Source organism: Lepus europaeus, chromosome 2 (genome assembly GCF_033115175.1).
Source record: "Lepus europaeus isolate LE1 chromosome 2, mLepTim1.pri, whole genome shotgun sequence".
Classification (NCBI taxonomy): domain Eukaryota; kingdom Metazoa; phylum Chordata; class Mammalia; order Lagomorpha; family Leporidae; genus Lepus; species Lepus europaeus.
In genome coordinates this window covers 2051427-2109646 of record NC_084828.1, presented here as the reverse complement: position 1 = coordinate 2109646, position 58220 = coordinate 2051427, and the positions used below count along the sequence as shown (strand labels likewise).

At 59.4% G+C, this 58220-nt stretch overlaps 5 protein-coding genes across 5 annotated transcripts; 1 reads left to right on the top strand and 4 right to left on the bottom strand.

Annotated features, from left to right (window-relative positions):
* Positions 1–715: 715 nt before the first annotated feature.
* Positions 716–2972, top strand: LRRC3 (leucine rich repeat containing 3). Its single transcript, XM_062175092.1, has 2 exons — positions 716–828; positions 1364–2972. Exon 2 carries the CDS (start codon positions 1445–1447, stop codon positions 2216–2218), a length of 774 nt encoding a protein of 257 aa, XP_062031076.1. The 5' UTR covers positions 716–828; positions 1364–1444; the 3' UTR covers positions 2219–2972.
* Positions 2973–8903: 5931 nt separating this feature from the next.
* TSPEAR (thrombospondin type laminin G domain and EAR repeats) lies at positions 8904–32067 on the bottom strand. Its single transcript, XM_062216922.1, has 11 exons — positions 32044–32067; positions 30710–30948; positions 28810–28900; positions 27689–27845; positions 27144–27275; positions 26350–26576; positions 25409–25595; positions 24248–24477; positions 12925–13112; positions 11446–11547; positions 8904–9091 (listed from the first exon to the last, which is right to left on the bottom strand). The coding sequence occupies exons 1-11, from the start codon at positions 32065–32067 to the stop codon at positions 8938–8940; spliced, it is 1731 nt and encodes a 576-aa protein (XP_062072906.1). The 3' UTR covers positions 8904–8937.
* Positions 32068–33162: 1095 nt separating this feature from the next.
* On the bottom strand, positions 33163–34104 carry LOC133777363 (keratin-associated protein 10-12-like). Its single transcript, XM_062216913.1, has 3 exons — positions 33647–34104; positions 33464–33598; positions 33163–33361 (listed from the first exon to the last, which is right to left on the bottom strand). Exons 1-3 carry the CDS (start codon positions 34102–34104, stop codon positions 33163–33165), a joined length of 792 nt encoding a protein of 263 aa, XP_062072897.1.
* Positions 34105–43964: 9860 nt separating this feature from the next.
* Positions 43965–44750, bottom strand: LOC133746833 (keratin-associated protein 10-3-like). Its single transcript, XM_062175083.1, has 3 exons — positions 44430–44750; positions 44261–44366; positions 43965–44176 (listed from the first exon to the last, which is right to left on the bottom strand). The coding sequence occupies exons 1-3, from the start codon at positions 44748–44750 to the stop codon at positions 43965–43967; spliced, it is 639 nt and encodes a 212-aa protein (XP_062031067.1).
* An 8674-nt stretch (positions 44751–53424) lies between these two features.
* Positions 53425–54198, bottom strand: LOC133746823 (keratin-associated protein 10-12-like). Its single transcript, XM_062175078.1, has 2 exons — positions 53734–54198; positions 53425–53646 (listed from the first exon to the last, which is right to left on the bottom strand). Exons 1-2 carry the CDS (start codon positions 54196–54198, stop codon positions 53425–53427), a joined length of 687 nt encoding a protein of 228 aa, XP_062031062.1.
* Between the last annotated feature and the right edge of the window lie 4022 nt (positions 54199–58220).

The following is a 58220-nucleotide window of genomic DNA, read 5'->3' as shown; positions in this document are numbered from 1 at the left end:
GGGGCAGGGGCTGGGCAGGGGCAGGGGCAGGAGTGGGGCAGGGGCAGGGGCGGGTCTGGGGCAGGGGCTGGACACAGCTGGAGCGCGGGGCAGGGGCGGGGCAGGGGCAGGGGCGGGGCAGAGGCGGGGCAGGGGCAGGGGCAGGGGCGGGTCTGGGGCAGGGGCAGGGGCAGAGGCGGGGCAGGGGCAGAGGCAGGGGCGGGGCAGGGGCAGGGGCAGGGGCGGGGTAAGGGCTGGCCCCGCCTGGGGGCGGTCCCCCGACCGCATAGCCCCGCCTCGCCCACCGCCCCTCCCTCCCGGGGTCTCAGGACCAGTACGCGTGCTCAGCGGTCTCAAAGCCCCGCCCCTCACCGCTCTCAGGCCCCGCCTTGGCCTCGCCCACAGTCCCCGCGGCCTGCTGGGTATCGGAACCCGCTCACGTCCTCAACTGTGCCAAAGTCCCGCCCCTCACCGCTCTCAGGCCCCGCCCAGTGCCTCCGCCCCGCCGTTGGCCCCGCCCACACCCCCGCTCTCAGTCCCCGCAGCCTGCTGGGTGTCGGAATCGCTCACGTCCCCAACTGTTTAAAAGCCCCGCCCCGCCCCTCCCCCCCCAGCTCCCGCTCGGCCCCGCCCACGGCTCCGGCCCCGCCCCCGAGGCCCCCGCCCGCCTCTCAGGTCCCGCCCCGCCCCGGGCGCCGCCCCGGCCGGGCCGCGCAGGCCGAGCCGCGGCCTCGGAGGCGAGCGGGCGTGGGCGGAGGGCCTCGGGGCGGCCGCGCGGGGTGTGGCGCCGGGTCCGCTGTGAGAGACCGGGAGCGGCGCGTGGAGCAGCCTCTGGCCGGGGCCGCGCAGGTACAGCCCGGCCCTGCCCCGCCCCACCCCGAGCTTGGGTGCCCCCTCCCCGTCCACTCCTGGGGGTCCCCTGCCCAAGCCCCCGCCGGGGGTTTCGCGCTGCCCTAGGTCTCCGTCCCGCGCGGCCGCGCCCGACCCGGTGTCTCCTTCCCGCTGCTCCTCGAGTGCTGTATTGATCAGGCTGTATTGATTATTGATCGCACTGTATTGATCAGGTTATTGACCAGTCTGTATTGGTCATGCTGTGTCGATTACTGGTCAGGGACATTGATCACGACGCTCTCCAGGGACTGTCTTCATGGGCCTCCTGTGGCACCGAGAGCAGACTGCCCTACCTTTTGGTCAGCCGGTGGCCCCAGGGGCTGGGATTGGACCTCCTGACGGGGTCAGCCTCAGGGGTCTTCCACCACTCAGCCCAGGGCCCCTGGCCACAGCAGCCTCCCAGTCCTCCCCCTGCTGGTGCCCTGTTCCTCGCTGGAGCGGGATGGACAGAGCTGGCGGGGGGACCTCCTGTCTGCTTCCTCTTCTCTTTCAGAACTGAAGGTCCCTGCTTTTCCTGACGGGTCTGCGGTGGACAGTCCCCCCTCCCCGCGGCGGGCAGCACAGAGGAGCCAGCATGGGCCCCCCAGGCAGGCAGGGCCCATCTTCCCTGCTGCTCCCGGCCCCCGCGCCCTGCTTCTTCCTGCTCTTCTGCTTGCCCCTGGGCGCCTCCTGCCCGCAGAGCTGCCAGTGCCCAGACCACGCGGGCGCCCTGGCCGTCCACTGCAGTGCCAGGGGCCTGCAGGAGGTCCCCAGGGACATCCCGGCCGAGGCGGTGCTCCTGAAGCTGGACGCCAACCGGATCTCCCACATCCCCAACGGAGCCTTCCAGCACCTGCAGCAGCTGCGCGAGCTGGACCTGTCTCAGAACGCCATTGAGACCATCGGCCCCGCTGCCTTCTCGGGCCTGGCCGGGGGCCTGCGGCTGCTGGACCTGTCCCACAACCGCATCCGGAGGATTCCCAAGGACGCGCTGGGCAAGCTGAGCGCCAAGATCCGGCTGTCCCACAACCCCCTGCACTGTGAGTGTGCCCTGCAGGAGGCCCTGTGGGAGCTGAAGCTGGACCCCGACTCGGTGGGCGAGATGGCCTGCCACACCTCGGTGCAGGAGGAGTTCGTGGGGAAGCCGCTGATCCAGGCGCTAGACTCGGGCGTCAGCTTCTGCAGCGTGCACCACAAGACCACCGACGTGGCCATGCTGGTGACCATGTTCGGCTGGTTTGCCATGGTCATCACCTACATCGTGTACTACGTGCGCCACAACCAGGAAGACGCCAGGAGGCACCTGGAGTACCTAAAGTCCCTGCCCAGTGCCCCTGCCACCAAGGATGCCGTCAGCACCGTGCCCTAGCGTCTGCCTCGCGCCGACCCCGCCTGCCGGCCGCCCGCACCTGCTGTGGGGTGGTCGGGGAGGCAGGCGCCCAGCATGCGTCTGGAAGTGGTCAGTGCTCAGAGCCCAGAGCACCGCTGCTTGGGGAGAGGCGAGGGGCAGCACCATCAGGCAGGATCCGGCCGTGGTGACATCTGTGCCCCTCCCACGGGGATGTGGACATCCACACGGTCTCCACGCGGAGCTGTCTACGGCTGGCACTGGCCAGTCCCCTGCTGACCCGAGGACGTTCGATCCGGACGGTGCGTGCCCAGGGTTTTGGGGAGCGGTCAGTGGGCCCTGTGGCTCACCCCATCTCCCCTTGACCTTTTGTGAGTTCTCAGAGTTGAGTGTCACCTTCGTGTCCAAGCCTCAGTCGGGGTGGGGAGGGGGATGTGGAGACAATGGACTGGGAACAGTCCATTGTGGCTCCTCTGGGGGCACCTCTGGTCACCTGCACCTGCCGGACTGATGGCCTTGGACTGGGGCCACCCCGTGCCTTGCTCTTCTACTCACTGGTGTCTAAAACAGCCTTTCCACGGGGAGGGGGCGGTTGAGGCCAGCCGGCTGAGGCTCCCCTCTCTCCGGTGACAGCCGCTGCCCCTCCTCACCGCTGCTGCCAGGGTTCTCGGCGCTAACTCAGCGCTCGGCTCTCTTACCCGAATCATCCGTCTACAGGGTAGGTGTCACCCCCACCCACAGGGCGCTGATTTCTAATTTTACTTTTTACCGCCTTTTTCTCTGCGTGTTTGTATTTTAAACTGGTTGGGACGTCGTCGGGGGAGGCAGGAAGCGTAAGTCGTTTCTGGGTACGAAGCGTGGATGCTGTGTCCCTCACAGGCTCAGCCAGGATCTGGAATCCAGGGCGATCTGTGTGCGGAAGGCGGGACGGTGGCTGAGGCGTGGCCGGGGGCGGTGGTCAGCTCGGTCTCGGGACCGATGTCCCATGACCATGTGGCCTGCCACGCGACATCACCCGTGCTGGCGGAGATGCGGGAACAGTCCACGGTGCGAGAAGCAGAAAGGACCAGCAGGTTCCGAGTGCCCGTTTCCCGTGTGTCCGGGGCCAGCTGTGCCCGGTGCCTGTGGTCAGAGTGGAGCGGTGCCCATGCCATTAGGTCCTCATTGAGCACTGCTCTCCCCGGGGTGTGCCTAGCTCATGCCCCGCTCGTCAGCCTGCACCACACGGCCACTTGGGAGGGGCAGCCTGTCCCTGGCTGGCACCCACTCGCCTGCCAGTGACAGCCGAAGCACGGGCACCCGAGGGTGGCGTGTCCAGTCTGGTGCTGCAGGGAAGCAGGTGACCACAGGGAGAGTGACCGGGGCCCATGGGGCCTTCTGTTGGAGGAAGTGAGGCGGGGACCATGGTCATGGGCATGTGGGTTGAGGACACGGTACCACGTTGGTTCTGTGTGGGAGCACAGCCATGCAGGCTCGTCTGCCTGGTGAACACAGGTGTGGCCAGCGTGCCCTGTGCCCTCTGCAGCCTCTGTGCAGAGTGACACGACCTTGGCCTTCTCTGGCCTGTGTGGGGGGAGCACTGCTGCTGGCTGTGCCGCTGCCGGGTCCCCTGGGCCCCTTCCCCACCCCTGTGCCCAGGCAGAGTGGATAGAGGGGGTGGTGTGGGGGAGGTCGGGGCCCAGCTCACCCGTGCCCTGTGGGTGCCCTGGTCCCTCCCGGCCTTGGGGCCTCTCCCTTCAGCCCAGCCTGGCTCCACCGGGCAGCACAAGGCGGGGAGGGCTCCTCCCCTCCTCCGGGCTCCTGCGCTGGAGAGAGGAGCAGGGGACACCATGAGCCCACTCAGGGCCCAGTCCTTCCCCACAGCCTCTCTGAGCCCCTGTGTGCATCTCCCTTCTAAGGAAGACCCCAGGGACCCCACATCTGGACCCTGAAGCCCCTTCCGGCTCTTGGAGCTCCCACCTTGAAGTCCTCTGCCCCTCCTCCCGGGATACAGCCCCGCCTCTGCTGCTCCCTGGGGTCTGTGATGGGGACGTGCAGGAGGGCCGGGGTCCCTCCCTGGGGCTCTGGCCGTGTGCACCCCGACGTGCTGACCCCAGGCCTCTCCTCCCCCACCCTGCTGTGACCTTGGGGATCTCCTGGGCCAGTGTCCACGGTGGTAAGGGCAGCACCAAGAGGCGTGTTTGGCCAGGGCGGCCGTGTGGCCCCACTGCGATTCAGGTGAGGATCCCCCAGGAGCCCCCTGAGCACAGGTGTGCCTGCTGCGGCCCCAGCCCACCTGCACAGCCCCTCTTGCACAAGGCAGTGTGGGTGGGGTCTGAGGTGGGCCCGGTGGGCTGGCCACAGGGGCCGACCCAGCTTGGGGGTCAGAGGCTGGACCTCTCACCCTCCCTGTAGGAGCTGAGTGGGGAGGGGTCTCTGGGTGGGAAGGGGCTCAGCTTGTGTCCAGTCTGGGGCCCACAGGCCTCAGGTGCTGTGGAAACCTGAGCCCCGACACTAACCCCGACCTTAACCCTAGGGCAGGAGCTGCAGCCCAGCACCCAAACTCCTGTCCAGGGGCTCCCTTGGGTGGCCAGCAGCAGGGAGGGGCTGTCTGGTGCAGGGGCTGTCCCTGGCAGGGTGGGGCCTCAGGGCAGGAATTTGGGGAGCCGGGGAAGCTGGCTGGGGGCTGTGGGAGGGGCAGGGTATGGTGCTGGTGCGCATGGCCTGTGGGCCACCGTGGTGGGTGGGGGCTCCTCCGTGGAGGGGCCCTGAAGAAGGCAGACCCAGCCTCCCTCAGGGGCCTCAGTCCTGGCTCCAGGGGCCGCCTCCCAGCCCGAGCCCCGAGGGCCTGCTCTGGGGTCAACCTGGGCTCCGCTTTCTGCACCCCAGGTAGGAGTCGGCCCTGGTTCGTGTGAGGGCTTCACACTATCTCAGGTCCAGTGTGCGAGGCGGAGGGAGAGCTGGGGGCAGAGGGAGGCTGCCCCTGAGGCCGAGGTGGCCCGAGCCTGGTGCGTCTGGGTGCTGGGCAGCAGGGCATGGCCCCGCCCTGAGCCTCTGCCAGGAGCCGGCCCTGCCCCGTTTCACCGGGTGGGGGCAGGGTTTGACCTCTGGCTTTCTAAATGGTCAGCCGCCCTCAGGCTTGCTGTGGTCTCAGCTCTGGGGGTGAGCGCAAACTTAATGCCAGGGCCACCCTGCTGTCGCTGTCACCCCTCCTCTTCCTGCAAGACAGGAGCGTCCCCTCCCCCCCAGAGGCTCCTTGGGGTGGGGGGCACAGAGCCTGCAGGCCTCCGGGGGTCCTCACGCACACGCGTGCCCACACGCACTGTCACCACACCATCCTCGCGAAGGTGCTGGGATGCCCTGGGTGTGTGTGTGTGACATCCCCACTGCAGCAATGGCGGGCTGGGGAGGGGGCGGCCGCGGCTGTCGGGCCCCGGTGGGCTCAGGGCAGGCCTGCCCACGGGGAGGGCACAGCAGCCCTGGACCACCCTGTGCCAGGGGCTCAGGAGGGCGCCTCCAGGCCCTGCCGTGGCGTCCTGGTGCCGTCGGGCGCATTTCCATTTAAAGATGAGAAGCCACGGCTCCCGTCCTGGAAGGCGGGGGCCTGAGCACACAGGGGCCCGTGTGGGCCGAGGCTGGGCTGGAGTCTGCGCCTCAAACACACAGGCCTGGACATCGTCACTGGGAACCTGGGCCACAGTGTTGTCAAAACAAAGAGGCAGGTCCTGGGCCAGCGGGCTCCGAGGACAGCGGGGGCGGGGCGGGCGGACCCAGGTCAGCTGTCCTGTCCCCGAGGCTGGCTCTGATCTGTAACCATGGCAACGATGCCCACTAGAAATGCAGCGACCGCCAGGCCTTGCTGGACCGTGGCGGCCTCGGAAGCAGCCATGTGTGGCTTTGGGGGCCAGCCCAGAGTCAGCAGAGCCGACTCCTCTCCCTGCTGTGCCTGTGTCCACTTCCCTAGAATGTGGCTGTGCGTGGAGAGGAGGGGGTGCACACTCGGGGGAGGGAGAGTAGCCAGGGGCAGGAGGAGGAGCCGCGGGGGGCGTCCTACAGCCGAGATGTGGATTCCAGATGCTCTGTCAGAGGGGAGACCGAGGCACAGAGCGGCCAACGCTTAGCCCCAAGCCATGGTAGTTGCTGAGAGCTGGGCCAGCGTGGGGACCAGAGGTGGGCAGGCGGGGAGGACGCCCAGCATCCGTCTGTCCAGGCAGTGCCACAGAGGCGTGGAAGGAGCAGCCCCAAGGAAGGAGGGGCGGGGTTTGTGCAGGGACCCAGGCTACAGCCGCGGTTGGTGGGCGCGAGGCTCACAGCAGCCTGGGGAGCACAGGGTGGCCGTGTGCTGGGACTTCCTTCCCGCGACAGGCTACCTGGACGCCGTGCACCCGACCTTGGGGCTCAGAGGGGATGTGGTGGTGGGGCTCCCTCTGCCTTGATCTCTATGCACACGCCAGAGTGGGCCCCACAGGCGTCTTGGGCTTCAGGTAGCCTGTGCAGCAGGGGCTCCTGGCCTCTGCCCAGTGGGGTGAGCTGGGGGGCTTGTCGGGGCCCGCAGCTGAGCAGGCTGTGGGGGAGCTGCCCCACAGCACCCTGCTCTGAGCAGCTCACAGTCCCGGGCAGCAGCCAGGGCAGTCAGAGTGTGGGCCCGGGCTGCTGGAGTTTGGGGTGCTGGGCCCAGGGCAGCTCTGGGCCAGTCAGCTCTGGTTCTCTCCAGGCCCCGAGCATCTGGGTTTTTCTGGGCAACGGGAGCAGATGCCTGGATGACACTGCCCCTTCCCGTCCTTGCCCAGGGCCTGTGTGACTCACTGGGTGTCGCCCAGAGGCAGAGCCTGCTGCTCTGGAAGTCCCAGTAATCAGGACACCAGGCCTGGCTTTTCCCAGCAGTCTGCGCGCTCATCGCTGGGGTGGGGTGGGGTGGGGTGGGGGTGGGGGCATCGCACTGAATTTTCAACCTCAGCCGAGCAGGGATGAGGACCGGGAGGGGCCAGCCCGGGACTCCTGCCACTGTAGGGCTCATGCCACCACTGCGGGCGCCACCACAGGGAATTCAGACCTGTGTCCAACCACTCGGCTTCCGGTGCACGCAGTGTGCTTCCCAGTGTGGACCCCGCGTCTGAGCAGTTTGGGGTCCTGCGAGGTGAATGCCGTGTCTGAGCAGTCTGTGGGTGCAGGAGCTCAAGGACTTGGGCCATCTACTGCCTTCCCAGGCCACAGCAGAGAGCTGCATGGGAAGAGGAGCAGCCCATATGGGATGCCAGCGCTTCTAGCCAGGGTGTTAACCCGCTGCGCCCCAGCGCTGGCCCCGACGATTGGTTCGAAAAGTCTCGATTCGCCGGTTTGGGCCATGCTGGTGTCTGCTGTGGCCCCAGCTGCAGAAGGGAGGCAGGGGTGTGGCTGAGCCGTGTGGCAAAGAGGCCCTGGGCGGTGAGAGTGAGTCCCCCTGCGCCACTGCTTGGGCCGGTGCCGCCCGCCTCCCTTCTCCCTGGCATCCCCTCCCCAGAGCCACACCGTGGCACACGGCGCAGCGCAGGAAGGGCTTTGGGGAGCACCCGGTTGACCCCGGGGGGGGGGCTGGGTGCAGGCTGAAGGAATGCGCGGCCTCGTGGTTGGGATTACCTGGGCTTTGGGGGTGCTTAACTTTTATTTTTATTAATTGGTTTATTTGGGAGACAGAGATCTCCCATCTGCTGGTTCACTCCCTAAATGCAGGTAACGGCTGGGGCTGGGCCAGGCTGAAGCCGGGAGCCAGAGCTGCAGCCGGGTCTCCCATGTGGGCGGCAGGGACCCAAGCCCTGGCGCCGGCACCCCCCAGGGTCTGCATGAGCAGGGAGCTGGCCTCAGGAGGCAGACACTGGAGTGCAGCCCTGGGGCTGGGGGTGACGTGCGGGGGTCCCAACGCCCATCAGGCCCTTCACTGCTCTCTGGGCTGGATTAGGCAGGCTGCCAAGGGCATGGGAACCGCTCTCCGTGGCAGCTTTCGAACGGATCAGACTGCTTCTTTCAAGTCTCATGGTGAGCTAGGCCACACCTGCGACGGAAGACGACCACCCCCGAGCCCGCCTCCAGCTGGGGCCATGGAGGCCCGGCTCCCTCACCCAGGGCTGGGGCTCCCTCTGCTCCGCAGGCGCTGCCCTGCCTTCCCCTGCGGGCCCTGCCCGGCTCAGGCAGGGTGGGCGCTTCCTGTGCACGCTGGAGGCCTTGCGGGGAGGGCGCCGGCCAGGGGCAGAGACAGGGGTCGGCCTGGACTCCGTGAACCCCCAGGCTCCCCCCACGAGGGCTGCCCCCAGGGCACGCAGGGGTAAATGAGGTGCGTCCCGGCTGCTCCCTGCTGTGGCCTGGGAAAGCAGTGGAAGATGGCCCAAGTGCCTGGGCCCTGCACCCGCGTGGGAGACAGGAAGAAGCTCCTGGCCCAGCTGGCCGTGGCGGTCATTTGGGGAGTGAACCAGCGGCTGGAAGACCTCTGTCTCTTTCTGTAACTCTGTCTTTCCAAAAATAAATCTTTAAAGAGAAAACACACACACAGAGCAGCCGCCTGGCTCCCCTGACGGCAACATAAATATATTTCCGAGTGTACGAAATGCAATAAATACGCTGGGGGACCCCCCCGGCGGCCCCCGGCCTGCGCATGCGCACCATGGGAGCAGCCGCGGGCCTGCGCACGCGCACCACGTGGGTGGCCATCGAGCGCGCGCCCGCGGCCCGGATCTTCTGAGGTAAAACTCGACGGAGCCGGCACGGCGGAGGCGGCCGCGGGGTTCCGGTCAGCCGGTCCTGAGTCGCAGGACCCTGGACAGGGGCTCCTTGGCGCTGGAGTAGATGAGGTAGGAGCCGGCAGGCGTGCTGAAGGCCTCCCAGTCCCGGCAGCCGAAGGTGGGCAGGCTGTGGGCGGCCACGAAGCCCTCGTAGCCCTGCCACCTGCGGGGAGGTCGGGTCAGCGCCGGTCAGGGCCGGGCAGCGCCGGGCAGGGCCGGGCAGTTTCGGGTCAGCGCCAGGCAGGGTCGGGCAGCGCCGGGCAGCGCCGGGCAGCGCTGGTCAGGTCGGGCAGCACCAGCCTGTGCCGGTCAGCGCCGGTCAGGGCCGGGCAGGGTCGGGCAGCGCCAGGCAGGGCCGGGCAGGGCCGGGCAGGGCAGGGCAGGGCCGGGCCGGGCCGGGCCGGGCCGGGCAGGTTCGGGCAGCGCCAGGCAGGGCCGGGCAGCACCAGCCTGTGCCGGTCAGCGCCGGTCAGGGCTGGGCAGGGCCTGTCAGTGCCGGGCAGCGGCGGTCAGCACGGCCCTGGGCGGTGGCTGCGCAGAGCTGGGGGCCCTCGAGGGGGAGCCTTCCCGCCTCCCGCAGCCCCTCACGGCCTCCCGGGGGTCCCGAACGTGCGGGGCAGGTTCTGCCCCTTGGTGGCCCCCGCTTAGGCACGGGACCCCCAGGGATCTAGGGGCCCAGGAGCCACGTGTCCCGGCTGCTATCCGGCTGGCGGGGCCGGGCACACCCCGCACCCCAGGGCGGTCCAGACGGCTCCCAGGGGAAGGCGGAAACCCCTCCGCTGTGCCCTGCGAAGCTGTCACCCGCCACACCGACTGTGCTTTACTGAGCGCTCTGGGCTCCGGGCCCTCGCGGCCACTGCCCTTGGCTGCCATGAGAAGTTTCTGTTGATTTCCAGAAAAATCTGCCCTGCTCTACTGACAGGCCGACAGGGCCATCCCTCCGTTCTTTTTCAAAAATTTCTTGACACTCTTTAAATGTTTACTCTTCCCCATGAATTTTAAAATTACTGTGTCATGTCAAAAAGTCTGCAGCAGTATACTTGAAAGACTAAAGAAAATGGATCACTGGCAGGCGCCGCGGCTCACTAGGCTTATCCTCCGCCTTGCGGCGCTGGCACACCGGGTTCTAGTCCCGGTCGGGGCACTGGTCCTGTCCCGGATGCCCCTCTTCCAGGCCAACTCTCTGCTGTGGCCAGGGAGTGCAGTGGAGGATGGCCCAAGTGCTTGGGCCCTGCACCCCATGGGAGACCAGGAGAAGCACCTGGCTCCTGCCATCGGATCAGCGCGGTGCGCCGGCTGCAGCGTGCCAACCGTGGCAGCCATTGGAGGGTGAACCAACGGCAAAAGGAAGACCTTTCTCTCTGTCTCTCTCTCTCACTGTCCACTCTGCCTGTCAAAAAAAAAAAAAAAAAAAAGAAAAAGAAAAAGAAAATGGATCACTTTTCTAGGGAAACACGGATGACCCAAACCGTCCCAAGAGTGAGGGAAGTGAGGCTGACCCAGTGAGGCTGGGAGAGTCACTCAGAATTCTGACATCAGTAGAGTGGGCCCATGCCACGGAGCACAGCCCACTCGACAGGCAGCCTAGACCCACGGCCCTGTGAGCTGGCTCCCGTCCGCAGGTGTATTTACGGAGCTAGGCTCACATCACACTGGATGAAGGGTAAGTCCCCCAGAGAAAATCCAGGGTGATTTCATTTCCTGCTCGAGATGCAGAAATCTTCAACCTAAGCCGCTGGAATCTGGGTCATCTTCAGTAATTATGCCTGATTATCCGCTGGCACCGGCCCCACGCACAGAGGAAATCTCTCATTAGAAGTCATTACGCCAACATCAGTGGAAGGAGCCAGGTCGTGTGCCAAGAGGCGCCGAGGAAGCCACTAATAGGACACAGGCTGCTCATGGGAGCCCAGGACAGTGCCCTGAAGCAGGCCAGAGCGCTCGGCAAACCAGGCGCGGCAAGGCTGCCGGCCGCTCCCGCTGCTGGCAGGGCTGTCCCGGGACTGCCCGCTGCCTCAGAAGACTCAAAGAGCTCAGAAAACGTGACAGAAACCTGAGTGAGGCAGGGATGCCTCATTCCCAGGCGTGTGTTCCCGAGTCCTGGGAGACTCTTCCTAAGAAAACCACTGGGCTAATGGGATCATTGGGCTAGGTGGCTAGACATAAAAATTGATTGTTGTGGTAAGGAACTGGAAACCAAAACCTAAAGGCCCCACTCCTCATGCTCAGAATACTTGAAAGACAGGAGAGGCCTTCAAAAAGTGCATGGAAAGTGGAATTAAAAGGTAAGTTTATGTTGGCGCAAAATTTTTTGAAATCCCTGCATATTTTTTTCATAATATGCTTTCCGCAAAGTATTTGAAGGCCCTTTGTATGCATAGGTTTCAGATTTTTTTGCAGGTGCAGCCATGCCTGGGAACTGTTCCTTGTTCTGGGACAGTGGCCACCTGAGAGGGAAGGTGAGCCCCCAGGGGAACCAGGTGGTGAGGGGCCTGCAGGCCTCTGGCAGCTGCTTACCTGTAAATAATACTGTTCACCAGGAAGGTGCTCCCATCAAAGGAGTTTGCAACCACCAGGAAGTAATCCTCTCCCACGGAGAAGAACTCCCAGTCCAGGGCACTGTGGAGACAGAGTGGAGTCAGGGTGAGGCCCAGGTGCCCCGGGCACAGGCCCAGCGCTGGCTTGAAGCCTAACGGCTCCATACATGGGTTCTGTGGTGCATCCCCTTCCACAGTGGGCTCCTAAGCACAGATATTCTCAGACTTGTTTTATTCTAAACTATTCTACAATGCGCAAACTGGAGTTTGCCGTGAAATTCAGTCTTTTTGCAGGATTCCACATTTAATGGTGTGGGTTGAGATGATAGATAGAACTCAGTGCCTGCTGACCTGGCCATGATGGCCGCAGAGCCCACAGAAGCTGCGGGCCACCAGGGCCTCCATCCGGGCACCGTCTTTGCTCTTTTTCATTTTTAAAAATTATAGAAGTGTCCCCCCAAAAAAAATTATAAAAGTGACCCATTAAGAAGTCAGCACTGTATAGACATTTGCAAATTAAATGACTCCAAATCCTCCTGCCCCCCCTGCACACACCCCGGTCTCTCCCCGTTCCTAGAGGAATGGTGCAGCCAGGCTGATGGGTTCCCTTCCAGAGTGCATCTCCTCACGCTCACACCCATGCAGCTCTGAAACACTTAGCCCTGTGGTCTCCTGAGTCCGACCACATGGCTTCCCTGCTCTCAGCTGCTTCTCCTGCCAGAGCTCCCTGCCCTAAGTTTATCCACTGCTGAATCGGGCTGATACCCAGGCCTGACTCAGGAGGGGTGAGGGGACCTGGAAAAGCTACTTGCTCCACTTGGGGCTGGAGTTAGCCCTGGCCTCTGGCTCCAGGCCCAGTCCCTTAATTCCCATTTCTGGGATCTGAATACCACAGATGCGGCTGAATTTTCATTCATGGCTTTCTGAGTCTGATGAAGCAGGCGGTGCAGGCAGAGATGGCCCGGGGTTCTCAGAGCCGGGACCCTGCGTGGTGGCGCCACAGCCTTCGGCGGCTCTGCAGACTGGGTTGGGTGGGAACTAGCACCCCGTGGTTCAGGTCTGCCCCATCCTCCCTGGACGCTCCCTGCCTCCACGTGCTAGCCCCGAGTCCTGGTGTTGTGGTGTTGTGGACATGAGACATGGAGTAGTGTGTGTTGCCTTTCATGGTGGCTACAGGGGAGCCCCGCCGAGTCCTTGGGCCTCACACACTGGCCCTGGGTGACATGGACTGGCCAGGTCTCCATGGAGCCTTGGCTGTGCACTCTTAGTGCTCAGGCATGTGGTCCTCCCAGGCCCCACTCTTCAGGTCGTGTGTGTGGGAAGTGCCGAGCCCCTGTGCCTGGCTTGGTTATGGGGTGTAGGTGCCCAGGCGGTGCTGCCTTCTTGGGCCAGGCTCTCCATGGGAGGGTGGTGAACTCAGCCCTGCAGGTCGTCCTACCCTGCGCCCCAGCCACAGTACCTGCAGGTGGGAATGTCCTGAAACTTGACAAAGGTCTGTGCGGTGACGTTCAGCTCGTAGATGACCGAGTTGATGACATAGGAATCGTTCTGCGCCTGCATCTCCACATCATAGCTGTGACTGTTGGCGACGGCGAGAAACAGCCGCTCCCCAATTCGAAAGACCTCCCAGTCTGCAGCGCCGAACGTCTGACCAAGTGAAGAGGGTGCAGGAGATCAGTGAGGGGCTCCCCTAGTCATGCCCGGGACCCGCCGCATGGCCTGTCAGCGGGGCCATGGCACCATGGCCGGCACCACCCAGACACAGCACTCCTGCTAGAGCCTCACCTACCCCACCCTCTGCAGGGACATCAGAGCCAGTCTGCACCACTCCCACAGGGCTCCCCATGTAAAGTCCTCCTTAGCAACTTGGGCCCCCATCCTACAAGGTCCATTTGCTGTTCCACCTCTTCCAGGGAGCCCTCCCTGATTGTCCTGCCCCAGCTCCAAATGCCAACACAAAGTCTAGAAGCCTCCCACGTTTCTTCCCATGAGTGCTCCCTGTCTCAGAGTTGGGTGAAGCTTTCCCCTTGCCCCATGATCTGGGCCCGTCACTGGCGTGTGTGCTTGTGGTACCTCTGTAGACCACTGCCCACCCTCGGGGGTGTGGTGTGCTGGGCAGCGCTGGATTGGCTTCTATGCCACAGCCATGGCAGAGCTTCTGCCCCAGCCCTGAGCTGCAGGAGCCAGTGGGCATGCAGGACCCTGAGGAGCAAGTATGTTTTGAGTGTCTTGAGAAGGATGGTGGTAGGGAGAGGACCCACGGAAGCAGGGGGTGAGACATTCAGCCCCCGCCTTGGTCCCGGGGCTGAGCACTGAGGAGTGAGAGTAGGGACAGGAACTGGAGGAGATGGAGGCCCCAGTGACCATACATGGGCCCAGCCCATGGCAGGGGCTGCAGAATGGAAAAGCCCAAGGAGGCCCATGGTGGGGTCTGTAGCTCCCAGAGGCCATGGAATGTGTGTGCTCCCTGGGAGACCCCAAGCCCCAGCCTGAGGCAGCTCTGCTGGGCTCTGCACCTACGCCGGCTCCAACTGGCCCTCAGGCTGCTGGGGGCTGCAGGCATCCAGGCTGGACGCTCCACACTGAACTTGTCCTTATAGTCCTTGCCTCTGCAGGCCCTGGTGCTGCTGGGGAGCTCATGTTAGACTGGCTGCCAGCTGACAATGACGCTGGATGAAATCCTTTAAAAACATGCCCTGGAGAGTGGCCCAGCACAGGCAGAACTGGAGGGACTTTGAGGGAAGAGAGTGTGCGGCTCACTCCTCACCATGGTCCTTGCCCCTGTGGGACAGGACTCGGGGGATCACAGTCTGTTGGCCTGAGGGGACAGAGGTCAGGGTCCAGGACTCCCAGAGTGGCTGGAAATGAAGGGGCGTTCCCCAGAGCGGGGCCTGCAGCTCTCTGAAGGCCCTCAGACTCTGGTCTAAGTCCTGGCTACTCACGGAGCAGGAGTCCAAGGGGGCAAAGAGCAGCTACAGCCGAGAGGATCCGGGACCAACCAGAGGCCTCCACAGCTGCCCTGCCCAGGAGACCCGGGTCACGGCTTGACTCCTGCCAAGTCAGAGGGATTCCAAAAATACTCTGCAGCTTCCACAAAAACCTCTGAAGGGCCGCCCCCTTGGGCAAAGGACCTTGCCCCAGGGCCAAGAGACATTGCCCAGGCCTAGGATCAGATCAGACTGCAGAGTGGCGTGTCAACTCAGGATCCCAGGGGCCGAGGCGATCGGCCAAAAACTTGAAATCTGGCGACAACACCACTCAACAGTCCTTAGAGGAAGACAGCTGGATGTGCAGGCCCTCGTGCAACATACAGTGAGTGAGCACAGGGGGAGAGAGGACAGATGTGACCGCAGCACAGAAACATGGTGAGCAGAAGTGGACGGACACGGGGCAGATCCTGGAATCGGCAGACAAAGTGGAAACAACTGAGAAGCTGGAGGGAAAGATTACGTAATGCGTAATGAGATGGGGACACGAGGGGAGCTAAGAAAATTCAGAAAAGGCTCACATGGAAATCCCATAACTGAAAAACAGAGGATCTGTGTGCGTCTGGGTGGGACTGGGAGCTGCTTGGGCAACCTGGAAGAAAGAAGCAGTGGGCAAGTCGGGGCCAGCATCCAGGTGGAAGCACACACAGGAGTGGTTGCTGGGAGCAGGGCCTCTGTGAGCTGCGGTAGCAGTGGGGCTGCATGCAGGTATAGCTGGGGTCACGGGATGAAAGGAAAAGAGGGTGAGGGAGGAAGGACGTTTGGATGAATGAGGCTAAACTGTTCCAAGTTTGACTACAGTCATCTAACCACAGAGCCCCGGTCAGAGGCCCTAAGTGAACTAGAGAAGCCGCATGCACCGAACAGCCAAAAATAAAAGAGGAAACCCTTTCAGGAGCAGCCAGAGGAGCAGCATTTGATAAGCAGAACAGTGACAACAGATGACACCTGACCGCTCATTGAATGAGCTCAAGTCGGTGGAGAACATCTTCAGTGTGACTGTGAGGAAGATGTGAGCCCACCGTTCTGCAGCTGGTGGAAATGGAACAGTGATGGAAGACACTTTCAGATAAAACCACAGCACTGATTGCCACAGGCCTACTTTATAAGAAACACCAAAAGAGGCCACTCGGGTGAAAGAAAATTCAACAGGTAGAAATGAGAGTCATAGAAAAAGACAAAGAGACACCAGAAATGGTAGTGGGTAGAGATACAGAGATAACTATTTAAAGAACAAGCTTTGAAAGACTGTGGGACTTAGAACCTAACTAGCATGTGATTTTCATATATGCACACAATAGCATGATGGACAGGTAGAGATACCTGGAATTAAGCCATGAAGAGGTCTGTGGTTTGAGTGTGAGGAGCTAATTGTGTGTATTGTAATTGCTGAAGCAATACGCTCATTGAATACAAAAGGAGGAGACAGAATGGAAGACTGTATATTTGACAAAGTATTTGTGTCCAGAACATATAAGGAATGTCTATACCAACAATGAAAAGGCAAAATTAAAATATGCCCAAGTCTTGGATCAAAACACATCCTACAGATGAAAATGTAGGAGGCAGTTAGCACATGCTAAGGTGTTCCAGTGGTCAGTTGTTGGGAAGCAGAACCTGACACTCACATGGGGCATCACCATAAATGCAGTGTCTAGGATTATAATACCGACAAGGCCAGTGCTGGCGAGAATCTTGGATACTGTGGGAGCTGTGATGATGCATTCTGAAAACTGTAGGTGATTTCTGCAAAAGACAAACACACACCTAACTGGTGACCTTGAATCCCACTTCTGGGTTTTTCATGACAGGAGCTGGAGCCAGCATAGGTGGCATTGGTAGGAGAGGGGTGGGGCCGGCGCCACAGCTCACTAGGCTAATCCTCCACCTGTGGCGCCAGCACCCTGTGTTCTAGTCCTGGTTGCTCCTCTTCCAGTCCAGCTCTCTGCTGTGGCCTGGGAAGGCAGTGGAGGATGGCCCAGATCCTTGGGCCCTGCACCCACATGGGAGACCAGGAGGAAGCACCTGGCTCCTGGCTTCGGATTGGTGCAGCGCGCTGGCTGTAGCGGCCATTTAGGGGGTGAACCAATGGAAGGAAGACCTTTCTCTATGTCTCTGTCTCTCTCTCACTGTCTAACTGCCTGTCAAGAAAAAAAAAATGAGAGGGGTAGGCAAACGGAGACAGACCCCTGCAAATTACTTGGCACAAAGGGACTGGTGATTTGTGTGTGCAGCAACGCACAGGCCCCACTCTGGGGCCTCTTACAGAAGTTTCAGGGACACCTATGAAGCAGTCCCAGAAATCCACCATGGTGCCTGGTGGGGGCAGGGCTGAGGGGCCGGTGCCCCCACAGGGTGGGAGTGTGGTGGTGGACACATGGTGTAGCCACCCATTGGAATGCTCAGGCTGCACAGCTGCACACTTCAAACCTAAGCATCTCATTGTACACACAGGCAGCAGGTTCTCTGGGAAACTGGGCTCCTTGTTCCCGGGAACGTAAATCTTGGGGAATAGGGACAGCTTCCTCTTTGTCCTAAGCCTTCTTCAGTGTGGAGCTGGAGCCCAGGACAGGTGCTCAGGTTGTGAGAAAGGAGGAATGCATGGCTCCTCCCTGCTGAGGGTCAGGGTCACTGTCATCTCAGCCTAAGTATATCAGCAGAGGGGCGTGAACATGGGCAGAACAGAAGGACTGGGGGACGCACGGACGCTCACGAATGGCACCTCTGCTACAGAGGTGTGGCGGTTAAGTTAGCTGGGCTATGGGGCCCACATGGCTGTGATGCGTGACTTCTGGGCTCTGTGGAGTGTGGGAGAGTTAGCATCTGAAATGGTGCAGTGAGGAGAGCAGGTTCACCCTCACTAGGGTAGGTGGGCATCCCTCAGCTCACAGGGCCAGACAGAACAAGCAGGTGGGCTAGGCCAATGTGCACTTGGTGTGAGCTGGGATGTCTGCCTCCTGACTTTGGACACTGGGGCTCCTGGTTCCTGAGCCTTAGGACTCACACAGGCCATCCTGCTGTGTCTCTGTCCTCACTCAGGACTCACAGTGGACCTCCCCACTGGCTCCCTGTCTTCATTGGAGCCACACTGCTGGCTTCCTGGGCCCCAAACCACAGATGACAGATTTTGGGGATCTTTAGCCTCTGTCATTTTCTGAACCAAGCCCTATAATAAATCTCTTACACAAAGGGTCTCCAAAAACTTCATGATAATACATATTATTACAAATATATGCCAGCTTTAAGGATTTTTTGCACCCAGATAGACTGGTGCTAAGTCAATGTGACTCAACTGAGCAGGACCTGGTGTGAGGCCCGAAGGAAGTAAAGAGCCCTCAGACCAACGCGAACTCTGCTAAATTGAGGCAGGGGCAAAGCTTGGGAAGAATGGGGAAACCATGATGCTTTACAAAGTTAGTGGGGGCAGTGTCCCCAAGAAGTGAGCAGTATACAAACGGACTTGTCTTAAGGAGGGAGGCGAGAATGCCAAAGAGCGGCAGCCCACCCACATCTGTCTCTGAGGATGAAATTCATGTCCACACCCTGACTGAAGACCAAGGATGAACACAAACCCTGGCGAACACCACAGGCATCTCAGCCGCTTCAACGTGGGCAATTCTGAGTGCAGAGTAAAGTCGGCAGAGTTTCTGCTCCATGGGTGCCAAAGCAGACAAGGGCAGGGCTTTCCATGGAAACTTAAAGCGAGCAGGCCCAAGGTCCTGCAGCATTTCAAAGAAGACCTGGAGCAGGAGATGAGACATGGCTTTCCCAGTGTGACCCTGAAGACAAAGCGTAATCCTAGCAATGGCTCCCGAGGTGGGGAAGGGCCCTGGTCACAGCCAGAGTGGACCGATCAAGAGCCCAGGTCATGGCAGCGAGTTCTGCTGTGCTCGAGGCAGCTTGCTCGCTGACTTTCTGCAAAGTCAAGGACATAATGTTCCTATTAGAAGGGGGTTTGAGGAGGTCATTCAGAGATAGGCAAAACCAAAACACCAGGGCAGGCTTCCCCAGAGGGTCCTTCTCCATGAGGGTCCTGCTCACTCTCGACAAGCAAGATGCATTTTGTCAGGGTTCTGACAGGAAATCACAGGAACCCACCTTACAGTCCTGGTCTGGCTCCCTCTGAGCTCGTTTGGGGAAGAGAGAGATCTTTTGTCTGCTGGTTTACTCTCCAAATGCTTGCAACAGCTAGGGCTGGGCAGACCGAAGCCAGGAGCCCAGAACTGCATCTGTGTCTTGTGAGCCATCACTGCTGCCTCCCAGGGTGTGTTGGAAACAGGAGCTGAGCTGAGACCAGGCACGCGGCATGGCACGCGGCATCCTGAGAGTGACAACAGCTGCACCAAACGCCGCCCTCTTTGGTTGCTTAACCTTAAAGCATCTTTAAAGGGCACCATTGTCTTCAGTTAACAATGTAAAAAAGGCTGCGTGGCCAGAGGTCCATCCCCAGGACCTCACTTCTCTGGGTTGAAGTAAACATCTGCTTCCAGAACCGCCTTGACCTTGGCGGGGTGGATGCTGGGAAATCAAGTTGACAACCTTGCCTTTCAGTCCCAGTTCTTACGAACTTCCTGGACCCCCCACCCCCATCTCTGTATCCATATGGTCTTGTTTCTCTGCAGAGCCCGGACTAGCAACGTCAACTTTTGAATTTCCCAGCTGTTGGGGAAGTGGAAGGGGAGGGGAGGCTGAGCTGTGCACAGCTGCTGCCTGCGAGAGGCCTTAGTGTGTGGTGTTTGGGTCAGCATCCCGGCACACTCCTTGGCTCAGTGCCCACTGCAGGGAGCTGAGGGCGGGACCTGCCTCCATGTCCTGAGAGGTCCTTTCCCCTTGTGTGCTCGGTGGGCTTGCTGCCCGCATGCCCCGGCCCCGCCTAGGTTCCGTCGTGTGGATGAGGGCAGGGCCTGAGCGAGCAGGGTGCTGGAGCCAGCTGGCGGCCACAGTTCTTCTCCAGGCCTGGGTCCCACAGAGGCTGTTGTCCCTGCGCTGTCCTGGGCATCCTGCCTGAGGCGCCTCCCATACCGCCCAGGCCTGTGGGAGGTGGCTCTGAGAACCACAGGTGGCAGCAGCCTCAGAAGACACTATTTGCCAGGTCAGCTGACCAGCTCCACCTCTGAGTCCAGCACCATGCAGCCCAGGTGCTGTGTGATCTCCCTGCCTGCCCTGCTGGCTGGCACCGCTGGGCTGTCCCAACAGATGTTCTGTCTGCACCCAGCAGAGGGCACTGCTGCCCACTCAAAGTCGAAGTTGCTCAGGTGGAGCCGAAAGCCTGGCTCCATGGCTCCTGTGCACCCCAAAGCCCAAGGCTGCTTAAGAAGTGGGTCCAGAACAAGCCTGAGGCTCATGAGCACAAGGATGGCCATGGCCCTCACAGGGCCAGGAGCTAGCTGAGGCCTGGCTGGGTCACGGGTGCTACTTCTACCTGCTGGGGACAGCAGCCCCTGGGCCCTCCTGAGTGGCTTCAGAGGCACTGAGGTCCTGCGTGGCCTTGAGCATCCTCCCACGGTGGCTGCTTCCCAGGCTAGGAGTGGTCAGCACCCCATTGGGTGTCCCTGACAGTGGAGAGGAGCTGGCGGACTGCTCAATCACCGGTTCCTCCCAGGTCAGCCTTCAGGACACCCAGGAAGGGGGCAGGCACCTGTGCTGATGCCTGCAGGCACCTATACAAACAACCACATGCATGGGCTCACGCCTTCCCACAGGTGCACACACAAAAAACACACACGTGCATATGTGCACACAACCAGCACATCACACAATGCCTGCACACATCTATGTGTAGATGCATTTCTGCACCTGCATATACATGTACACCCACTTCCATACACATATATACACATGCCTAAACGTGTAAAATCTGTGCACATGTATGTACATGTGTGCACCTGCCTGCATAGCTAGGCCTGTATGTTTGCACACCTACACAGTATAGGCCAGGGCTTCCTTCCAGCTCTGAGCTGGCTGTGTCCCTGTCACCTGCTTGCCATCCACTCGTGTGCCTGCACATCCAGGATGCTCAGGGCAGAACCCCAAACTCCTGCCAGGGAAAAGCCCAGCAGCGCCTTCTCTATTGCAGCTCAGGTCGTGGAGGGTGGGGGAGGAGGAGCAGCCCCGCTCTCCCCAGCACCAGGTAATGAGATCCGGCTGAGGCCGCACCAGGGCTCACCTCAGTGACGAGTACCCTCCCTGCAGGGGTCTGCCGGGGACTTTGGGAGCTCAGGACAGGTGCCAGGTGCAGCAGGAAGGAGGGGTGTGTGGGCAGGAAGGGCATCCAGGCAGAAGGACCAGCAGGATCCTGAGCACACAGAGGCAGGAGGGGTGCTCAGGTTGGGTTAGGAAGGCCCAGGTTCCATCCACAGGGCAGGGAGCTGGAGAGAGAAGTGATCAGAGGGGTGCTGGGTTCCCTGAAGCCCTCCGGAGCTGGGCAGGTGCCCCTGAGCACGGCTCGGAGGCAGCTCAAGCCCTTCCCCTGTGCCTGGCAGGTCAGACGCTTACCTGGCAAATACAGGTGCCCAGTGCCTGCAAGCTTCAGGTAAACAGTGACTTCCTTCTCAGTCTGTGTCCCATGCAATACTTGGAACCTACTTTTACAAGGTCACTTGCTGTTTATCTGAAACTTGCTGAACAGAGCGTCCTGTACTTACCCGGCTGGGGTCTGGCAGAGACCCAGATGGGGCACCACTGGCTCACAGTGCCAGCCTTCAGTCATCCAGGCCCACGGCTGGCCGGGCACTGGCTGCTTGTGGCCCTCCCCATGTTGGGCTGAGGGCTTTTCCCACTGGGAAGGGAGGTGGTGGCCCCAGGGCAGCCCCAGCTGGCAGCAGGTGTGAGCCTGGGGCTGGCACCACTGCTGGCTTCTCCGCGCCCTGGGGGACAGCAGAAGAAACCCCACATCAAACAGCCCTGCCAAACCCTGCCTAGCACCAGAGCCAGGTGGCCAGGCACCTGCTGGGCTGGGCGGGCCACTCCCTCCTTCCCAGTGGGATTCCCCTGGAGCCCTGCCCTGCTGCCTGGGCACTGAGCCGGTGGGTGCAAAAGCACCACGATGTGAGGTGGGCCTTCAGGGACTTGGCAGGAGTCCCAGCACTTCCGTTGAGGGTGCCTGGGGATCTGGCAGTCAGCCGGCTAGCAGCTGGGCACGGAGGCCTTTGGGTTGCAGCTTTGATGGGGCCTGGAAGGACGCCTCTGTGGTCCGGGAGCATCCAGTAGGAGGGAAAGCGGATGCACAGCTAGGGTCTCCCTCTGAGTTACTGGGGGACAGCAAACAGCCCCCAAAGGGCCCTGGCAGGGAACACTGCCATCCTCACCATGGGTAGCTGTCCCTGGAGGCTTCAGGGGCCAGTGCTACCAAGGGGTGTGATCCTGGGGGCCCAGGCTCAGCACACTCCCCGGCCAGCTCCTGGGTGTCCTCTGCACTCCCCCTTAGCTTCAGCAGTGCCCCCAAACCTGGTGCCTGCCCCAAGCTGCCTAGGCCACTGCCAGCTCGTCAAGGCAAAGGCAGAAGTCACGAGGGCCAGCTGCCGTGCTTCCAGAGCCCCCCGCCCCTGCCCAGCCCCATGCAGCCCCTTCTAGGGCCATCCTGACCCCCAGGAGGGATACTGGGATACCACACCCACCTTGCAGATACAAAAACAGACTCCGAGAGGCATGCGTGTGGCTGGGGTCCCACAGCAGGTGCGTGCCGGCTCCGGCTCCGTGCCTGTCTGCCTCACCACCATGCTGCCACCCGCAGGCTGCCTGTCCCAGAGCTGTGCCCACTGGGGCTCAGTCCGTGCACCTCCTGCCCTACTACCCAGCTGGAAACAAGCGTGCACTCGCGTGTGCATCACAGGTGCAGGTGTGTGGGGGAGCAGTGGTCTTGACCTTCAGAAATCCTGTGGTACCGTGTTGGGGCCACACCTGTGGCGAGCGGTCCCTGTGACATGGTGGTGGTGGCCGCTGTGGTCCTTGCCCTTCCCCCACAGCCTCTCAGCCCTGGTTCCAAAGCCACAGAGTAACTCAGGCCAGCAGCAAACCCACTGGGAAGTCAATCCTGCCCCAGGTCTGCCCGGCCGGTGTGGACATCTGGATGCTGGGCAGCAGCCAGGTCATTGCTGATGGTTAGGGGCTGCCCCAGACCCTTCTGTGCGGGGAATGGAATAGCGGCTGTCGCCATGGGGGCCTGGGGGCCGTGGCACTGAGGTCCTGCACTGGGCTCGCGGCAGTGCTTCAGGTGCCGACACGTGCCAGGCATGACAGCACCGCTGAGTAGCCTGTTGTGGGTGCAGGGGCAGGGAGGAGGCTGAGACAGTGAGGCCCTGGGGCGGGGCACTGGAGGAGATGAGAAACCTCCAGAACTGATGGCACCAGCACGCAGAGCCGCCACAGCATTGACAGCATCGACGTGTGCACAGTGCATGCATGTGCATGTGTGCTTGTGTACATGTGTGTGTGCTGCATGAGTTTTCTCAACCCGTCTAGGGGTTTGGGGCAGGGGGCAAGGTGGGGCCTGTGTTGAACCTAGGATCTCCATCCTGCTTATCTGTGCCTTGGATCTGTATGGTCTTTGGGGAGACGGGCTTCTCAGAGCCCACGGCTTCACCTTGGACCATCTCCCTGGCCTGCCCCCCAACCTGTCTCTCAGGTCCCCCTATTCTTGACTGAGCACCCCCACTCGCAGTCTGCCCCAAGTCTGTTCTGCCAGCAGCAGGTGCATCGGCCAGGCCCTGTGGGCAACAGAGCCAGACCATGGTTGGAAGCCCCTTCCCTCCCAGCCTCTCCCGCCTGAGTGACACCCCCTGACCACGGCCCAGCGGCCGTCCCTCAGGGCAGGACTCCCACCACCAGAGGCTGCATTCCCAGGGACAGAGCTCACACCTCCTTAGGTACAAACTGATGAGACCATCACTCTCTGCCACTTGAGGGAACATTCTAGAATCCCAGGGAGGAGGGGGCAGACTTGAGGGCAGGGCCAAGGAATGTGCTCGCTACTTCTACCTCCCCACCTGCCCTTCCTTTGGGCCCTGGGGCAGGGGTCGCAGCCTTGCCCCCGGGAGCCGCCCACCCCACAGGCCCTCCAGAGCCTCCCAGCTGGGTGTACGCACCGCTCCCTCGCGTCTGTGACATTGCAGGAAAACCAAAGAGCAAACTAATTAGACCTCCCTGGGATAGTGGCTTCTGTGGGCTTGCAGGGATGAGGGAGGTGTCATGTGCAGCCCCCAGCAGTGCTGGAAGGGGCTCTCTGCGTGCCCACTGCCCAGGGGCCTCCTGGCTGTGTCTGCTGTCCTGCTACAGCCCACGCGGTTCTCCCTGCCACCTGCCTCTCACCCCTTGGGGCTGTCCTCCTCCAGGTCACAGCCAGGCCTCACCCCTCAACCCCCCATCCTGGGGCTGTGCTCCTCCAGGTCACAGCCAGGCCCCACCCCTCGGCTCCTGTCCCCCCACAGGTGGGGCAGCAAAGCTCGACCTCGTCCAGGCGCTCGGTGCCACCCCACTGGGGGGTCTTGCCAGTCCGTGGTGGCTGGAGTTGGCCTGGGGTACTCCTGGTCCACAGTGGGCACCTGTGCGGCTCCACCAGCCCCGTACTGCCCCCAGGCTGGACTCCGACACCCAGAGACTGGGAGAGTGCGGGTGGCACCCATGTCACTTGGCCTGCGGGGGTTGAGGAACAGAGCCAGGTGGCCCTCACCCCAATCCAAGGCCTCCCACACCGAGCTTGGGCTAACAGAGCCTTTCTCGAGTGGGCCAGTGCCGGTCCCATCGCTGTGGGCTCTTCCCTCCTGGTCCCTCCTGGTCCCGTGGCCGGCAGCTGCTTACCAGGAAGGACTGGAAAAGGCGGAAGGAGCCGACCAGCCAGATGTACAGGTGGGAGTGCACCCTGGTGGAGGTGCCGTTGAAGGTGTTGGCCACGGCCAGGAAGGAGTAGGGCCCCACGGTGAAGAACTCCCAGTCGTAGGCACCCGATGTGGCGATGGTCTGGTTGGCCTCGAACAGGCGGGTCCGGGGGTTCCACTTGTAGATGACGCTGTCGATGTTGTGGTTGTCACCTGGAACGCAGGCTGGCGTCGGGGCGGGGAGGTGGCCCAGAGCCCTAGGGACCCCACCCCAGCTCTGCTGTGCCAGGTGAAAATGCCTGGTGGCTCCCACACCTTCTAGAACATGCTGCAGCCTCACGGAAGCCCCCCAGGGTCCCATAGGAGGGACTCCACCTGGCTCCCCGGACTTACCCCCCTGGTGTATAACCCTTCCCTCCCGGTCCCCCGAGGCCAAACTTTCCCACACCAAGTGTGTGTCTGGGGCCCCTCTCTGAGGGTGTTCCCTGAAGCTGGCTGGGCCCGCCTCCCCCAGGCCTGCTTCTGGGGGCACCCATCCCGTGGGGTGTCCCAGGAAACCCCTTGGCCCACCACAGGCCTGCACGGCAGGGGGGCCTCAGGCACAGGCCTGCTGTGGTGCCCAGGCAGGGCTGGGGCCAGAGGCTCCCACAGGGCGGCTGCTGCCCCCACCTCATCCACCCCCCACCCCCCCCCGGGAGAACAGGACTGGGAGGCTTGATGGGCAGCTTTGGGGAGAAACCTCTCCTAGCACCTCCCCCCCCCCCAGCACATTGGAGGGTTCAGAGTCTGAGCCTGTTCTCAGGTGAACAGGGCCTCCCAGACCCAGCACCTGCTGTGGCTGCTCCCGTGTCTGTCCCTGCTACACACTGTGCACTGTGCACCTGCTCTGTGAACCCGGCCTGTTAGCTCACTAGTGCCCAGCTGCTTAGCCGGCTCATCAGTCAGCTCGCCAGCTCGCTTCCAAGCAGCGGGGCCCTGGCGCTGTCTACACTGAGCCTGGCGGCCTGGTTTCCTGCCGGCAGGAACCTCAGGGACTCAGGACCTCCTGTGTATCCCTCACCAGGCCACACGGCAGGGGGCTGGGCAGGGGGACTTCCAGCCGCTGACTGAGACAGAACCCCACCCCTGGCCCAAGCAGCCGCACCTTCCCGGTGGTTGGCCACGGCCAGGAAGTGCTCCCCGTCCACCTGGAAGGCCTCCCAGTCCCGGGCGCTGTGGGTGCTGATCCGCTGGTACGGGGTGAACTTCTGCCTCCTGGCGCTCCACTTGTAGATGACCGAGAACTCCTGGCCCCTGTCATTGGGTGCGAAGTTGGCCACGGCCAGGAAGATCTGCAGGGAGCAGCCGGGACAACGCGGCCGCCACGTCAGCGGTGCCTGCTGAGCCCGCGCCTGATGGCCAAGGCACTCGACCAGACCCTCCTCCACCCCCAGTCTGCAGCTGCCTCGTCCACTCCTCTCTCTGCCTGAAGAAAAAGAGCAAAACAGAACAGGACTGCCAGCTTCCAGAAGAGCCCCGGAACATTCTTTAGCGGTCGGCTGAGCAGAGAGCACCAGTGGTGGCCGGGCCCTCCCCATATTGCTTGTCGTCTCCGGGGCCCACTGTGGCACGCAGAGCTGCGTGCGGCCTGGCTGTGCCGGGGACCCCTGTGTTGGGGGGTGACCATCTAGAGGACACAGTCCCCGGGACGCTGTTTGGCGCCCAGGGCGTAGAGGGGCTGGGAAGAGAGAGTTCGGTCCTCTGTGCCATGATGCCAGGGCCTGGCCCCTGTGCGCGGCCCAGCCCTGGGGGAAGGGCTGTCAGCGGGCATCCTCACCCCCTCCACGGCCGTGGGCCTCTGTGTGTGCACGGCGGGCAGAGGCAGGGCTGGGTGTGCAGAATGCAGCAACCTGAGGGCTGCTGACTGGCAAGGCCCCGACGGGTGGCGTAGTGATGACAGGTGCGCCAGGCCGACAGCAGCTCTGCAATGACCCTGTCTCCCAGGGAGGCGGCTGGGGGCCCTGAGAGTCACCCCTGGACCGAGGATGGGGCCCCATGTGTGCGGCTCCAAGAGCCTCCCGCAGCCGAGCCCTGCAGCCGACGTGCCTGCTTGCCGATGATGAAGTGCCTCCAGGACTGTGCCTGGTGCGTGCGGATGCTCTGGTAGGCCACGAAGCGGCCGGCCGTCCACTTGTAGATGGCGGAGGTGGCTTTGCGATTGGCCGCAGCTGCGAAGAGCCCCACCTCAGGGATGCGGAACACCTCGATGCCCAGCGTCTCCGAGTGCGTGGGCAGTCGCTGGTGCTCCTCCACGTAGTCCAGCTTCTCTTTGGCTGCGGGTGGAAAGATGGCGCCGGCTCGGGGACTCCATCCCAGCCTCCTTCTGCAGGGGGCTCTGGCACGAGAGGCGTGGGGGAGGCCTGGGGGGCTGGCCCTCACTGACACGCTGCTGCCCATGGCTTCTACGGCAAGCTTTTTCCCCGACCCCTTGCGGTCCACGGCCAGGAGTGTCCCCGGGGGGAAGAGGCCCGCCAACCTCTGTCACGCCCTGTGCCTGAGACCGGCTGGGGAAAGCGTCTATATGTGAGACCATGTCACGTGTCACCTGTGACCTCACAGATGGGGTGTGGGCAGGCAGTGACTGGCCACCCTGAGGACCACCTCTCCTGCCCTGGGAAGGAGACAGGGGATCTCCGGCCCCACTGGTCTACCTCCCGTGCCCAGGACTACACATTTCCCAAATGAGTGGGCGGGCTCATGGCACCTGCTCCCAGGCGACCGCTCCCTCCCTCTCACCAGTGTCCCATCCAGGACGGCTACACATGTGCTTAACTGGTGGCTGCCAAGGCTGGTCAGCCTCCCAGCCTCCCCACCCTACAGGCTGAGCCCCGGGCCTTCACCTGCCAGCACCGAGACCCACTTGCCGCCGACACACAGGTACAGCCCCTTCCGGCTAACATCCAACCAGAACTGGCCGTCTTCCACCTTGGTACACGGCGGCTGGGACCCCAGCGTCACCTTCAAGTTGGTTTCTGCAGGGACAGCAGGGGGACAAGTGTCGGGGGTCCAGCTCCCTGCAGGATTCCACAGTCCTGCCCTTGTGCTCCCCCGAGGGCCTGGCCCTGGGCCCCCAGCTCTCTTGCAAGTCTTCAGTGCAGTGTGGCGCAGCCTGCCGCCAGGTGAGGGTCAGAAGGTGGGGGAGGGGCTATGTGAGACGGGGAGCACCTGCCTGGCAGCTGCTCAGGGGCCAGGGCCAGGGCCAGCACGGCTGCTGTGGGAACCGCGGGAGGAAGGCCTGGCATCATTGGCCTCTTGCGGTGTCGTCTGCCACCCCGGGGTGGGCCCCGGGAGCTCCGGCATGTGGAGGGGCGAGCATGCCCGTCTATGCCGCGGCTCTCGAGCATCCGCCATCAGGGTGGGGCAGTGGGTGGCCTCTGCTACTAACCATAGGGATATTTCAGCACCTCGTTGTCCTCCGGCCTCCCTGCGAGGTCTTGCAGCACCTGAGGGATGGCCAGCACGGCGAGCCGGGCATCCCTGCTGGGGCACAGCCGCGGCGTGGCATCCGCGCCCGGCAGCAGGACCAGCTGCCTTACTAGGCCCTGTGGAGAGAGGGACACCCACTCAGCCCTCATGGCTGCGCAGAGGGACACGGTCTTTGAGACTGGTCCACGTGTAACTTCTGTAGAGCTGAGAGAAGATTCTGCAAACCGGTTGTTGGGGAGGCCACGGGGAGCCACGGTGGCGAGCTGCCCACGGCTCTAGGTGGTTAAACCACAAGAGAGATCCTTATGTGGAATGACCTAGAGTGATGAGATGTCACTGCCCACCCACCCATCCACTCACCTGTCCATCTATCCACCTATCCATCCACTCATCCACCCACCCATTCATCCACTCATCCATCCACCCATTAGGCCGTCTGTCCATCCATCAACCACCCATCTGCCCATCTGTCCACTCATCAATGTACCCATCCATCCATTGGCTCCATCTGTCCATCCATCCATTGGCTCCATCTGTCCATCCATCCATCCATCCACCTATCTACCCACTCATCCATGTACCTACCTCCACCCATCCATCCACCCATTAGGCCATCTGTCCACCCATCAACCACCCATCTGTCCATCCATCCATCCAGCTGTCTGTCCATCCAGCCGTCCCTCTGACCATCCATCCTCTACAAATGCCATTGATCAGTATTGAGTGCCTGCTGTGTGTCAGGTGTGGTTCCAGACACTGGGGACACAGCAAGGAGCAAGAGCCCCACCCTCAGGGAACAAGGCTTCCTACCCACACTCCAGTGGGGTGGTAAGTGGGGGGGGGGCTGGGAGGCAAGGCAGGGGGAGGGGAGGCAGGCCATGGCCATGGGCCCTTCAGAGTGGCTAGGGCAGGAGGACAGGTGGACAGGGACTCAAGGGTGCCACGTGCCAGGAGGAGAGAACCCGGTTCCCTTTGGCACACATCCATCTGCCCACCCATCCATGGTGGGGTCCACTGGAGTGTCAGGCTACCAGGCCAGGGGGGTGGCCCTGCGGGAAGGAGGGCGGGCTCCACACTCACCGTGAACAGCCCCTTGGCTCTCCTCCGGCTGCCGATGAAGAACCGGGCTCCTCCCACCGACAGCGTGGCTGGGAAGGGCACATCGGCGGCTCTGAAAGCACGGGGCAGTTTCAGGGTGCAGGCAAAGGTGGCTGCACCATGTGTGCACTGCCGGAAAGGGAGCCAGGGCCATGAGGAACCCCGGGGACAAGTGCCTGAGCACCCTGGGCTGTCCTCCAGGGCAGCTCAAACAGGTCCAGAGGCCGGAGAGCAAGGCCCAGGAGGGGGCAGGGCTCCGCTGCCTCCGGCCCCTCGCCTGGCCACTGGGCTCCTGCTGTCTCTGGGCATCTCTGTGTGGCTCCTCATGAGGACACCAGGCAAGTCCCTGGCCTCATCTTGACCTGGTGACATCGGCCACGACCCTGCTTGCAGGCCAGGCTGGGTGGACACAGACTGGGGACACAGTACCCCAGGACAGGCGTTGCCTGCAGGCTCCTCTCTGCCCCCCCATGAGCCCTAGACGCCTGCACCTGCTCAGGGGTCCCCGGCCTCCCATCCCCACTGTGCTCCTGCTCAGTCCTCTCCTCTGGAAGAGGGACAGTGGATTTAGGCAGGAGGTGCCTCGCCCGGGAGGGGTCAGGGCTGGGTGGGGATTCCTATGTCCTGGGCATCATCTCAGACCCAGGGCTCCCGGCTCTCAGTAACCCAAAGAGCGACTGTGGGTAACAGGGCCCCAGTAGGGCACTGCTCCACTTCCAAACCAGCTCCCTGCTCACGCACCTTGGAGCACAGCGGAAGACGCCCCAAGTGCCCGAAGCCCTGCCACCCCCAGGGGAGACCCGGATGGAGCTCCAGGCTCCTGGCTTCAGCCTGGTCCTGCCTGACCATGCAGCCATGCAGGGAATGAACCAGCGGATGGAAGACATTTCTCTCTCCCTCCCTCCCTCCCTCCCACTGTCAATCTGCCTTTCAGAACAAGAGGTGCTAGTGAATCTGGGGAGTGGTGTGCGAGGGATGTGGTGGGGATGGATTTCTACAAAGGTGCACAAAGGTTAAAGGGCCTTAACAAAGCCTGAGTCGGCAGCTTTGTGGGATCTGGAACAGCGGACGAGCTCCGAAACCGGCTTCTTTGTGACAGAGAAGGGCACCCAGGAGTGGGGACACCAGGGTCGGCCACCCCCCCAGCCCTCCCCCAGCTCTGGTGCACAACCCCAGCTTCCTGCCAGTGTGCACCCTGGGTTCTCGACACCTTAGGGGGGGAGACCGGATGGAGCTCCTGGCTCCACCCTGGCCACAGCCAGGCTTTCAGGGAGTGGGCCAGCCAATGGCAGCCTCCCACCCCCTCCTCCCCAGGGCCAGGAGGTAGCCACCAGCCAGCTGCCCAGGGGCCTCCAGTCAGGTCACAGAGACGGAGGAGGCAGGGACAGAGCCCGGGGCCTCCAGCACCGCCGGTGGACCCTGCCTGGGCTGACCTCGGCCTGACCTCCTGGGACCCTGCTCTGCCCAACCCGCCGCTCCCCACAGGCCGCTTCTGGAAGCCAGGAGGCCGCGCGGGGCTGTCTTTATTTATTTATCCTAAGAATTTGTTTGGTTGACTTGAAAGAGTGAGAGCGAGCTGCCATCTGCTGGGTTACTCCCCAGATGGCCACAGCGGCCGGAGCTGAGCCAGGGGCCCCACCCGGGTCCCCCACGAGGGTGAGGGCGAGGAGCTGTGGCGTGCGCTGTCTGGGAGCAGGGGCTTGCGCTGCGCCCACGGGGGACGCCAGCCGCGGGGCTTCCAGCGCTGACTCTCCACGCGGGGCGGGCCTGGCAGGCCGAGGCGTGGGCATTCGGGAGGAGCCGGACACACGGGACAAGCGCCCTGGGACCCCGGGGCCTTCCCAGCGCCCAGCCCCCGCGCCGGCCCCGCCCCGGTACCTACACGTCCACCGGGAGGCCGCAGTCCGTGGTGAGCGAGAAGGAGCCTGCGGACACGGCCAGGACCAGCGTGTGCCACTGGCCGTCGGCGAGCGCGGGGCTGCGGAACGACACGCGGGTCTGCCAGGCGCCGGCCGCGTCCTCGCGCAGGAACAGGAAGTGCAGCCGCGCCGGCGAGTAGCGCAGGCCGAGCAGCAGCGCGTCGGTGTCTTCCAGCAGCACGGAGAGCAGGTACTCGTGCCTCTGCGGAGGGAGGGGCGGGGCTGAGGGCGGGGGCGGGGCCGGGCGTAGGGGCGGGGCGGGGCCTGGTGTGGGGACAGGGCCTGAGAGGGGCGGGGACGAGGGCGGGGGCCAACCAGAGGGGCGGGGTCTGCCAGGGCGGGGCCAGGCCTGCGAGAGGGGAGGGGCCAGCCGGAGGGGCGGGGCTGGGGCCTGGCAGAGGGGCGGGGCTGAGGGTGGACGGGTGCGGGGCCTGGTGGAGGGCAGTGGCCGGCCAGAGGCGGGGCCAACCAGAGGGCAGGGCGGGATCTGGTGGAGAGGAGGGGCTGAGGGCGGGGCCGGCCAGGGGCGGGGCGGCCGGATGGGGCGGGGCTGGTGAGGGGCCTGGGCCAACGGGATTGGGGCCTGCGGGAGAGGGCGGGATCCGTGGGAGGGCTAGCCCCAGGGGAAAGCTGGGGTTGATGGGCCGGGACCCCGGAAGACACCCTCCCAGCTCCCATAGACGGGTGCGGGTGAGGGGCAGCCCGTGGGCCCCGTTGGTGGCGGCAGCAGTGGGGCCACCACTCAGGAGCACAGTCCCCCAGTTCCTTAGAGCAGTGCCCATGTGACCCGGTGGTCGCCCAGATGCATTGAGAGCCCAATGCAGTAGCCAGGGACAGAGCGTGGTCTGTCAGCAGAGGGGACCCTCCTCAGCTCTGCCAAGGAGGGAGATCTGACTGCCCGGAAAGGCTGGGCCTTGGGATGCCAGGGACAGGGGGACCCAGGCACGAGGGACCCAGGGAAAGGGGGACCCAGGCACGAGGGACCCGGGGCCAGGGGCACCCAGGCATGGGAGGACCCAGCGACAGGGGGACCCAGGCACGGGGGAACCCAGAGACAGGGGGACCCAGGCACAGGGGGACCCAGCGACGGGGGGGACCCAGGCACAGGGGACCCTGGGACAGGGGGACCCAGGGACAGGGGACCCAGGCATGGGGGACCCGGGGACAGGGGACCCAGGCACGAGGGACCCGGGGCCAGGGGGACCCAGGCACGGGAGACCCGGGGACAGGGGACTCAGGCACGAGGGACCGGGGACCAGGGGGACCCAGGCACAGGGAACCCAGGGACAGGGGTTACCCAGGCACGGGAGGTCCCAGGCATGAGGTGGGGTGACGCGGGGCACGGGGACACCAGGCACGGGAGCCCCCTGCACAGAGCACACGGCAGAGGGGCAGCCGGGGCCAGGTCGCACAGCTGCTGAATTTGCTCGGTGGCCCTGAGACCCGGGCAACGCAGCTGGGACGGGAGAATTTGTCCCGTGTTAAATTTACCACCCTTTATAAAACATGCGGTGTCCCCCACAGTCAGGACCTGGAACCCTGTGGCTTCAGCTGCAGCTGGGTGGGAACCCTGTTGACCTGGGGGCTGGCGGCTGAGTGCCCCAGGTTCCCGGCCTGAGCCGGCGGAGAGCAAAGTCTTGAAGCCAGGAGACCCGAGTGGGATGTCCACGCCGCACAGCTCAGGCCCAACCCGTGGGCGTCCCCGGGCCCGAGGTCCCACTCCCAGCAGCCCTTCTGCCGAGAGCCGAGAGCCCCCTGCAGCCTGCGTTCTCAGTTAGCATCCAGGAGTGGGAGGTACCCAGAGCTGGTCGCGCTGGAGTGGGGGCGTGCCTTGGCCCCTCCCTGCCCGCCAGGACTTGCCCTCTGGGAAGGGGCGTTTCCTAGCGGGGACAGTGAGAGTTGTGAAGCTTGGAAACCAGCCAGCGACAGAGCAGGGACAAGGTCCACCCAGTGGGGCTGGGGAACGCTCAGGACCCCCAGCAGGGCACAGCAGAGAACAGGGCAGAATCTCGGAGCAGGTGGTCTCCTCCCCAGCCAGGTGCACATCCAGGGCTCAGCTCAGCCCCTCCTGGGTGGGGCCAGGGTCCACCCAGACCCCTGTGATCCCCAGGCTGTCAGTCCCCCTAGAAACACTCCCCACCGGCTGGAGATGACCGACGTCTGCTCCCCCCTCCCCCCATGAACGACAGAGGAGAGGAGTCAGGTGCTCAGGGCAGTTTATTGGGGGCCCCGCGAGATGCTGACAGCTGAGGTTGGGCCAGGTGACCCAGAGCAGATCCTGGGGACACAGGAGAGCTGGGGGCACGAGGGAGGTCAGTCAGCAAGGTGGACACACAGGGACTGGTCTGGATCAGGACCAGACTGGGGATGAATGGGAGGTGCAGGGTAATGCGGAGGGCCCAGAGGAGCATGCCGGTCAGCAGCAGGACTGTCCCGAGGAGAGGCCGCAGCAGGCGGGGCGGGAGCAGGCCGGGCGGCAGAGCAGGGACACGCAGGAGGCCGGGCGGCAGCAGCTGGGCTGGCAGGAGGGGGCGGACACGCAGCAGGCGGGCCTGCACACGGGGCGGCAGAGCAGGGACACGCAGGAGGAGGGTCTGCAGCAGGACGAGGGGCAGGGGCTGGGCTGGCAGCACGAGGGGCGTGGGCAGACGGGCACACAGCTCACGGGCCTGCAGCAGAGGGTCACACGGCTGGGCTGCTGGCAGGGGGAGGGGCTGCAGGACGGCTGGCAGCTGGACTGCTGGCAGCAGGGGGAGGAGGTCCCAGAGCAAACGGGCACACAGGAGACAGGCACATAGCTCACAGGCTCGCAGCAGAGGGTCACACGGCTGGGCTGCTGGCAGGGGGAGGGGCTGCACGAGGGCTGGCAGCAGGGGGAGGAGTCCCCAGAGCAGATGGACACACAGGAGACGGGCACACAGCTCACAGGCTTACAGCAGAGGGTCACACGGCTGGGCTGCTGGCAGCTAGACTGCTGGCAGCAGGAGGAGGAGTCCCCAGAGCAGATGGGCACACAGGAGACGGGCACACAGGAGACGGGCACACAGGAGACAGGCTTGCAGCAGAGGGTCACACGGCTGGGCTGCTGGCAGGGGTTGGAGGAGCAGCAGGACGGCTGGCAGCTAGACTGCTGGCAGCACAGGGGCGTGCAGGAGCTGGTGCACACTGACTGGCAGCTCCCTGGGGTGCAGACGAGGGTCACGGAGGGGGCTGGGGCGCAGCAGCTGGGGGCGCAGCAGGGGGGCTCGCAGCAGCTCTCTGGGCAGTCGTCCACCTGCCAGGAGTCGGGGCAGGGGTCACAGGAGCCTGGCATGCAGACGTTGCTGCCGTAGCTCATGTTGCTGGAGCAGACGGACATGGTGGAGGCGGCCGTGGTGGGCGGTGAGCTGGGCAGGGGTGAGTGTGGTGAGTGAGTGGGTGAGTGAGTGGGATGCTCGGGGCCGTGGGCTTTTATACCTGGCTGGGGCGTGTGTTGTCCCCGCAGGAAGCTCACCGAGTCTTCCCTTTCCTTGTTGCTTTGGAGCTGCGTCTGGGAGCCTGGTGATTCCTGGTTTATTTACAGGGATTGGCTCCGCCATGCACGCTGATGGAGGGCTGGGGACGCCCTGTTCTCTGAGCAAACAGCTGGGGAAACACAGCCCCTGCCGCCTGCTCTGCGGCCCGGCTCCCGCCTGGCTCTGCTGCCATCTCTGTGCCCACGAATGCGGAGCTGAGCGAGGGCCCCTCCGCCCACCAGCTGCTGCCACCCCAGAACCGAAGGGCGGCCAGGCGGGAGAGAGCCGCTGAGGGACCGGCAGTGGGCGCGACGGCAAAGCAGGAGCCTCACACCCTCTCGGTGATGCTGTGGCAGGGCGCGTAGGCCACTGCCCATGTCCTACACTGGAGTGGCCAGTTTGAGTTCTGCTGCTCCTCTTCCAGTCCAGCCTCCTGCTGTGGCCTGGGAAAGCAGCGGAAGATGGCCCAAGTGCCTGGGCCCCTGCACCTGCCTGGGGGACCTGGAAGAAGCTCCGGCCGTTGTGGCCATTTGGGGACTGAAGCAGATGGAAGATCTCTCTCTGTGTCTCCCTCTCTCTGTAATGTCTGTAACTCTGCCTCTCCAATAAATAAATAAATAAAAAACACTTTTTGTTAAAAAAAGGAAAAACACTGCATAGATTTTGAAAGAATTTGCTCCAGAATAGACAGTTCTCTGCTCCATTTTCCCATGAACTGCGTGGTGCGGCCCCCAGAGCTGGGACCCCTCTGCAGCACTCACTCCCCATGGTGTAGGGTATGTGTCTGACCAATGCCCTGTCCTGTCATCACCGGGGGACCACACGGGGTAGCTCTGTGCCCTCACGTTGGCCCAGCGTGGCCACTGCTGCCCCGTCCCCGCACAGGTGGACGCGGTGCTGTGGAGCTTGGGTTGGCGCTCACGCACACCGCCTGCTGGGCCCGTGTTCTCCTCAGCGGGACCCTGGCCGTGCACTCCCTGGTTCCTCTCCGCTTGCCGCTCAGAGCACGCTTCTGCACACTGCACTGTTCCCACGCTTGGCCGGTGAACTGTATCTCGTCTCCAAGGCCATCGTAGGCATTGCTGTGTGTGGTTTTGTGCATGCCTTAGTTTCCATTTCTCTAGGATGAACCCTTGGAGGTGGCATCGCAGGGTCGTATGACCCGAGTATGTTTAACTTCATGACACCGACAGTCTTCCGGAACGTTCCATCATGTACTTGGCCAGCAAGGTGGAAAGTTCTGGTTCTTTGCATCCTTGCCAGCTCTTGACGCTGCAAGTTTTCTCGCCCATTCCAGTGGGTGTGCAGTCGTATCTTGCTGTTTGCTTTTGCATTGCCCTGGTGACTAATGATGCGTTGAGCATAGACAGCGTGCTTCCCGGAGCGCTGGCTGTTTACCCATCCACCAACAGTGTGGAGTTCCGGCTCCCCCGCACCCCTGCCGACCTGGGCAAGGTCGGCCCTTCTCATCTACATCAGTTAGCAGGTGTGGGACCTCTCCCCGGGGCTCGGTCCATGTTTGCCTGAGGACCGAGGACAGCCAGCATCTTACGTGCTGATTGCCATCCACATACCTATTCTTAAAAAGATTTATTTTTATTTATTTGAAGGCAGAGATAGGGAGAAGCAGTGCAAGTAGGGATGAGGGGGAGAGAGAGAGAGAGAGCGCTTCCATCCACTGGTTTGTTCATTCCCCAAATGCCTGTAACTGTCAGGGCTGGGCCAGGCCAAACCCGGGAGCCTGGAGCTCCATCCGGGTCTCCCACATGGGTGCAGGGGCCTGAGTTCCTGGGCCATCTTCAGCTGCTTTCCCAGGCCATTAGCAGGGAGCTGGACTGGCAGTGGAGCAGCTGGGACTCGAACCCTGCTTACATGGTGGTGTCACAGGTAGCAGCTTAATCTGCCATGCCACAACGCTGATCCCCGTGCATCCATTTTTTTTGACTGCTGCATTTTACTTTGTTTTTCTGCACAGAAGGAAATAACCAATTGGCCAGGAATTTCCAGAACTGCCAGTGCTTCCTGATCAACAAGGAGATGAGGTGAGAGGCAGACTCCTCGTTTCCTCCCAAACCCATGTTGCACAGGAATCACAGACTCCCAACACACCCAACACTGGTTTGCAACGTGCAGCCCACGCAAGGAGGGTAAACATGGGAGAGGCACAGGTTCAGAGGTCAGTTAGGGGACTCCCAACACACCCAACACTGGTTTGCAACGTGCAGCCCACGCAAGGAGGGTGAGCATGGGAGATGCACAGGGTCAGAGGTCAGACTGGGGACTCGTAAGCAGCTTCATCTTCCTCCATCCCAAGGTGGCTAACCCACATGCAGACACCAGGCAGCTGCAAATACATGGGCCCACCTGCGTTTCACCAGGCACCACTGCAAGGTGCTGTGCTGAGTCTGTACAGGAAGTCCCGCCCCTTGTATGATCTAATATGGATAAAATCCATCAAGAGAATGAGAAGAAAAGCCACTGATTCAGAGAAAACATTTGCAAAAGACACATCTGAGAAAGGATGGCAAAATAAGCAATGAACACTTAAAACTCAACAGTAAGAAAACAACTTGACTTAAAAATGGACAAAAGCACTGAACAGGCAACTCGACAGAGAAGATCCATGGATGATAAATCAATACGTGGAAAGAGGCCTCACACGTACGGCCTTAGTGAACTGCAAATTAAACTAATGACAGCACGGGGCTAGCGTTGTGGTGGAGCAGGTAAAGCTGCTTCCTGCCATGCTGGCATCCTGTATAGACATCGGTTCAAGTCCTGGCTGCTCCACATCCAACCCAGCTCCCTGCCAATGGCCTGGGAAAGCAGTGGAAGATGGCCCAAGGCTTTGGGCTCCTGTACCTGCATGGGAGACCCAGAAGAAGCTTCTGGCTCCTGGCCTTGGCCTGGCCCAGTCCTAGCTGCTGCGGCCATTTGGGGAAGTGAACCAGTGGATGGAAGATTTCTCTCTTTCTCTGTAACTGTGGCTTTCAACATCCAGGGACCAAGGCAGACTAAAGCCGGAGCCAGGGACTCAATCTGGTCTCCTTCGTGCAGAGGCAGAGGCCGGAGAACTTGAGCCATCCCTGTGCCTCTCAAGATGTATCTCGGCAGGAGGCTGGAGTCGAGAGAGGAATCAGGACTCAAACCCGAGCCCTCAGATATGGGATGCAGACTCCCAAGTGGGACTTTAACCTCTACACCAACCACCCACCCCCATTAAGAATGCTAACTTGTTTACGTTGTTGTATGTAGAGTGCACTTCCTGCAGGAAGCCCAGCTGGGAGTTGCATTTTATCCAATCTAACGATGTCTTTAAAAAAAAAAAAGATTTATTTATTTATTTGAAAGACAGAGTTACAGAGAGGCAGAGAGAGAGAGAGAGAGAGAGAGAGAGCGAGCAAGCTCTTCCATCCGCTGGTTCACTCCCCAGTTGGCTGCAATGGCTGGAGCTGCGCTGATCTGAAGCCAGGAGCTTCTTCCAGGTCTCCCACCAGGTGCAGGGGCCCAAGGACTTGGGCCATCTTCTGATTCTTTCCCAGGACATAGCAGAGCTGGATCGGAAGAGGGGCCTCTGGGACTCGAATCGACATCCATATGGGATGCCGGTGCTGCAGGCGACTTTACCTGCTACGCCACAGCGCGGGCCCCAGACAATGTCTTTTCTACTCCTTCTCTTCTTATCTGGGGACTCGTGTTGCCCACAGATGAGGCTCCTGGAGGTTTTCCTGTAGCTCACTTCACTTGTGATGCTTTATTACTTCTGTTTCATTCCAGGGAGTCGACGCTGCTGCCTTTCCAGGTTCCCGACGTTTCTTCGGCAGCACCTGCTCTGCACCCATCGGTGTATTTCTACCTCAGACCCTGCGGTTTCACTCTCTAGGTGTCCCATCAGTGTCCTGCTAGAGATCTCGTGGTTCCTTCGTGTGCTTAATCGTCTCTGGCGTTTGGAATGTACAGAATGTGCTCACTCCCTCACTCTGTGGTCAGTGATGGTTCTGGGTTGGTTTACAGTGATTTATCCTCAAAATGGTCTACACTCTCCTGCCTCTCTGTGTGCCTGGTAATATCTGGAGGCATGCCCAGCACTGAGCCTTGCTGGGTGCTGGGTGCTGGGTGCTGTGTATTCCTGTGAATTTCCTCTGACTGCTTTCTAGTATTTTTTCTGTTGAGTCCTGCACCTAAGTTTCTGTAAACGTCATGGTTGCTCTGAGGCTGGGTCCTTCTGAGTACTGTGTCCATTGTCCTAACACTGGACACAGCAACTATTCCTGGCCCTGTGTGATCTGGGCCTTGCTCCACCCACTTCTATTGGCTCTCTGTAGATTTTCCCACCCAGTTCTGTTGGTTCTCTGTGGATCTTCCCACCCAGTTCTGTTGGCTCTCTGTGGATCTTCCCACCCAGTTCTGTTGGCTCTCTGTGGATCTTCCCACCCAGTTCTGTTGGTTCTCTGTGGATCTTCCCACCCAGTTCTGTTGGTTCTCTGTGGATCTTCCCACCCAGTTCTGTTGGTTCTCTGTGGATCTTCCCACCCAGTTCTGTTGGCTCTCTGTGGATCTTCCCACCCAGTTCTGTTGGTTCTCTGTGGATCTTCCCACCCAGTTCTGTTGGTTCTCTGTGGATCTTCCCACCCAGTTCTGTTGGTTCTCTGTGGGTTTTCCCACCCAGTTCTGTTGGTTCTCCCCAGGCTTGGTCTCAGCAGTATTTGCTGATCACTCCTCAGAAGAGTCCTTTAGGGGAACCCTCTGTGGATGCTGGGAGCTGCCCCGCAGTGCCTCCCTCTTCCCTGTGGTGCTCTGGTCTGGGGACTACATCTGCCTTGCTCCTCCCCAACTCCAAGTACATCTCTGAAACTCAAGTCTCCCCCTCCCTGCCCCGACTGTGGCCTGGAAACTACGCGGTGAGGCTGGCCGAGTGCTGGGCTCCAGTGCCTCGCCCCGTCTCAGGTGTGCCTGTGCCATCCTGCTCATGGTTGACATGCAAGAGCCGCTGTCTGGTGAGTTATGGTCCTAGGGCCCTTGGTGGGAAGTCAGCCTGGTTGCTCAGTTCTGTCCCACCCAACGATGTCTTCACTTCCAGTTCTTCCTCTGCAGGTGAGGAGGGTTGGGACCCTGCCCCGGAGGGAAGGCTGGTGGGTGGGTTTCAGGAGCCCCACTGGCCAGAGGGGCCCAGCCCTGTCAGACCTGAACTCAGTGGGGAGGATGAACCTGTCCTTCACTGCCTCATCTTTCCCAGAGAAGCCCTGGGAGTCTCCTGTCTTCAGGGACATCAAACCCTCATCAGCCCCTCTGGTTCCCCTGCATGGGCGTCAGCAACACTTGCCGTTGGCTGTTTCTCCCTCTCCACTTCCCTCGGGTGGAACCAGGTCACTGAGTTTTGTCCTTGCTGAAGTCTGGATGTGTGTTGTCCCCATGTGTCAGTGTCGAGGTGCCGGGCCGTATTGGGTGAGGCCTGGTAGGATGATGGGGTCATTGGGGGACTGTCCTCAGAAGGAACGAGGGTGGCTCTCATGGGACCTCTGAGTCAGGACTCACAGAGGTTGTTGTGAAAAGAGCGAGCTTCTCCCCACCGCCTGCCCCCAGCTCCCTGGCTTCATGCCTGGCAGTGTGATCTCCCCCTACCCAACACGCACTGCTGCCACATGCCTTCTGCCACCGGGCCCTAACCAGAGGCCTAACCAATACACTGCCTCACTTCGGGCCTTCAGCCTAAGACTATAAGCTAAGAAGTAGCCCTCCTTTCTTCACAGCTGCAGGCATTTCTTTGTGGTTATGACAAAAGGACCAGTACCATCCTATATGGAGTTGGCGGGGTTTCTTCCCCCACCTGACAGTTATGCCTGTTCTTATTGGTGATCAAGGGGTATTCATAACATGAGCCTCAGATGTGACCACAATTCTGGAATGTCCCTAAATGTCCCCTCTTTTTTTAAATTTTTTAATTCTTATTTTTATGACAGGCAGAGTGGACAGTGAGAGAGAGAGAGAGACAGAGAGAAAGGTCTTCCTTTTTGCTGTTGGTTCACCCTCCAATGGCCGGTACGGCTGGCGTGCTGCGGCCAGCGCAGCGCGCTGATCTGAAGCCAGGAGCCAGGTGCTTCTCCTGGTCTCCCATGGGGTGCAGGGCCCAAGGACTTGGGCCATCCTCCACTGCACTCCCAGGCCATAGCAGAGAGCTGGCCTGGAAGAGGGGCAACCGGGATAGAATCCGGCGCCCCGACCAGGACTAGAACCCGGTGTGCCGGCACCGCTAGGCGGAGGATTAGCCTGTTGAGCCACAGCGCCAGCTCAAATGTCCCCTCTTGATTCTAGTAAAGGAACACTGAGAGTAACCTGGGAAAGGACTTGGTTTAAAATTGAAGTGTGTCTCCTGAAGCCGTCACAAGCCCCATGCACATTGGTGAACATCCGAAGCATCCTCCCTAGTGAGGGCCTCTGTTCTCTTCATGCGACCCCACGGGCCCAAGGTCAGGTGCATCAGGAAGACAAAGTATAAACGAGAGGTATAGCAAGTGAAACGGAAGTTAGATCTCAATGTTCACATACAAAACCCAAGAAAAATCAACCAGCAAACTTTTAGAATAAAAGAATTTGCAAAGAACTAAATATGATTCTACACTGTATATATAGGTAAATAAAACATATAGAAATTGTACACAAGATTTATTTACTAAGATAGCAACAAACACCTTTCCTGTTCACAATAGCAAAACATCTGTGAAATACCTGGGAGTTACTCCATATACGAATGTGTAAGATCTACGTACGGCCATAATGAAATCCCAAAAGGACACATTCTACCATGTCACTGGGAGGCAGTTTTCAAAATTATGATTTCCTCCTAAGTATCAAAAAATTCAATGCAATCCTAATAAAAATTCCAAGAGTTTCAAAAGTAATGTAAAAATCTTCGAAAAGTAAGTGAGAAGAGGATCTATACAAGATGGAACTTGCTGGAGAACAAGAAAGTGCCTTCCTCATCGGTTATTAGACTGTATTAGCGAGGGGCCAGCACTGTGGTGCAGCCGGTTAACACCCTGGCCTGCAGTGCCGGCATCCCATATGGGCACCAGTTTGAGACCCAGCTGCTCCACTTCCGATCCAGCTCTCTTCTGTGGCCTGGGAAAGCAGTGGAAGATGGCCCAAGTCCTTGGGCCCCTGCACCCACATGGGAGACCTGGAAGAAGCTCCTGGCTCCTGCCTTCGGATCGGCGCAGCAGCTCTGGCCATTGTGGCCAACTGGGGAGTGACCCATTGGATGAAAGACCTCTCTCTCTCTCTCTCTCTGTAACTCTTTCAAAGAAATAAATACTTAAAAAGAAAAAATAAACTGTATTAGCGAGCTGAAGTACCTGAGACACCTGGGGCTGGAGCAAGCACCACAGTTCAGTGAGACTAAGTGCAAACAGCAGAAGTACATGTTGAAGGAATTTATTTTTAAGTTTTATTTATTTTTTATTTGAAAGGCAGAGTGACAGAACGAAGAGGAGAGGTCTTCCCCAGCTGATTCACTCCCAGTGGCCACATCAGGGGCCGGGGCCTCATCCGGGTCTCCTGCACGGGTGTCAGGGACGCAAGGCCTTGGGTCCCAGGGGCATTTGCAGGGAGCTGACTGGAAGTGGCCGGAGCGCTCCATCCAAGGCACCCCAGTGGCCACCTGCAAGGAACTGCTTGGGAAGAGCTGTTTTAAAGAGGACAAACTTCCTAAAGAGACAACTGGCTGTTGTGACAGAAAGTCTTTATCTTCCACCTCCCACAAGTCATATCAGCAAGGGCGCTGAATGCTGAGAAAAACACCAGGCACAACTTGGCAGCCGGGCCTCCAGACTCGGGAGAGGGCCGTGAGCGCAGCAGGAAGTGCGTGGAACAGGCAGGAAATGCGTAGGAGGACAGGAAGTGGTGAGGAGTGGACAGGAAGTGAGTGGGAGCAAGGCAGGAAGTACGTCAGGAGCCCGACAGGAAGTGGCGAGTAGCAGACAGGAAGTGAGCCAGGAGCAGACAGGAAGTGTGTAGGAAGTGTGTAGGACCAGGACAGGAAGTATGTCAGGAGCACGACAGGAAGTGCGTAGGAGCCCAACAGGAAGTGCCGAGCAGCAGACAGGAAGCGAGTGGGAGTAGGACAGGACGTGGCCAGGAGCGCTGTAGCCCGGCTGGGAGCAGGAACCGCCGAGGCGGCGGCGAGTGCGTGGTGTTGCGGTGCGTGCGGTGAGTCCCAGAGCAGCCCCGGGGACCGAGCGCTGAGCCGAGGGCGGGCCTGGCTGCGCCCGAGCGCGGGACGGGGCAGTGGGGCAGTCGGCCCGTGATGGCCGCACCGCATCCATCTTGTTTATTCCGCTCCCGTTCTGTCCGAGCCGGCCCTGGCCGGCCCTGACCCGCCTGGATCAGGATGGACCCTGCTCGTCCGACTCGGACAGCCGGCCGCTGGCTCTAAGGTGAGGGTGGCACGGACCGAGAGACGCCGCCTCCTCGCTCCCTGCGCCCCTGCCTGGCACGCGGCCCCAGGCTGCGTCGCCCGCTGCCACCCTCGCTGTCGCTTGCCCCAAGTCCGTTCTTAGCTGCGGGTTTGTCCCGAGGTCTCCGCAGTTCTGCGGTTCCGGGTAGGCCGGGGAGCGCTGCGCTTCCAGACTGAGAGCCCCTGCGGCGCCCGGCGCGCTGCTGCCGCCTTCGCTACCGCAGGCCCTCCGAGGTGACCGTGTGTCACGTGTGAGCACAGGCTCGGGCCCGGAGCCCCGCTCCCTGTCTCTGACGCCCGCTGCAGGGCCTGAGGCTCCAGGGGAGACCTGGGCAGTGTGGCTGTGCGGCTCCCGCACGTCCTCTGGCTCTGGAGAACTGTCCCCAGCCAGGTCGTCTGGCCTCTGAGCTGGAGCAGCCCCTGTCTGCAGACATCCCGGGAAAGACAGGAGTCCCCAGGGGACCACGCCCTGCAGCCTCAGGCCGGCCCCTCTGACGCCGCTGCAGGACAGGAGGGATCTGCCCGAGTGCGGGAGTAGCCGTGGGAAGCTCTCAGCAAGAGGGCGTGGCTTGGGCCCACCTGGGGCTCTCCCACATGAGTGGCCCACGTCCCCTGTGATCTCCGGGTTGAGTCGGTTCCCTCAGAAACACTGTGTCTGGAGGAGATTGACAACTTCTCTCTCTCTTTTTTTTTTGACAGGCAGAGTGGATAGTGAGAGAGAGACAGAGAGAAAGGTCTTCCTTTGCCGTTGGTTCACCCTCCAATGGCCCCTGCGGCCGGCGCATCACACTGATCTGAAACCAGGAGCCAAGTGCTTCTCCTGGTCTCCCATGCGGGTGGAGGGCCCAAGCACTTGGGCCATCCTCCACTCCTTCCCAGGCCATAGCAGAGAGCTGGCCTGGAAGAGGGGCAACGGGGACAGAATCCGGTGCCCTGACCAGGACTAGAACCCGGTGTGCCAGCGTCGCAAGGCGGAGGATTAGCCTGTTAAGCCACGGCGCCGGCCTTGACAACTTCTCACACATTTCCCACCCATGAACGACAGAGGAGAGGCGTCAGATGCTCAGGGCGGTTTATTGGGGGCCCCATAAGGCACTGAAGGCTGAGGCTGAGGCCAAGTGATCCAGAGCAGCGAGATTAGGGACTCAAGAGACCTAGAAGGCAGGAGGGAGGTCAGTCAGCATGCTGGACACACGGGGACCCGACCTGGATCAGGACCAGACTGGGGCTTGGAGGGGCAGAGCCATGAGGAGGGCCCTGGGGTTGGGCCGCTCAGCAGCAGGACTGTCCCGAGGAGAGGCCACAGCAGGCGGGGCGGGAGCAGGCGGGGCGGCAGAGCAGGGACACGCAGGAGGCCGGGCGGCAGCAGCTGGGCTGGCAGGAGGGGGCGGGCACACAGCAGGCGGGCCTGCACACAGGGCGGCAGAGCAGGGACACGCAGGAGGAGGGTCTGCAGCAGGACGAGGGGCAGGGGCTGGGCTGGCAGCACGAGGGGCGTGGGCAGACGGGCACACAGCTCACGGGCCTGCAGCAGAGGGTCACACGGCTGGGCTGCTGGCAGGGGGAGGGGCTGCAGGACGGCTGGCAGCAGGAGGAGGGGGTCCCAGAGCAGACGGGCACACAGGAGACAGGCACATAGCTCACAGGCTCGCAGCAGAGGGTCACACGGCTGGGCTGCTGGCAGGGGGAGGGGCTGCAGGAGGGCTGGCAGCAGGGGGAGGAGTCCCCAGAGCAGACGGGCACACAGCTCACAGGCTCGCAGCAGAGGGTCACACGGCTGGGCTGCTGGCAGGGGTTGGAGGAGCAGCAGGACGGCTGGCAGCTAGACTGCTGGCAGCACAGGGGCGTGCAGGAGCTGGTGCACACTGACTGGCAGCTCCCTGGGGTGCAGACGAGGGTCACGGAGGGGGCTGGGGCGCAGCAGCTGGGGGCGCAGCAGGGGGGCTCGCAGCAGCTCTCTGGGCAGTCGTCCACCTGCCAGGAGTCGGGGCAGGGGTCACAGGAGCCTGGCATGCAGACGTTGCTGCCATAGCTCAGGTTGCTGGAGCAGACGGACATGGTGGAGGCAGCCGTGGTGGGTGGTGAGCTGAGGTGTGAGTGTTTGGGTGGGTGGAGGGGTGAGTGTGTGAGGGCTTGGGGCTCTCCAGCTTTTATTCCCCTCCCTGTCATTGTTTGCCTGCCCTATCCGTATCCCCTTCCTTGTGGATGAGAGTGGCCTCAGGAGTGCTTGCTGGCTGGGCGTGGCCCAGCTCATAAACGCCTGAAGTGTCTGTTGTGCAGCGTCCCACGAGGGCCCTGGGGCAGGAGCAGTGTGGGCCCTCAGGTGCTGTCAGTAAGGCCCAGGACCCTGTGACAGCCCCCATCCCTTCTCCAGAACTGTTTTTTCCCCTTTAGCCAATTGTGGCATTGTTTCTGATTTCACTTTTATAGAAAAACTCACAGTGGATGCCCTTGAACTTTCGATGGGGCTTGTCTGTTTTACCCAGCGTACCCTGAAAATATTTCATGTGGAAAATGCATCTCATTCAGCCAGCTTAGTGTTTTTCCTCCCCCAGCCCACAGTGCACTGCAGCACATCAGTCCTTGCCCTGGTGACCGTGGAGCTGACTGGGAGCCGAGCTTTGGGCCCAGCCCACGGGGAGGAGCTGGTCATGCACTACTAGCCTGGAAAAGATCCACTGAGATTCCAAGTGCGGTCTCTGCAGAATGGGTCTCACTTTCACACCGTCGTATGTCGGGGCTTGTCTGCATAGTTAATCACAAAGCAAGACATGTGCCCCTGGACGGTTAGTAGAATGTCCTGTATTGCCCTGTAGCTGGCAAGGCTGAAAGCTGCCCTTTGATCTAAAATAGTGATCTAAAAATAGTGCTGATCATTTGGGCCAGACCATTTTCCATGGAGTGTTCTAGAAGTAGCCAGGAGTTGACCTCCTGTGCCAAGCTGCCGCCATCCTGCCCAGGCTCAAGAGGGGGCGATGGAGGCAGGGTTGTCCCTCAGCCTTGTACAAAGTGCTGTGTTGTGTAGAAACCTATCCCCCTCCTCTCCACGGGTGTCCCCCTCTGAAGCAGACCCTCACTTAAGACGTGCTGTGGACCTCAGAGAAGGCTGCCCCAGGGGCCAGTGAGCGCAGCACGGCCATCCCTGAGGCCCACTGGAGAGGAGGCAGGATGGTTCGGATTGGTGAGAAGCTTGCTGGGGTCTGTGCTGGGCTATGGGTCCCAGTGGTGCAGACTCTGGCTTTGAGGTGTTTCTCCAGGGTCCCCTCACACCCCGAGACAGGGCTGCACCTCCGTCTCCAGTCATGCCTGCCTCTCGTCTTCATTGTCCTCAGCCCCTTCCCCTTCACTGCCACAAAGTGCACTTCTGCAGGCAGCGAACTCGTCTGTCTGCTTTGCGATTCAATCTCTGAAGGCCCAGCTTAGGGCCTGGCTCTTGGTAGAACTCCAATAAGAATCGATTGAAAAAAATGTACTTATTTCAGGAAATGATTGAATGATGATTCTGCTTCCTGAACCTGATCACACAGTGCCAGCTTCCTCATGCTGTACAAATGCTCTGTCCAGCTCCTCTGGGACTGGTGTGTATGCGACTAGTCATCTGGTGCAGAAATGCCAGGGAAGCTGGCTTGGCAAATTCAGTCTCTACTTGAAGGCACCAGGAGGCACCAAGACAGCTGAGACTTGAGTATCCAGATCTCCAAGTGCACAGAAGTCTGTTTATTATCGGTTTTCTCCTTGAGGTTTTTGCCAACTCAGGTCACAAAGAGATTGAGAAGCTGAGCAGAGCTGTCAGTGGTCTCGAGGTAATGGAAGACAGAGAACAGTTCAGGACCTGCTGCGGTTGATGGATTCTCATAGACAACCCAGACTTTCAGTTGCAGACCGGACTACTAGGAAGGGGGACTCCCTGGGAGCAGGGAGAACCAGAAATACGACTGGACCCATGCTTGAGTCAGCTCAAATGGCCTTCCCAGAGCCTGTCAGAAACAAAGGCTTATCACCCAGAGCCAAACAACAGCAACAGACACTCAAGTGGTCTTTTTAACTTTTCATACCTTAAGTGTGGAATTCAGTTAAAGTTACAAAGTGTATTGGAAGACAAAATCTGGTGACCAAAGGACCAAGAGAGGAAACAACCCAGTAGCAACAATCCTGCAGGAGAAGTGGGTACCAGAATTGTCAAGCATGGATTTAAAGTAATGGTGTTAATTCTTTTCAAGAAAATATGGAACAAGGTGGAGAATTTTTATGGGTAACTTGGATTCTGGGAAACAAAAAACAAAAGAATGCAACATAAATTCTATAAATGAAGAATACAGTAACTGAAACAGCTGAATAGATTAATTTGACAGCATATTAGACAAAACCAAAGAGATTAGTGATGAAAGGGAGATAAGGAAATACCAAGATTGAGCAGTGTGGGGGAAGGATATCAATAGAGAAAATGGAGATATAAACAAGGGACGTGGGGAAAAGAACTGACTTGAACCCTGAAAGGATGAGGAGTGGCTGGAGTTAGTGGACAAGAGCTTTACAGAGATGAGAGACATGAACTCATAGATAGAAAAGCATTTAAGAGCATTTACAAAAATACATAGGAGGAAAACCACACCTGGACCCACTGGAGGTGAAATTCAGAGGCAGAGAAAAATTGTAAAACAGCTGCAGTGGAGGAAGACACGTTATCTTGAAAGCAGCAGTGTGATGCTGACAGATTATGTCTCAGTGGAAACAGTGACGGCCAGGAGACAGTGGAACGGCGTCATTCTCACCTGAACGACCTCTGAGCGGAACGGCATTGTTCTCACTTGAACGACCTCTGAGCTCTTTCCCTGCACAGAAGACCCTCAAAAGCGATGATGGAACCGTCCTTCTCAGGCAAGCAGACGCTGGGAGAATGTGTCAGCAGCAGGATCTGCACTAAAGTGAACACTAAATGTAGCCATCAGAAACAGGATGATGAGAGCCAGAGCAGGGAAATGGATCAAGAAATTAAGTGTAACAGAAGAAAGGTACATACGAGAAAATCCAAATGAATATTGACTACCAGATTCCTTGCAAGTTTAAAAATATTTATAGAAATAAAAATCATGGCAATATGATCATGAAATTTGGAAGGGAACTCTGAGGAATCAGAAGGGTCCAGACACACTACAGTGTCTGGGAACTGGCACCAGGTCTTACTTACATTAGATTTTTTGAAAGTCAGCGTTTGTGTTGTAATCTCCACAGCTAAGTGGAAAGTAGTTAACAGACTGAGTAGGGTTCTGCTAGGTTCACATCTTCCCAGACTGCCACTGTGTGATTTTTTTGGGAAAGAGGACCACTGCTGATGAGACTAATGAAGATGGGGTCATCAGGATTCAGATGGGCCCCAAATTGAATGACTCAGTGCTTCTAAGAGACAGAAGGAATTCAGACACCCACGGGGACAAACCCCATGTGAGGATGGAGGCAGAGACTGGAGTGGGGCAGATACAAACCACCGGATGCCAAGCTTCGCTGGGGCTATGGGAGGCTGGAAGGGTTGTGAAATTCTCTCCCCCACAGCTCAGAGAAAGCATGGCCCTTATGATGTCTTTACCTCAGACTTCTGTCCTGAGGGCTGTCTGAGAATAAGTCTCTGCCTTATAAGTCACCCTTTCTTGGTAAGGGGCAACCTTAGACACTCATGCATTGAGGGGAAATGTGGGAGAGAAGACCTCAAAATTACCCAAAAACACTAAGTCAAGGAAATGAGGAAGTGGACCGAGCATAAACAGAAAACAAAGTGAGGATGTAGGGTTACATTCAAACATGTCAGAAAGTCCCATTCTCTTTGTGGTTCTTCACACCAGACTTCTGTGGCTTCGGTCCATTTAGGTGTGGAGGTCATTCACTGGTATTTAACTTTGCATTTCCCTGATGATTCACAACACAGAACATATTTTCAAGTATTTCTTTGCTACCTGTAGCGCTTCTCAGGTGAAATGTTTGTTCCATCATTTATCATATGGAGAAATTCTAAACACTGTGATTCCAAGTAGGTGGCATTTTGCAAAAGGTAATTATTGAAGGATTAAAAAAGATTGGTGTTTGTCCGAGGTTGGGGTAAGGCTGTAGGTTGCTTGTGGTAGTGACACAACTATGTATATGTTTGTCAAGACACAAAGACTCATGTAAAGGGGAGAAAAACATCCCATATCTGTTAGAGAAATCTAGAAGAATCTAGGATTAACAGCCTTCCTACAAGAGAACTCAACATGCAAGCACTTTCACTAGTGAATTCTCCCAGATGATCGGGAGAGGAGAAACAGCAGACTTAAACACCTGAGCTCATTCTGTAGGCCGGCATGGTTTTCCAGATATCAGGCATAGAGGGCCTGAACTGGCCCCTGCAGTCAGAGCCACTGAGGAATGCTGTGCTGCCCGGGAGGCCTGGGGATAGGGAGGCCTGTCTGGGGAGAATGGCTGGGGATGGTGGGAGACAAGGATACTGTTAGTGTGTGCAGACTGAATGGCAGGAGCTGGGACCACAGGACATCATCATATACTGGCTAACGTCAACCCATGAAGAAGATATAGCTGTTGTAAACATGAACACAACCAACAGACTCCCCCCCCCAAATATATGAATCAAAAATGAACAGAATTGAAGAAAGAGACAATTCTAGTTCTATAATAGTTGGAGACTTTAATAAGCCACTGTCTAATTTAAAAAATGAAGCAACCGTGCTGGATTGATATTCAGTAAAGAAATAGAGGACTTAAGGACACTACAAGCCAGGTAGACCTAATACATCTAGAAAATGTTCAGCCACACAGCATCAGAATACACATTCTTCTCAGGTGCTCATGGGGCATGTTCCAGATAAGAACATGCGTTAGGACATAAAATTAGTCTCAATGATTTAAAATGATTGAAGTCATACATGGTATCTTTTTTCATCACAATGGAAAGAAACTGAGAGTTGATAACAGAAGGAAAAGTAGAATTCACAAATAGGGGTAAAAAATCAGTCCAAAGGAAGGAGAAACCAGAACTTGCGGTGCTCAGAGGGAACTTGATGTAGCTGCAAATGTCTATGTGAAGAAAGAAGAAAGCTCTCAGAGATCCCCTGCAGAGACATTACAATCAAAGAGTGATGATTTAAAAACGGGAAGCTGTGAAAGCAGCAAGAGGGAAGATTGACAGCCAGTCTCACTGTGGACTGTGGAGGCCAGAAGGCACTGGACAGATATGTTTAAACTGCCCAGGTCAGGGACAGAGGGAGGAATGACCAATCAACCAGGAGAAGGCTACTTCTGGCAAAACTGTTTCATAAGTATGTGTACCTCAGAATACCTTAAGTATTAATACCTGTGTGACCAGAAAAAGAAGAGCAAACAAATACAGACCCAGCTGGAGGAAGCAATTGACTGAAGCACAAATAAATTAAGTTGAGAGTAGGAAAACAACAGAATCAACAAACTCCAATGTTAGTTCTAAAAGACAGATGTTTAGCTCAAATTATTAAATAATTCAAATTATTAAAATCATATTAGACCATCACTACCAATCTTAAAAATCATTACAAAAGAATGCTATGAGTATTTGGACACCAACAGTAGGATAAGCAAGATGTAAAGGAAAAACTCATTCCCAGGGCTGATGGCTTTGTTGTTCCTCGTTTCTTCATGCAGCTTTAGGCTACTGACTACTGCTCTTCTAAGTCATCCTGAGTTAGTGTTTCTTCTAAGTCAGGTTTACCAGTGACCGATGAGCACTGCTTGACTTATCTGAACATGTGTTGCTTTCTCCCTCGTTTTTGAAGGACAGTTTGGCCAAGCAAACTTACTCCTGATTGGTTGATGGTTTCTGCCTCTGTCCCTGACCCCAGTGGTTGAAATACACCATTCCATTTCCTTCTGGCCCCATAGCTTACAGTGAGAAATTGGCTGTTAATCCTCTCTCTCGCTGCTTTCAAGCTTTTCTACTTGTTGAATCTTGACGCTGATTAAAATGTCTCTCAGGAGAATCTCTTTGCATTTGCTCTATTTGGAGTTCATGGAGTTTCTTAAACATGTAAATTCATGCATTTCTGTAAATTTCCAGATCTTGGGGCATTATTCACTCACACCCCCCCCTTCTCTTCTTCTGGAACCCCTGTGATTGTAGGTTTCTGGGCTCGATGGTGTCTCACAGCTGCCTTAAGATTTGTCTGTTTTTCTTCATTCTTTTATTTTACCTGCTCCTTAGAGTAGAATATTTCAATTGATCTTCATGTTCACCCTCTCTTCTGTCTGCTCATGTCTGCACTTGACACTGCATCATGAATTTTTTCCTTCCAGTTTTGCACTTAATTCCAGAACTTTTATTTGATTATATTTTAAAATTTCCAAATAACTCTTTAAAAAAAACCCTTTCCTCTCTTTATTGATGATTATTCATTGGTGGGACAGCAATTCTCCCTGTTTCTCTTGGTCCCCTAGTTCTTCACCCATGGCTTGCCTTATCTTTTTGAGATTGTTCAAGAAAGTTGATTTAAGGGGATTCCTTAGTGCAATTTCTGAGACTCCTCGGGAATATTTTGTATGAATTATCTTATAACTTCATTGAAAATTGGACAAGGAATCTAAGTGATAATCCTGCATGCCAGAAGATCCTCTCCCATGTAGTTTGTTGCTGTTTCTCAATGTGGCTTATAGTGGGTTATTTTGTTTTATTTGTCACTTCCATATATTGCATTGTAATGATTGTATTCTTTGTCACATGTGGTTATTGTCCCAGTAGCTTGGTGCTCAGACTTTGCCGTGATAGTTCCTTGTAGTCATCTCTGTGTTGGTGCACACCTCCTACACCAGAGGGCATCTCTGTGTTGGGGCACACCCCACACACCCGCGGGCAGCTTCCTCTCCACTTCCTGCTTGCTCAGGGCTTGAGGTTCAGCCAGAGGCGCGTGCTGAGGGTCTCAGCGCCTCTCGCAGCATGTGCCTCATCACGGACGAGAGGGGCTGTTGATCCCAGGAACACCTGGAATCTTTTTAAAGCCTGTGTTCTCCCTGGCATCTTGTTCCTTCCCCAGCATTCCCTCCCAGGCCCGCTGGAAGCCCACTGTCTGCCCAGCAGGCACTCTGCCCCCCATGGCCATGGCTGGGTCATTCGCTGTCCCAGGTCCGACCAGTCGTCCGGCAGCTGCCTCTGGGCCTCAAGAGAGCGGAGTTCGGTGAAGTGTAGGCAGATGCTTGTGTTACCCTCAAGGCCACCGACCGGCCAGGGACCTGGTCTGCTCTGCTCCTCCAGGCACCAAACCCACACCGGGAGCCCCAGCTGCCTGTGTCACAGCAGGGGTAGGGCGAGGGCCAGTGAGTTCCCAGCTCCTGCCAGGCCCCCGTGGCTTGTTGGACAAGGAGCCGCCTGCGTGCTGGGACCTCTGGCTGCTTTCCAGGGTCCCGGCTGAACTGACTGCACTAGGACTCTGTGTTTCCGTGTTCTCTGGAAGGCTGGGCCCTCAGAGCTGCTGCTGCACTGTTTTCTGTGCCTGCACCGTCAGCAGGCAGGATCCAGAACAGGCCTTTCCCAGGTGCTTGTCAGTTCCACTCAGAATGTAAAATTGGCAAACATTTGCCTGAGAATTCTACATCTAGGAATGTAGGGAATAAGAAATGTGTGCCAGTGCCCACGGTTACAGCGAGGAGACGCACCTTGGTGTTGCTTGTTATAGACAAAAGTGAGAGGTGGTAAATCCTGCCCACGTGATATTGCATAAACCAAGGGTGGGGTAATCCTGCTTTGGAACACTAAACAAGTTGGCAAAAGAAACTGATGAGATGTGATCCTCACCACAGAGCCATGCGAGACCCAGGCCCTCCTGTGGACAGCATGGGGATTATCATACATCAAAGTTACGCTCACTCAACCTGTGTCAGACACTAGGAGTCTGCTCTCAAATAGATGTGGGAGCCACATCAGGACAGCATGTCCATCTGTGCCCCTGGCTCCTCCCCCACCACTGCCATGTGATATCGCTGTGTCACCTGTTCTAACCATGCAGTCCAGGGGTAGGAACTCGGGCTGCAGCAGGGGTCCTGTTCTCTCCACCCAGCAGCCCTAGCTGGTCAGGGGTTGGGTCAGCCAGGACATCTGTGTGTGTGTAGGTCAGGGACATGCACGCCATCCCGAGGCATCACTGAGGCCCCAAGACCAGCTGGTGCCAGAATCCCCCATCCCCCACCTCGCAGCTCAGCTGGGCTGTGCACCCTTGAAGTCTAGCACCTGTGCTGCATGAGGGGAGGCCTCCACCTGACAGGTGGGCCCAGGTGATGCCCACAGGGCCTGACCAGTGAGGCTCCTGCAGCCCACAGGACCTGGAAGGGCAGCCAGACAGCTGGGCAACAGAATGAGGTGATCAGGGGGTGTCAGGTCAAGTGCAAGAACCTCAGGCCCCACCGCTGGTCTGAGAAGCAGCGGCCCAGGGCCTGGGCCCCTCCCACCCAGGTGTGCCACAGAGGACTCCAAGGTCAGTGTGGGCAGTGTGGGTTTTATTGGTGCTTAGAGACTGCTGGGGCCCGGTCGGGGCCAGCCCTGACCAGCGCAGGGAGGGCTCACGCAGCCAGAAAGCATGAAGGGAGTAGCAAGGGCCCTGTGGGCCACGTGGGGAGCAGAGCGGAGGGTGCTGGGCTGGAACCGGGGGGGCTGCCCATTGCTTGTGGTAGGCAGGGTGGGCAGGAGGCTGTTGGGAGCGGGAACCTAAGTCTGGCTGGGACATGCCGGTCAGCAGCAGGACTGTCCCGAGGAGAGGCCGCAGCAGGCGGGGCGGGAGCAGGCCGGGCGGCAGAGCAGGGACACGCAGGAGGCCGGGCGGCAGCAGCTGGGCTGGCAGGAGGGGGCGGGCACGCAGCAGGCGGGCCTGCACACGGGGCGGCAGAGCAGGGACACGCAGGAGGAGGGTCTGCAGCAGGACGAGGGGCAGGGGCTGGGCTGGCAGCACGAGGGGCGTGGGCAGACGGGCACACAGCTCACGGGCCTGCAGCAGAGGGTCACACGGCTGGGCTGCTGGCAGGGGGAGGGGCTGCAGGATGGCTGGCAGCAGGGGGAGGAGGTCCCAGAGCAGACGGGCACACAGGAGACAGGCACACAGCTCACGGGCCTGCAGCAGAGGGTCACACGGCTGGGCTGCTGGCAGCTAGACTGCTGGCAGCAGGGGGAGGAGTCCCCAGAGCAGACGGGCACACAGGAGACGGGCACACAGCTCACGGGCTCACAGCAGAGGGTCACACGGCTGGGCTGCTGGCAGGGGTTGGAGGAGCAGCAGGACGGCTGGCAGCTAGACTGCTGGCAGCACAGGGGCGTGCAGGAGCTGGTGCACACTGACTGGCAGCTCCCTGGGGTGCAGACGAGGGTCACAGAGGGGGCTGGAGCACAGCAGGGGGGCTCGCAGCAGCTCTCTGGGCAGTCGTCCACCTGCCAGGAGTCGGGGCAGGGGTCACAGGAGCCGGGCATGCAGACGTTGCTGCCATAGCTCAGGTTGCTGGAGCAGACGGACATGGTGGAGGCGGCCGTGGTGGGCGGTGAGCTGGGCAGGGGTGAGTGTGAGTGAGCGAGGGTGGTGGAGGGGTGCGTGTTGAGGGCTCGGGGCTCTTATACCCTAGGGTCGCTGCCCAGCCGCAGCCCTGCAGCGCCCTTCCTCTTCCTGTTTGTGCTCTGATCCCGGAAGACCTCATTAGTTCTCACCTCGTAAACGTCCTTTAATGCTGGCCGGGGCCGCCTGCCACGTCCAAGTGGCCCAGCAGGGTCACCTGGAGGCAGGTGGAGCCTCCCTAGGCTGACCCTATGGGCTGTACCTGTGGGATCCGCTGCTGTGACTGGTGGGCTCTCAGGTCAGGTGCTGGCCCTGGCGCAGCAGCCCCCCTGGGAAGGCAGGGCCAGGTCTGTGTGTCTGGGGAAATGGCAATGGCGCCTGCTGCGTGGGCTCTGGGATCCTTCCTGCTCTGAAGTCAGGGAGGGCAGTGGGCCCAGGACCCTCCCCTCCACTGAGAAGGATATAGGAGCTTACAGCGAGGCCTGCTGGGTGGTCAGTGCGTTAGGCTGACCAGGGTTGGGGACAGTGAGTGTGGCCCTCGGCCTCTGGACCTCCTTTTCTGGAGGCCAGGCCCAGTTGTCCTGGGAGAGACAGGTTCCGGTCATTGCGGGTAGGGAAGGGGAAGCCAGGGGTCGCTCCTCACTGGTCCAGCTGGCCTGTGCCCAGGGAGGTCAGAACAGAGCAGGCCCTGCCCTGGCTGGGAGGGACACGGGCACCGCCACTCGCCTGCATGGGTGCAGTGCACTGGCTGGGAACACGGACAAAGAGTGCTCCGTGAGGTTTGCCAGATGAGGATGTGGTGAAAAAGCTGTGAGTGATCCCAGAACGTCTCTGCACCACAGTGAGTGGTCCGGACGTGTTGTATCTGGTCTGAACAGGGGCTAGCATGAGGCACAAGCTGGAAAGCCGCAGTGAGAAGGCCTCTATCTGAGCAGCAATGCTGCTCACCCTGAAGCAGGAGCCAACAGCAGCAGTGGCCATCAGCACAGAGTTCAGATGGCGTCTGGGACGGCGTGCCACGTCAGAGTGCCTGGCTCGAGTGCCGGCACTGCTTCCAATTTCTGCTTTCTGCTCATGCTGACCGTGGGGGCCAGCAGTGATGAGACCCTGCCACCCTCATGGGAAACCTGGGTTGAGTTCCAGTGTTCTGGCTTTGGCCTGGTCCAGCCCTACTGTTGTTGTGGACTGAACCAGTGGATGCAACTTCTGTCTGTCTGTCTCTGTGTCTCTGCCTTTCGAGTAAATGAAAATGAAATTTTTTTTACTTAAAAAAATGAAGAGCATCAAATTCGTCATGAAGTTTCAGTGGGCAATTGATGAAAGATTGTTTCAAGACAGTTATGGGGACAGTGACACAGAGAAAGCAGTTCACAAGTGGGTAATTCTAAGAAGGAATAGGTGATGTCGAAGCCCGCAGTACAGATCATCCATGCAATCTACGAGGGAAAAGTCCATCCTGCCTTGCCCCGACTGCAGAGGGTGGATGACTGACAGCAGAAGCAGCGGCCGACACCACAGACACCACAGACGCGCAGTTGACAGGGTCCGGCCTGAATCAAAGCACAGCACACTTTCTGCTCATGACTCCAAAGCTTTGTCCCCGTTCAGCTCTGGAGGAGCAGAGCTTCCCATGGAAACTAAACCAAGGTGACTCTGAAGCTTTTCTTGTAAGAACTGTAACAGGAGATGAACCCGGGCTTTCCCGGTGTGATCCTGAAGACAAAGCACAACCAGAGCAGTGGCTACAGGAGGTGGGAGTGGTGCACTCCGAGCACAGGCAGAAAGGTCAGGGGGTCAAGGTCATGGCAACAGCGTTTTGTGATGCTCACAGTGTTTTCCTTGTTGACTTTGAAGGGTCAAAGAACAACATCTGCTTCTGAGAAGAATGCTCTGAGGAAGCCAGCCAAGGCTTCAGCAGGAAGCCCCCAGAAAGCTTCCCTGAGAGCACCCCTCCCCCACAGCTGCCCCACCCACTGCTCTCAGACCAGGGCTGTTCTGTGGGGTCTCTATGGGCAGTCATTGGGCACCCACCTGACGGTCCTGGTTTTGCTCTGCTGACCTATTTCTGCTTTCTTGTCTTAGAAAATCCTTAAAGGACCCCCCACCTTTCTCCAGTTAATGGAAAGTGCCTGACCTCGTTCCATTCCCAGGACCCTCAGCTCTTTAGTGATGGACTAAACATTACTTACAAAAACATCTTGACCTTGGTGCAGCTGACCTTCAGAAATCAGGTTTACATTTTCAGTTTTCATCTTTCAATTCCATTTCCTACAAACTCTGTGGAGACCCCTCCTAGCATCGAGCAGCTGCCAGCATCTTGCTGGGCTGAGGCTCCCACAGCCCCGCAGTGGGAGACCACACAACTTCATGGAGGCCCAGCGATCTCATAGCTGAGGTGGCCATGGGATGCTTTCCTGCTGATGTTAGGAAAGAGGTGAGCAGGCCCCTGCCACCAGAACCTCCCACTGCTGTCCTTGAGGGCCAGTCAGTGTGACAAGCTGAGAAATTAACAAGATGTGCATTTCTGGTGTTGGCAGGTGACATGAGTGCACACTTAAAGACCTGAGGCATCTGTTGGCGTGGCTGTCACAGGCCACAGTCCCTGTTGGTGTGGCCATCATAGGCTGTGGTCCTGGGTCGGGGGCTAAGGCAGCTCCCACCCTGCACACTTGTCGAAGCTGAAAGCACAGCGGGAAAGGACCTGTGGGTGCTGTGGCTCAAACTCGAAAATGCCATGCGGGAATGTCAGCAGGTGATGGGAGCAATACAGACTTGGCCACAGAACACAAATGAGTGCAGCGCCTACACAAAGGGACATGATATCTCCCAGGTGCAACCTCTGACTGGGCAGCCCAGCCCAGCCCTGCGCAGACCATTCATCCTGGGCCCAGATTTCATCACAACTCACGGGGGCTTTCTGCTACAGTTGCATACAACATGGCCCTGACTGTGGCAACAGGCCTATCAGGCCACACGCAGGGATGCTCACCAAGTCCCCTGCCAGAGAATCTCCTGCCCAGAGATTTCCCTGATGGAACATGGCACGGTGCAGGTCTGAAGACCCTGGGACAGAAAACCTCAGCATACCCTAGTGACACCTGCGGTAACTTGGGCGATAACCTTTGTCACGCGGTTGGTGTTGCTGACCTCAGAGGACACCCACTGAGCATGGGCTCCAGGCCCTGCAGTGTTCACAGTACTCTGCCTCTCAGCTCAACTCACATCAGCTTCCTGTTGAAGCCCGATGGACAGATGGGGAAGCTTGGCACGGAGAAGGAAAACAACCTGTGCACGGTCACACAGGGAAAAGTGGATTGGAAGGCAGCTGGTCTGCGCATAGGATCTGCATGCAGGATCTGTATGGGGTCAGCACACGGGATCTACACACATGGCATGCACGTGAGATCTGTGCATGGGATCTGCACATGGAATCTTTTGTGCAGAATTTGTACAGGATCTACACACAGAATCTGCACAAAGCATCAGTGTTTAGGATCTTCATATGATATTTACACAATTGATCTACACACAGGATCTGTACATGGGATCTGCACATGGGATCAGCACACAGGAGCCACACACAGGAGTCCCCCATTCTGAAGAAGTGGTGGAAACTGAAGACAGCAAATGCTGAGGGAGCTCAGCTCCAAACAGCGGGATTAGGAATTCACACGGTGCAGGAAAGAGCGAAGTGATGGCCACAGGGAATCGGCGCAGTATTTCAGTAGAAACACAAGGAGTTCTTCCAAAGCACTAGGTGGGGGATGGGCCTTCAGGGATGGGGGAGAGGGGGGCAAACAGCATGTGTGGAGCAGAGACCACACATGAGCTGTCGGAGGCAAGGGAGAGGAAGAAACATTCAGGACAATAGGCAGAAGTCAGCCTTTACACACCCACATGGCCTGGGGCTCTGGCTGCTGCCATGTGGTCATCTTAGTTTAGGGGGGAGGGGTCTGAGGTCAGCCGTGGGCTCATGACTGGGCGACTG

What these genes read in the sequence shown, in the direction of transcription:
- LRRC3 (XM_062175092.1), top strand. Translation starts at nt 1,445, where the DNA reads ATGGGCCCCCCAGGCAGGCAGGGCCCATCTTCCCTGCTGCTCCCGGCC.
- TSPEAR (XM_062216922.1), bottom strand. Translation starts at nt 32,067, where the DNA reads ATGCCTGGGACCTCCCGTGCCTGG. An exon ending in TGCGGCCTCCCGGTGGACGT is followed by an intron (nt 28,901 to 30,709) that starts GTAGGTACCGGG and finishes CCGTGCTTTCAG; the next exon opens with AGCCGCCGATGTGCCCTTCC. An exon ending in CGTGGCCAACCACCGGGAAG is followed by an intron (nt 24,478 to 25,408) that starts GTGCGGCTGCTT and finishes CCTGCGTTCCAG; the next exon opens with GTGACAACCACAACATCGAC.
- LOC133777363 (XM_062216913.1), bottom strand. Translation starts at nt 34,104, where the DNA reads ATGTCCGTCTGCTCCAGCAACATGAGCTACGGCAGCAACGTCTGCATG. An exon ending in TGTGTGCCCGTCTCCTGTGT is followed by an intron (nt 33,599 to 33,646) that starts GTCCATCTGCTC and finishes GCCCTCGTGCAG; the next exon opens with CCCCTCCCCCTGCCAGCAGC. An exon ending in TCCAGCTGCCAGCCGTCCTG is followed by an intron (nt 33,362 to 33,463) that starts CAGCCCCTCCCC and finishes CCAGCCCAGCCC; the next exon opens with CTGCCCCTCGTCCTGCTGCA.
- LOC133746833 (XM_062175083.1), bottom strand. Translation starts at nt 44,750, where the DNA reads ATGTCCGTCTGCTCCAGCAACCTGAGCTATGGCAGCAACGTCTGCATG. An exon ending in AGCCTGTGAGCTGTGTGCCC is followed by an intron (nt 44,367 to 44,429) that starts GTCTGCTCTGGG and finishes CCCTGCCAGCAG; the next exon opens with CCCAGCCGTGTGACCCTCTG. An exon ending in CTGCCAGCCGTCCTGCAGCC is followed by an intron (nt 44,177 to 44,260) that starts CCTCCCCCTGCC and finishes GCCCCTCGTGCT; the next exon opens with GCCAGCCCAGCCCCTGCCCC.
- LOC133746823 (XM_062175078.1), bottom strand. Translation starts at nt 54,198, where the DNA reads ATGTCCGTCTGCTCCAGCAACCTGAGCTATGGCAGCAACGTCTGCATG. An exon ending in CCTCCTCCCCCTGCTGCCAG is followed by an intron (nt 53,647 to 53,733) that starts CCATCCTGCAGC and finishes GTCTGCCCACGC; the next exon opens with CCCTCGTGCTGCCAGCCCAG.